At 46.7% G+C, this 72,089-nt stretch overlaps 1 protein-coding gene across 1 annotated transcript; it reads right to left on the bottom strand.

The window, feature by feature from the left end:
- Window positions 1-27,996: 27,996 nt before the first annotated feature.
- Window positions 27,997-71,310, bottom strand: LOC127489769 (nuclear factor 1 C-type-like). Its single transcript, XM_070064687.1, has 3 exons — window positions 71,089-71,310; window positions 70,754-70,938; window positions 27,997-28,331 (listed from the first exon to the last, which is right to left on the bottom strand). Exons 1-3 carry the CDS (start codon window positions 71,183-71,185, stop codon window positions 28,305-28,307), a joined length of 309 nt encoding a protein of 102 aa, XP_069920788.1. The 5' UTR covers window positions 71,186-71,310; the 3' UTR covers window positions 27,997-28,304.
- Window positions 71,311-72,089: the final 779 nt, after the last annotated feature.

The following is a 72,089-nucleotide window of genomic DNA, read 5'->3' as shown; positions in this document are numbered from 1 at the left end:
ACCTGGCCTGATAGAATCCATGAGCTCCAGCCCTAGGCCAGCCTCACGCAGGGCACATTACCAGCCCTGGAGGGGACTAGGGGCTGGAGGTGGGGCTGAGTCCTGCGGGGGTGGGGGTCAGCTGTGCAGTAGGAGTGGTCAAATGGGGCCCAAAAGTGCTGCCCTGGTTATAAGCCCCGCCTGCACCACTCCTCCCCCCCATCCTACCCCAGGGCCTTTACATCTGCTCACCCCCCCTTCTTCAAACCCCCACCCCCAACTCTCCCACCTCCAGCCCAGGCTGGGGTGTGGGGTTCAAATCCCACCCACAACTCCCTCTTTAACACCAACCTCCGAATTAACAAATCTGCTTTAGAGCAGTATTGGCCATGGAGGAAGGGCTACCCTGGTGGCAACTGAAGCCATGGGCTATTTACTGAGGGCCAACTGTATGCAGGGACCCTGGGGCACAACAGTGCACAAGACAGAGAGTCCCTGGAGAAGTCATTGGGTTCCAAAGCAAAGTAAGGGGTTGTGAGCTGTGATGGTGGGAGGCCGCGCATGGGGTGGGGGATGCAGCACGTGGCTGTAGGCGCGCCCACCTGAGGGCCGGGCCAGCGGGATTTCAGATCAGCCACGTGAGAAGAGGGGGCACAGGTGAACCCCCCCAAACTGAAGGGAGTGGCTTTTCCAAGGGGCTCTGAGCTGACTTTATCAGCTTCCCTCACAGACGCATTGAGGGGGGAGGACTTCGAAAGCGCGAGAGACTGGGGTCAGACCCTGGGAAGAACCGGCAGACAGAAAGCAGGTATGGGGTGCGCATTTATCCTGAGGCTGGAACCCCACCCCCACCCCTACCCCGAGACCACTGCCGCCCCCCCGCCCCTTGTGTGGAGCCTGGAGAAACTGCAGGGCATTGGCGTTTAGGGCCACGCTGCTTGGACTGTGTCTTCCCTGGGCCAGGCTGGGGCTTCTAGGGGAGGGAACAAGAGTGGGGTCCCCATGGGCTCAGGCTGCCCGGCTCCTGCCTTAAGCAAACAGAAGCAGGGGTGGGGGCAACGGAAACCAAATAAATGTGTGTATGTGCGTGTGTTGTTTGTGCGTGTGTGTGCATTTATGTGTGTGTCCATGTATGTGTGTGTCTGTGTATGTGTGTGTCTGTGTATTTCTTCAGGACGCAGTGGCCAGGCCTGGGCAGGGGACCAGGCCCTGGCCACAGCTGTAATTGGATTCCTGCGCCAGTACAGGGTGCAATGGCCCTGGTCTTGTGGTTAGCAGGTGGCAACCCCGGGCCCCACCAGCCGACTGCAGGGAGGATGGGGGCCGCTCACCCTCCTTCTGCAGGCCTCCCCCACCAGCTGCAGCGGGCTGGGGTGCCATTCACCCACCTACCGCACGCCCCCCCTAGGCTGCAGCGGGGCTGGGGGCCACTCACCCTCCTTCTGCACAACCCCCCCCCCGGAAGCACTTCTTGAGCCAGCAGGACTGGCACTGGTCACGCTGATGTTGGTCCATCTGACAGTCCCAATTGGACCTGCAGGTGTAGCAGTGTTAGGAGCCGATTGTCTAATGAATATACAGGTGTGTGTTTTTAAAGCCTGATAATTTTAGACATAACTTTCTCCAGGTTTTGTATTTCTATATTTTAGTTTTCATGTATCCATTTGAAAGGCAGAGAGTAATTCTACTGTGTGTGTGTGGCAGGAACCCAATTCCTTGAGCCCTCCTGTGCTGCCTCCCAGCGTCTGCATTAGCAGGAAGTTAAAATGGAAACAACACTCAGAAGCCCTCATTCCATTGTAGCAAGGTTGTCTCAAGGGGATTCTTAACCACTTGGCCAAATGCTCGCTCCTGCTTACTACTTTTTAAACACCACTCTCTTACATTACATAGGCCCAGGATCACAAAAATTACCAATTCCAATGTTGGCAAAGCCAATGAAAATGGAGCTCTCACAAAGAAAATGAAAGCCAAGCAAATTATTTAATTAGAAGTATTAGCTTGAATAAAATAATACTTTGAGTTTCGTGTTTCATCAGGTTAGATAAGTGATGGATTTTCAATATCAATATACACTGAACATAAAAAAGATGTACAAATATTTTCAACCATCAGTATTACACATTTGCAAAAGCACTGGATGCTTGACTAGTTCTACAAAAATGTGTTCCAAAATCATGTGATTAGTCTTTAAATAAAGGAAATGAATGTTTATCTCAATGAACCATTTCCAAAAGGGCAGAAATACAAAATAAAGCCCCTAACATGAACTGGATATGACAATAATTATCTTTGAAAATTCGTTTTAAGAACTGTTTCTGAAAACTATATTTTTTAAAAAGTAAACTATTTTAAAGGGGAATTACTAACCATGATATAATAAAATATTTTCTGGAATTCTTGATCACAGTTTGAAGCCAGATTTAATTTAAAAAGTTACTAAAGGTGGGAAATAAGTCATACAAGAAAAACTATTTTTAATTTTTAAATGTATCTATATCTTTAAGCATATCAAATGTCAAAATGAGATTATTGAGAAAACACATGGTAATAGAGAATTATTAGATTTATTTCAAAAATTCTTATTGAATTTTTAATCGGCTCTCAAAACTTGATGTAGCAATCTATTTTTTCTGGGACCACGTTTGTTCCTTTGTCCAGGCCTGTTAGCATTATTTGGCAAAAGTTGAACGTTGAGGTACACGTGAGAGAATTATTACTCAATTTTCCTGGCCAGTTTTAGGTAAGAAATCAGGAAACAACCACAACCACCACAACAAACACCACTTTCTCAAGAGCATTTGCAGATCAGTTCTGCAGACTTCAAACGTTTTCAGGTTTGGAATGTTTAGACTACTGCTCTCATGCTAAATTCTCTGTGGCTTTCTTTCTATTTCTGAATTGCTTTTTACAAACAGAATGCAGCATAAGGAACTGACAGCAAAATACACTGTTCCCCAGATGGTTCAAATAATAACTATGCCAATTGTTTGTAATTATATTGCAAACATTATATTTTCACCTAAGTATCACTTACCGCAAATGTTAACTGAATTGTTTTATAGAATTGTTTTTTAAGATTTATTTTCTTTGAAAGTCAGAGTTATTCTACAAAAAGAAATAGATATCTTCAATACAAGCATAATTTTTATTCCTTCAAGTGATTGATAGAAAAGTATGTTTTGTACCTTCAATTTGAACAGGATCTCCCCAAAATTAGATATATTGTTTACCAGTGTGATAAAATGTATTTCACAAAGAGAAAATATGATACAAAAATATAATTTACTTTATTTCTTGAATACTCATATATGTCTTTCTAGACTAAGAATAGAATCAACATGTTTTTGTCAATCTAATCATTCTGAAACAAAATCAAATAATGAGTAATTTGGAAATGTTTATGAATTATTTTTCTGTTTATTTCTATGGGGGAAGGAGGAATGATGGTAATGTTTCCAAATTCTTCTGGTTAAATGTGGAACAGTTAAAAAATAACATGATATAGTTGTAAGTAGGTCTTAGGCAAAAAATGCATGTGCAACCATGCATGACATGAAATGTATTAAGTTAATACAATCCTTGACTTTTTTTTTTTAACAGGCAGAGTGGACAGTGAGAGAGAGAGACAGAGAGAAAGGTCTTTCTTTTTCCGTTGGTTCACCCCCACAGTAGCCGGGATCCAGGTGCTTCTCCTGGTCTCCTGGGTGGGTGCAGGGCCCAAGCACTTGGACCATCCTCCACTGCCTTCCTGGGCCATAGCAGAGAGCTGAACAGGAAGAGGAGCAACCAGGACAGAACTGGCACCCTGACTGGGACTAGAACCCAGTGTGCTGGCGCTGCAGGTGGAGGATTAGCCTATTGAGCCACAGCGCCAGCCTATAGTCATTGACTTCTGATACCTGTGGTGTCCATTCCAATGAAGATTCTGATTGGCTAGCTCATGGTAACATCAAGGACTCTGGTTGGTGTGACTTTAAAACAACTATTGGATTGATTCACATATGTTAAACATAAATTTTAAAATATATGACTACTTTACTTATTAGTTGTGGCAGTTAGTGTTACCTTTTCCCTTTTCTCTTTGCTTTGTAAAACACACAAAAACATAAATTTGCCATATTCTTCAAATTAAGAAAATGGTTTACTGTATGATGATGTTTAGATTCTCTTTGATCACCCAAGGATTGATTTTTTTCTTGCCATAATAAATCTACAAATGAAAACCTGTGACTAATTAATGATCTTGATCTAAATTAGCACAGAGCAGATGAGTCTGGGGCACTCTTAGATATGAATATTAAAATCTATAGAAATTAAAGAAATTGCAATGGGGAGACCAAAATTATTTATAAAGGATCATTTATTAAACATTTTTCACAAAATACAAAGATGGTTGTTCTGCAAGAATACATCACATATTAAAAAATAATGTGTTTTTACTGAATTTAATTTGAAGACATTCAGAATTGTTTTGTCTATCCCCTTGGGGAGCCCATTTGGCTTTGCTCCTTGTCTGACACCATTTCTAAGAAGGAAGAAACATTTTCTTGTTAATTAAGTCATATTCATAACAGCTTTAATTTTATAGAAATAAAATCAGGGGCGGGCGCCGCGGCTCACTAGGCTAATCCTCCGCCTAGCGGCGCCGGCACACCGGGTTCTAGTCCCAGTCGGGGCGCCGGATTCTGTCCCAGTTACCCCTCTTCCAGGCCAGCCCTCTGCTGTGGCCAGGGAGTGCAGTGGAGGATGGCCCAGGTGCTTGGGCCCTGCACCCCATGGGAGACCAGGAAAAGCACCTGGCTCCTGGCTCCTGCTATCGGATCAGCGCGGTGCGCCGGCCGCAGCGCGCCGGCCGCGGTGGCCATTGGAGGGTGAACCAACGGCAAAGGAGGACCTTTCTCTCTGTCTCTCTCTCTCACTGTCCACTCTGCCTGTCAAAAAAATAAAATAAAATAAAATCAGACAGTGTCTGCCACAACAAAGCTCTCTCCACAAAGTAACTGATATGCCTATGATCCTATTTTTTTTTCAAGCTACAAGATAGGACGAATCAAGGAGGAGCTAGGTAAATTGTATAATAACATATTAGCAGCAGTGATAGTAAATGCAACATAATGTTTGTTTTGTCTGTGGTACAAGAATATGTCATATCAGACTACTGTATGTTTCTCTACTTGTACACAAGTAAGTGCATACGGATTGTCTCAGAATGACACATGCATAAAAAGGCAGGAAGCTGGCCTGGCTGGCATTATCAGTGCCTATTTTCATCAGCTAATATGAATGAATTGCTAAAATTAGTGAAGACAGGAAAATGACTTAAGGATAATATATACAGAGTTAAACTGCATCCTTTTTTAAAAATCTATTTGAGTGATCTCAGGCACTTTTGCTGTTCAGGATAAAAGGTTTTATGTTTTATTCTTGATGGCGATTTCTCAGTGCAAGCAAAAGCAAATACCTGCCCACTGTCATAAACATGAACTCGTACATTTGAGAATTTAAAGCAAGTTCATCTTCAATGTTTTCACTCTGGAAGCATCTCGTGTAGAAATGTGTCATAATTTGTTCTTAGTACCCATTTAATTTTTCAGTTCAAGCAAAGGCAAACATACCTGCTCACTGTCATACACACAACCAAACATCTCTGGACTATTCAAAGAAAATTCACCTTCTGATTTTCATCATGGAAGCATCTTTGATAAGTGGCACTTCCTTCCTCTATAAATCATGCAAAACAGACCCATGATGCCTGAATTTAATAATATTAAAAATCATGGCCATGGCCATCTCTCTGTGTAAACTCTGTTGGGTAAGGCTTGCCATCATGGTGCTTCTTTCCTGAGAATGAAGCTGGTCCTGTCTGTGTGGATCATAAGTGTGCATGCTCTGAGCTGTGGTCGCCGTTGTGGCTGTCTTCATTGTCCAGAGAGTCCCCTGTTTGCTGGAGCATGGCTGCACCGATCCCTGACAGCTCTGAAGGGAGCAGGGTTCCTTTCTTCACGTTCACCAGTTCCTTTTCTCAGGCAGCAGTGCCCGGCTGGCCCAATTTTACCCTCTTCCACTTCATCCTTCTGTTCTGGAACCACACTTTCACCTTGGACAAAGAAAGGAAACACACGAAGCAAAACAGAACATTAAATTCAAGTGCTTTCTCCTTTTGGTCTGCCTAGGAGAACCAGATTCTCAAAGGTTTACATGAAGACACCATGGAAGAGGGTAAATATAAAAATAATCCCACCCTGAGTTTAATCAGGTTGCATGTTTGTGATAATAATTTATAAACATTCACAAGATGCACACAAATGATTACCTTTCATATTTAACAACAAAGGGAATTCATTGTAGTATTACCTCACAGTTTTTGCTTTATGGATTTAAAAATTAAAAATCACAATAATAAAGAGAAGTAGACAAGAAAGGGCTTATCATTCAAGATGTCTCCAAGGTATTTGGTTCTGCTCTTGCATGATAAACCTGTGATGGGACCTATGTGGATACATAGTCAGGAGCTGCATCAATAGGTTGAATGTTATGTGAATGTTCATCTTAACACACTAATGTGAAAAAAAAAAAAAACTGTTTTCCAAGGTTGTATCAGTTTAGTTTTCTTATTCATTCCAGGGCATAAAAGTTCAAGTTCACCCAAATCTTTGCCGGCATTTGGATTTACCAGGTTCAACTTTTTTTTTTACAACACAATGACAATAAATGTTGTCTTACTGTGCTTTTATTTTGCCTTTCCTGTTTTCTAATGGAGTCAAGTATCTTTGAAGAGTTTAGGATCCAGAGTTGGTGTCCATGTCCCATGTTGGAGCACCAGGAGTCCTGGCTGCTCTGTGTCCAATTCACTCCCTGCTGCTGCACCTGGGAAGTGCTGCCATTTGGGGAGTGAGCTGATGTATGGAAGGCCTCTCTCTCTCATTTCTCATAGATAAATTAACTTTGTTTTTTAAAAAAATAATGGCCCACTGTAGTGCTTCTATGAAATACCTCCCTGTATCTGGTATGAATTCTTTTTAAAATTAATCTTACTCTTTATGGACTTTAAAATGTCTGAGTCCTAATTTAATACCTTCAGTTGTATGGAAGCTACTATCTTCTCTGTTTGTGCCCTCCCCTTTTCTTGGAGTATTTGTTGATGATCAGAAGCTCTTAATGTATTTATATTTACACACTGTTTCTTTAATGGTTAGAGCTATTGAAGCATACTCTCTGCTGAGGCCACAAATGTATTCTACATCTTCCAAGAGTTTAAGGTTTGCATTTCAAATTGAACCTGTCAAACCAGGAAGTATTGATTTTAGTATGTAGAGGAAAGCAAATGCTTCGATTTATTCTGTATGAATAACAAGTTGTTCTTGGGGCCGGTGCTGTGGTGCAGCGGGTTAACACCCTGGCCTTAAGCACCAGCATCCCATATGGTGCCAGTTCGAGACCTGGCTGCTCCACTTTTGATCCAGCTCTCTGCTGTGGCCTGCAAAAGCAGAAGATGGCCCAAGTCCTTGGGCCCCTGTACCCATGGAGAAGATTGGGAAGAAGCTCCTGGCTCCTGGCTTCGAATCAATGCAGCTCCAGCCATTGCAGCCAACTGGGAAGTGAGCCAGTGGATGGGAGACCTCTTTCGCTCTCTCTCTGCCTCCCCTCTCTCTGTGTAACTTTCAAATAAATAAATAAATAAATATTTAAAAAGAACAAGTTGTTCTAGGTAGCTTTTTACAAAAGTCACCATTTTCTCAGTGATCACTGTTTCAATTCCATCATCAATAAAGCTTCCATGTAGAAAGTGGCTTCAAAAAGCTCACAGAAAATGGAATTAAATGATAACTTCTTGTGTTCCAAGAGGTTTCTGAGGTTTTTTTTTCAAGATTTATTTTATTTATTTGAAAGTTATGCTAATGGAGACAGAAAGAGAAACAGAGAAAGAAAAATCTTCCATCTGTTGGTTCACTCCCCCAGTCAGATGAGCCCACAACCACGTCTGGGTCTCCCATGTGGGTGGCAGGGAGTAAGTACTCAGGGCATTGTCTGCTGCTCTCCCAGGTGCATTAGAAGGGAGTTGAATCTGAAGCAGAGCAGCCAGAACTCAGACTGGTGCTCCACATGGCATGCTGTGTTACAAACAGAGGCTCAGTGCCCTGCACAACAGCACTGGCCCCATCCATGAGCTTTTGAAGGCCTCTCATATGCACAGCTTTCTGCTCTACTCTGTTCTGTCCCTGGGTCAGTTTTTACCTGTGAGAACATCATATTTTCATTCTTGCTGTAATTTTGTGCCAGATCTTTGTATCTGATAGGGACAGGTCTGCTTCACCACCAAATATATTTCATTCTCCTACACCAAATATATTTTGAATGTTCTGCATTTTTTTTTATTTTTTTTTGGACAGGCAGAGTGGACAGAGAGAGAGAGACAGAGAGAAAGGTCTTCATTTGCCGTTGGTTCACCCTCCAATGGCTGCCATGGCCAGCCGGTGCACTGCACTGATCTGATAGCAGGAGCCAGGTGCTTCTCCTGGTCTCCCATGGGGTGCAGGGACCAAGCACTTGGGCCATCCTCCACTGCATTCCTGGGCCACAGCAGAGAGCTGGCCTGGAAGAGGGGCAACCAGGACAGAATCCGGCACCCCGACTGGAACTAGAACCCGGTGTGCCAGCTCCGATAGGTGGAGGATTAGCCTACTGAGCTGCGGCGCTGGCCTCTGCATTTTTATATTTGAAATAATCTCAATTTCTGTGAATACACAGTGCCAATGGGAATGTGATGAGAAATAGCTCAAATTTCCAAAGACATATTTATATCTGCAACCTTCAAATCACATGATTCATAAAAGTTAGTATAAATTCCTTAGACATTTACACAATTAAATATTGAAATTGAGATGATTCTTAACTAGGGATTGTCACTGCTTTCACTGCTGGGCTCAATTAACATCATGTCTCATTTATTACCTATCTATACACTAGTCCATTTGACAAAAATAATACAATATAGTAAAAATTTGATTTAAAGTTCAGTGGTGAGGGGCCAGCACTATGGCATAGCATGTAAAGCCACCACCTGAAGTGCCAACATCCCACACGGGTGCCAGTTCAAGTCCTGGTCACTCCACTTACAATTCAGCTCTCTGCTATGGCCTGAGAAAGCAGTGGAAGATGGCCCAAGTTGTTGGGCCCTGCACCCATGTGGGAGACCCAGAAGAAGATCCAGACTCCTGGCTTCAGATTGGCTCAGCTCTGGCCATTGCTGCCATTTGGGGAGTGAAATAGCGGATGGAAGACCTCTCTCTCTCTCTCTCTGTCAGTCTCTCTCTCCCTCTCTCTCTCCCTCTTTCTCTCTCTGCCTCTGCCTCTCTGTAACTCTCTGCCTTTCAAATATAAAATAAATCATTAAAAAATATTTGATGAGAACTGACATTATTTCTGCTTACTACTCATAAGGATCACTACATGCATCATGTTACAGCATATGTGCTACATGTGCTTTATTTCTAATACACTTTCCCCTCATGTTGTGAACATTATTTCTATGTTATAAATGAGACAATTGAGGTAAAGTTTACATGAACATGACACAGATGGAAACTCTAACCCCAGGATTTAATCTAACACCAGGATTTAAACACCTACGTCTTTATCTGGCTCCAGAATTGGGGTTTGGTTTTTTTATTTGAATTCTATCTCAAACTCCCGTTTTTAGAGCATTCAGGATAAGAAGGTAAAGTACAGGATTGTGAAATGCATGAGCACCATCCATATGGTGACTCTCATTCACGTAATTCCTCTACTTGCTGTGACTGGGTTGGTAAATGGGGCGCTATTTTCCTGCCCTGTACTTTAGGTAATTACACTACTCAGCCTAATCACCGTGTGAGCTTGACAGTGCAGGTTACATTAGATCTGTTGCACATGAGCTGGGTACTACTCTTGGCTTCACTTCTGAGTTTTTGTGTGAATTTGGGAAAACCACACTTTTCTCTGTCTCAATTTTCATATTTCTGATATTGGAATAATGAGGCTTTCAAGATTCTCCATAGGATAGTTTCTCCATTGACCATTCCAGATGGGGAAAAAAAAAAAAACATGTAAGTCATCATCATAATCACTGTCACCAAGACTGAAATGTTCATGCAAAATAATCTTGACAGGAAACAAAAAATGGGAGGAATAGAGTTATTGAAATCCATGTTTATGTTCTTCTCTAGGAGAGGAGGTACAGTAGTTCTGTAATACCAGCATCCATCTGTCATGTGCAATTTCACGTGAGAAAATTCTAAGAATGTAGGGATTTTAGGAATACGACTTTGTATTTAAAAGAAAGTATGTCCGTTCATTTTCTTTCTCATCATATGACATTTTACCATTTAATTTTTAAAAATTATTTGTTTTTATTCATTTGAAAGGCAGAATGAGACAGTGAGAGTGAAAGAGATTATCTTCCATCTCTTGGTTCACTCCCCATAACCACAGGAGCCAGGAGTGGGCCATACCATAGTCAAGAGCCAAGAACTCCACCTGGGTCTCCCACCTGGGTGGTAGGGACCCAAGTAATTCAGCCATCAACTGATGCCTCCCAGGGTGAGCATTAGCAGGAAGTTGTATAGGAAGTGGAGGTGTTATTGGAATCCAGGCACTTTGCACATTTGCATTTAATGTGTATATCTGGTCTCCTAGGCTTTACATTAGAGAAGAAAACAAATTATATATGAATCTATAGTGTCTCATAATTTCCTAAGGTGGCCACAGTGAATTAGGTTAATGGGAAGCTGAATCTATATAATGTCATAATCCATATTTATATTGTACCATAAATGTATGACTTTTGTAGAAACAACCGTAACACCAAACATCTGGATGAAATCTGAAAATTTCAGTGACATATCCAGATATCTCTACACATCTGGAATTTTTAGATTTAATGTTCCAACTGCTTCCATTTTTGTCTGGGCACTTGAAACACTGTAGACACTGTCTAACAAATATTTATTCACATCATAAAGATGTGAAAACATGGAAAGAATCATTGTAAAAATACAATTTTCAAATTTAATCCTATCCCAGTGATTAAAGTGGCTCTGGCAGTTAATGTAGACAACCCAATGTCAACAGGCCCTGCAGACTTAACCAAGTAGTTCAACGGCAAAGTGGGGAGTTGAAGTGAAGAATTCGAACCAAGGATGCTTTAAGGTAAGAATGAAAAAGAAAGAAAAGAAAGCCTCTCCACTCCTCCTGCCTGCAAGGATAGACATATGTCTGCCTGCCAGTGGGGTCCCTCAGCTAGTTCCAAGCCACCAGTGAACTCTGCTCTGCAGATCTGCAGCTGTGCGTTGAGGTTGGGGGTGCTTGATGGAAGGAGTATAGGGATAGAATACATTGCATGATTAACAATTGAAACCCTATTTATTGGGCTGCCTCTTGCCTTTATCATTGATTTTAGCACAAAGCTGGTGATAGATGAATCATTTTTCTGTCTCTATAGTTTTCAGTTCTGAAACTTGTTTTTCCCCTTTACAAATCAATCTTGTAAAACAGGCTCTTTGATGTAGTCATACAAGTTTTACTATCCCACTTTTTTTTGCATCTTTATTTATTTCAAACACACACATATGGAGAGGGCAACAAAGAGGGATCTCCCACACAGTGGATCACTCTCCAAATGCTAGCTACTGCCGAGGCTGGGACAGGTTGAACCAGGAACAAAGAATTCAGTCATATATCCCAAATGTGTGGCAGAGACTCAACAACTTGAGATTTCACCTGCTGCCTCCCAGGATGTGCATTAACCAGGACACTGGAATCAGGAATGGAGGTAGGACTTCAACCCAGTCACTTTAATTTGAGATTGCAGGTGTCCCAAGCAGAGTCTTAATCTCTACACCAAATGCCTCCCTCCACATGTTTTTAAGAAAACTGAATACTCAACAGCTATTGTGAGCCATGGATAAATAACATGTTGAACAATAAATAACTCTTGTTGTGACAAATAAAATTTGATGTAAGAAATGTTAATCTCTTGATATTATTAAAACCAATCTTATGAAATCTCATTCTTCTTTCCAAAAAAATGAACCAAAGTAATAATTCATGTGATGAGCAAAGTTGCTAGAAGTTTCATTCCTTTTAACTTGATCTTTTTGAAATGTCACAGCCATAATAAATGCTAATAATTTCTTCTTACCTGATGAAGTTCAATGAAAATTACTTATTTCATTAACATTTAATTACAATGGAAACATGCTACTTCGAATAACCACATTTCCATACAAGGTGAAAAAATACATACTGCTTTTAGTTATTCAAAGTGAAATATCATTTATATGTGACTTTAGCAAATTGAGTGAAAATATCAAAACTAAGTTACTTGTTTTTTTCCTTTACTTTGTTATAAAATTCCTAGCTGGTATTAACTGAAGATATGAAATCTTTGTATTCAAAGCAATTACTTTATTTCTGTCTTTTTCTTTTTTTTAACTTTAATATAATAAATATAAATTTTCAAAGTACAGCTTATGGATTACAGTGGCTTTTTCCCCTCATAACTTCCCTCCCACCCGCAACCCTCCCATCTCCCACTCCCTCTCCCATTCCATTCACATCAAGATTCATTTTCAATTATCTTTATATGCAGAAGATCAATTTAGTATGTATTAAGTTAAGATTTCAACAGTTTGCACCCACACAGAAACACAAAGTATAAAGTACTGTTTGAGTACTAGTTATACCATTAATCCACATTTCTGTCTTTTTCAAACTAACAAGACCAACTAGAATGACAGCTTTTTTTCTCTTATCATCTTGCCTAATCTCTCAATGATGTTTAAAAGCAATTAGAGAGCTGAGGAGGCAAGATGGCGGAATGGGAAGGGAGCACACTGATAGTCCGGGGAGAGACAGTTTAATAAGAGTGGAGATACTGCAGATTCAAGGAAGAGTAGGGGAGGAAACAGCAGAAGAAACTCTTCCAGAATGCGTGATTCACAGCGGACCTGCGTGGAGAGTGTGGGAGCCCACAGTTCGGGACACCAGCGGCAGACTCAACACACCAGCACTGGAACGTGAGGTGAGCCGAACCTCAATAGCCCAAGATACCGGCAGGCAAGCAGAGAGAGGAGACTAGAGGGGATGACCCCCAGGGGGGGAAAGTTCACCAGGCTAACTGGAAGAGAGAGAGAGAGAAAAAAAAAGGTGACTGGTACGGACACGGGTTTCTCTCTCTCTGCTCACCTCTCAAGGGCGAGCAAGACAAAGAGCAGGTGCCATCTTGGACATATGTCATAAGCAGAGCGACCTCAGGTCTGCACCGGCCCTGGGCCTAGCAGAAAAACCTGACTCTGGGCGGGGCAAATTAACAGGAGATTAGGACCTAGTAAATTTGTGGTGCTACTGAACTGAGACTGTGAAAAAAGAGACGGTGGGGGAAAGAACTCACAGAATTCACGTGAGTACTCTCCAGAGACGCTACAATTCTGTAACTTTGGCAACCCAGTGGGAGACTGAAGGAGAATTTGAGCCCACCCTGAGGGCAGAACAGATTCCCTGGGTGGTCCTTGGGAAAGAGCTTCCAATCTCTGGCTCCTGTGGGTATATCATTTGCCTGCTAACTACCTCCAACTTCATTCAGCTGTGCGGAATTACTTCCCTTTTGAATCAAGAGAGAGAGAGAGAGAGAGAGATCTACCACACCTAACCTGGGAGTGTCACCTTTGGCACACCAAACAGAGCTCTCAGGCCACACCCATCTCAAGCCTCTAAGGCTCCATCAAAAACAGACAGTCCATTTAATCTAGAGTCATAGTATAACAAGAAAAAGCACCACAGTGAAGAAACCAAATATCTCCAATATGCCAAATAACAAATGCAAAAACTGAGATAATAGAAACAAGGAAGTCACCATGACGGCCCCAAATGAAAAAGACACCCCAATTCAAGATTATGAAGATGATGAGATAGAAGAAATGCAAGAAGCAGATCTCAAAAAATTGATAAGAACATTAAGAAGTTCTCAAAAACAAATTCTTGAACTACAGAAATCCTTAATGGACAAGATAGAAAATCTTGTGAAAATGAAATATTAAGAGGAATCAAAATGAAACGAAACAACTAGTACAACAGGAAACTGTGATAGTGACGAGAAATCATAATGAAGTGAAGAATTCAATAGATCAAATGAAAAACACAATAGAGAGCCTTACAAACAGAATGGGGGAAGCAAAAGAGAGAATATCGGATTTAGAAGACAGAGAACAGGAAGGGATACAGTCAGACCAAAGAAAAGAAGAGGAAATTAGAAATCTAAAACATATTGTCAGGAATCTGCAGGATACTATTAAAAAAACCAACATTCGGGTTCTAGGAGTTCCTGAAGGCATGGAGAGGGAGAAAGGCTTAGAAGGCCTTTTTAGTGAGATATTAGCAGAAAATTTCCCAGGTTTGGAGAAGGACAGAGAAATCCTAGTACAGGAAGCTCACAGAACCCCTAAAAACATGACCAAAAGAGATCCTCACAACGACACATTGTAATTAAACTCTCCACAGTGAAACATAAAGAAAAGATCCTAAAATATGCAAGAGAGAAACGTCAGATTACTCTCAGAGGATCTCCAATCAGACTCACAGCTGACTTCTCATCAGAAACCCTACAAGCTAGGAGGGAATGGCGAGATATAGCCCAGGTACTAAGAGAGAACAACTGCCAGCCCAGAATATTATATCCTGCAAAGCTATCATTTGTGAATGAAGGTGAAATAAAGACTTTTCATAGCAAACAGAAATTGAAAGAATTTGTTGCCACTCGTCCAGCCCTGCAAAAGATGCTTAAAGATGTGTTACACACAGAAACACAGAAACACGGTCATCAATATGAAAGAAGGTAAAGGAAGGAAAGCTCACAGCAAAAGATCACATGGAATTCAAAGCATATATTAGAACTTATCTTTGGCAAATGGCAGGGCAAAGTTACCACTTATCATTAGTCACATTGAACATTAATGGCCTGAACTGTCCAGTTAAAAGACACCGATTGGCTGATTGGGTTAAGGAACAAAACCCAACTATTTGCTGCTTACAAGAAATGTATCTTTCCAACAAAGATCCATACAGACTGAAAGTGAAAGGCTGGAAAAAGATATACCATACCAACAGAAATGAAAAAAGAGCGGGCGTAGCCATCTTAATATCAGACAACATAAACTTTACCACAAAAACTGTTAAGAGTGACAAAGAGGGACACTATATAATGATTAAGGGATCAATTCAACAGGAAGATATAACAATTATCAATGTATATGCACCTAACTACAGAGCACCAGTTTATCTAAAAGATTTGTTAAGGGACTTAAAGGGAGACTTAGACCCCAATACAATAGTACTGGGGGACTTCAATAATCCACTCTCAGAAATAGACAGATCAACAGGACAGAAGATCAACAAGGATACAGTAGATTTAAACGACACTATAGCCCAAATGGATCTAACAGATATATACAGAACTTTCAATCCTACAGCTAAAGATTTTACATTCTTCTCAGCAGTACATGGAACCTTCTCTAGGATTGACCACATACTAGGCCATAAAGCAAGTCTCAGCAAATTCAAAAGAATTAGAATCATACCATGCAGCTTCTCAGACCATAAAGGAATGAAGTTGGAAATTAGCAACTCAGGAATCCCTAGAGCATACACAAACACATGGAGATTGAACAACATGCTCCTGAATGAACAATGGGTCATAGAAGAAATTAAAAGAGAAATCAAAAATTTTCTGGAAGTAAACGAGTATAACAGCACAACATACCAAAACTTATGGGACTCAGCAAAAGCAGTGTTAAGAGGAAAGTTTCTATCAATAGGTGCCTACATCAAGAAATTGGAAAGGCACCAAATAGATGAGCTTTCAACGCATCTCAAGGATCTAGAAAAACTGCAGCAAACCAGACCCAAATCTAGCAGGAGAAGAGAAATAATTAAAACCAGAGAAGAAATCAACAGGATTGAATCCAAAAAAAAACATTCCAAAAAATCAGCGAAACGAGGAGCTGGTTTTTTGAAAAAATAAACAAAATTGACACCCCATTGGCCCAACTAACTAAAAAAAGAAAAGACCCAAATCAATAAAATCAGAGATGAAAAAGGAAACGTAACAACAGACACCACAGAAATAAAAAGAATCATCAGAAATTACTACAAGGACTTGTATGCCAGCAAACAGGGAAACAAACCTATCAGAAATGGATAGATTCCTGAACACATGCAACCTACCTAAATTGAACCTGGAAGACATCGAAAACCTAAACAGACCCATAACTGAGACAGAAATTGAAACAGTAATAAAGGCCCTCCCAACAAAGAAAAGCCCAGGACCAGATGGATTCACTGCTGAATTCTACCAGACATTTAAAGAAGAACTAACTCCAATTCTTCTCAAACTATTCAGAACAATCGAAGAAGAGGGAATCCTCCCAAATTCTTTCTATGAAGCCAGCATCACCTTAATTCCTAAGCCGGACAAAATGCAGCATTGAAAGAGAATTACAGACCAATATCGCTGATGAACATAGATGCAAAAATCCTCAATAAAATTCTCACCAATAGACTGCAACAACACATCAGAAAGATCATCCACCCAGACCAAGTGGGATTTATCCCTGGTATGCAGGGATGGTTTAATGTGCGCAAGACAATCAATGTGATACACCACATTAACAGACTGCAGAAGAAAAACCATATGATTCTCTCAATAGACGCCGAGAAAGCATTTGATAAAATACAACACCCGTTCATGATGAAAACTCTAAGCAAACTGGGTTTGGAAGGAACATTCCTCAATACAATCAAAGCAATCTATGAAAAACCCACAGCCAACACCCTATTGAAGGGGGAAAAGTTGGAAGCATTTCCACTGAGATCTGGTACCAGACAGGGATGCCCACTCTCACCACTGCTATTCAATATAGTTCTGGAGGTTCTAGCCAGAGCTATTAGGCAAGAAAAAGAAATTAAAGGGATACAAATTGGGAAGGAAGAACTCAAACTATCCCTCTTTGCAGATGATATGATTCTTTATTTAGGGGACCCAAAGAACTCTACTAAGAGATTATTGGAATTCATAGAAGATTTTGGCAAAGTAGCAGGGTATAAAATCAATGCACAAAAATGAACAGCCTTTGTATACACAGACAATGCCATGGCTGAGGAAGAACTTCTAAGATCAATCTCATTCACAATAGCCAAAAAACAATCAGATACCTTGCAATAAACTTAACCAAGGACGTTAAAGATCTCTATGATGAAAATTACAAAACCTTAAAGAAAGAAATAGAAGAGGATACCAAGAAATGGAAAAATCTTCCATGCTCATGGATTGGAAGAATCAATATCATCAAAATGTCCATTCTCCCAAAAGCAATTTACAGATTCAATGCAATACCAATCAAGATACCGAAGACCTTCTTCTCAGATCTAGAAAAAAATGATGCTGAAATTTATATGGAGACACAGGAGACCTCGAATAGCTAAAGCAATCTTGTACAACAAAAACAAAGCCGGAGGCATCACAATACCAGATTTCAGGACATACTACAGGGCAGTTGTAATCAAAACAGCATGGTACTGGTACAGAAACAGATGGATAGACCAATGGAACAGAATTGAAACACCAGAAATCAATCCAAACATATACAGCCAACTCATATTTGATCAAGGATCCAAAACCAATCCCTGGAGTAAGGACAGTCTATTCAATAAATGGTGCTGGGAAAATTGGATTTCCACATGCAGAATCATGAAGCAAGACTCCTACCTTTCACCTTACACAAAAATCCACTCAACATGGATTAAAGACTTAAATCTATGACCTGACACCATCAAATTCTTAGAGAACATTGGAAAAACCCTGCAAGATATAGGTACCTGCAATGACTTCTTGGAAAACACCCCAGAAGCACAGGCAGTCAAAGCCAAAATTAACATTTGATATTGCATCAAATTGAGAAGTTTCTGTACTGCAAAAGAAACAGTCAGGAAAGTGAAGAGACAACCGACAGAATGGGAAAATATATTTGCAAACTATGCAACTGATAAAGGGTTGATAACCAGAATCTACAAAGAAATCAAGAAACTCCACAAAAACAAAACAAACAACCCACTTAAGAGATGGGCCAAGGACCTCAATAGACATTTTTCAAAAGAGGAAATCCAAATGGCCAACAGACACATGAAAAAATGTTCAAGATCACTAGCAATCAGGGAAATGCAAATCAAAACCACAATGAGGTTCCACCTCACCCCAGTTAGAATGGCTTACATTCAGAAATCTACCAACAATAGATGCTGGAGAGGATGTGGGGAAAAAGGGACACTAACCCACTGTTGGTGGGAATGCAAACTGGTCAAGCCACTATGGAAGTCAGTCTGGAGATTCCTCAGAAACCTGAATATAACCCTACCATTCAACCCAGCCATCCCACTCCTTGGAATTTACCCAAATTAAATGAAATCGGCAAACAAAAAAGCAGTCTGCACAGTAATGTTTATTTCAGCTCAATTCACAATAGCTAAGACCTGGAACCAACCCAAATGCCCATCAACAGTAGACTGGATAAAGAAATTATGGGACATGTACTCTATAGAATACTATACAGCATTCAAAAATAACGAAACCCAGTCATTTGCAACAAGATGGAGGAATTTAGAAAACATCCTGCTGAGTGAATTAAGCCAGTCCCAAAGGGACAAATACCATATGTTCTCCCTGATTGGTGACAACTAACTGAGCACCAAAGGGGAAATTTGTTGAAGTGAAATGGACACTATGAGAAACAGTGACTTGATCAGCTCTTGTCCTGATGGTTGATGTACAATGTAATACTTTATCCACTTTAGTATTTTTTTTGTTCTAGTACCATTGGTTGGACTCTGTAATTAACACACAATTATTCTTAGGTGTTTAAATTTTAACTGAAAAGTGATCCCTGTTAGGAATTTGGAAAACATTATGTTGAGTGAAATAAGCCAATCCCAAAGGGACAAATGCCACTTGTTCTCCTTGATAGGTGACAACTAACTGAGCACCAAAAAGGAAACCTGTTAAAGTGAAATGAACACTATGAGAAACAGTGACTTGATCAGCCCTCACCCTGACTGTTGATGAGCAGCTTAATATGTTATCCCTCTTAGTATTTTTTTTGTTTGTTCTACTTAATACTTTTGGTTGAATACTGTAATCAATACACAATTCTTCTTAAGTGCTGAAACTTAACTGAAAAGTGTTTGCTGTTAAATATGAGTGGGAATAAGAGAGGGAAGAGATGTGCAATTCGGGACATGCTCAAGCTGACTTACCTCAAACAGTAGAGTTAGAAACATACCAGGGGATTCGAATTCAATCCCATCGAGGTGGCATGTACCAATGCCATCTCACTAATTCCAGTGATCAATTTCTGTTCACAATTGATCATAATGATAGGACTAAGAACCAAAGGGATCACATAAACAAGAATAGTGTCTGCAAATACTAGCTGATAGAATCAAAAAGGGAGAGAATGATCCAACATGGGAAGTGAGATACACAGCAGACCCATAGAATGGCAGATGTCCTAAACAGCACTCTGGCCTCATAATCAGCCCTTAAGGCATGCGGATCCGGCTGAAATGCCCATGAGAGTATTTCAGGCATGGAAAGCCAAGACACTCTGGGGGAAAAAAACCTAAATGAAAGATCTCTGTGAGTGAGATCCCAGTGGAAAGAATAGGTCATCGAAGAAGGAGGTACCTTTCTCTGAAGGGAGGAGAGAACTTCCACTTTGACCATGGCCTTGTCTAAATATGATCAGAGTCAGTGCACTCAGGGGGCTTCCATAGCCTTGGTAGCTCATGACAAGAGCCTAGGGTGATTACTGAGGCCATAAACAAGAGTGTCAATTTGTTAAGTCATCAACAGGAGTCACTGTGCACTTACTCCTCATGTAGGATCTTTGTCCTTAGTGTGCTGTACATTGAGATTTAATGCTATAACAAGTACTCAAACAGTATTTTTCACTTTATGTTTCTGTGTGGGAGCAAACTGTTGAAATCTTCACTTAATGTATGTTAAACTGATCTTCTGTATATAAAGAGAATCGAAAATGAATCTTGATGTGAATGGAAGGGGAGAGGGAGTGAATAACGGGAGGGTTGTGGGTTGGAGGGATGTTATGGGGGGGAAACCATTGTAATCAATATTCTGTACTTTGGAAATTTATATTCATTAAATAAAAGTTAAAAAAACAATTAGAAACATCACTATCAATATACATTATTATAATTAACAACTTCTGCTTTCCCCACCATTTCAGGCATATCTATCAAATGTATTCAGTTAAAACAGTGAATCTCACCAAATTTATGAGTAAAGAACCATAGGACATTATCAACTTATTATGGTTGAATCTAATTGAATTAATACTGATATGTTTTGGTTGTTATCAGCATATATGTGAGCTCTCACTGATCATTCATTTACTAATTTAGAGACTACTCCCTTATATCTAAAATCATTATAAGAATTCACAAAGATTATCATTACTATTGTATGAGTACACATTGATTCCTTTCCCCAAAATAGTCAGTAATTTCAATAACTGGAAGGAAGCAAACAACTAAAAAGTATATATTATGCATAATAATTGGGAATGATAAAATGATTTAAAGTATAACATTTACTTTAAATTGAATGCATCTCTGAGTTTTTTGTAAGTTATGGGAATTTGGAGATCAAATAGCACACTTTTATAGACAAAGTCTCCAGAAATAGTTCTCTTTGGCCTGAGTTCATTACCTTTTAGAGCAACTCTTGTTGAAATTAAAGATGTCAACACAAAACTTTCACTGGCTTTTCAAACTTTCTAGAATTTTCTCATGAAATAAAAAAATGCATGCAAGGCTAGTGTGAAAAGAAGTGCAGGAAGTGTCCTCTCACAGCCAAAGCTCCTTCTGTAGCATCACACATAAACCATGACATTTGGCTGTGATCCACAATAGCCATCAGAATGTAACTGCTGACTTGTTGATTAAGTGCAAATTAATGTTTTAACTGCTTATTGAAGAAATTCAGGAGCCAAGTATGGAAAATTCTTAGACAATGCTGTCTTCGATGATGTTGTCCTTTCATTGTACTAAATTGATGAATGCTCATGATAGCAAAAAGTACAACAAATTTCAATTATTTAAAAAAAACTCATTTTATATGTATATGTACACATATATATGAACACATATACACAGACATGTAGGTCTGTGTGTGTGCTCAGAAATATTTCTTCATCTTTATAGCTGTGTGTCTATCATCTACCTATCTACCTCTCTATTATCTATGCAGGTTAAGAATAGCACTTTTAAAGAAAAAAGAACATTCTCAAGGGCAGTAGTTAGGATATGACCTTATTTTTCAGAGTTTTTGTCTTTATCATTTCAAATTTGAATATTATGGTTATGAACCAGTTATTTATTTCTCAGTCTTCTACTTCATATAGGCAATATTTTTGAAAATCAGTGCATGGAAGGTTTGAAATATTGGTCGCTGTATAGCTTTTTTTTTTTTTTACAGGCAGAGTGGACAGTGAGAGAGAGAGACAGAGAGAAAGGTCTTCCTTTTGCCTTTGGTTCACCCTCCAATGGCCGCCATGGCCGGCATACCGCACTGATCCAAAGGCAGGAGCCAGGTGCTTCTCTTGGTCTCCCATGGGTTGCAGGGCCCAAGCACTTGGGCCATCCTCCACTGCACTCCCTGGCCACAGCAGAGAGCTGGCCTGGAAGAAGGGCAACTGGGACAGAGTCCGGCACCCTGACCAGGACTAGAACCCGGTGTGCCGGCGCCGCTAGGCAGAGGATTAGCCTACTGAGCCATGGCACCAGCCAGATCTGTCTTTAATGTTACTATTTCTTAAATTATTTTTTTACTTACCATAAACTTTTTGTGTATGTGGAACCTACACAAAAGAAGCAACTGACTTTTACTCCAGGTAAGTGTTAAATACTGATCCAAAGAAAGAAACACTATTATAAAATCATTGGTAAGAAAGACCATCTCAGAACAGTTGAACAGACAATATGGTGGCTCACGGAAACAAAATCAATTAAACTAAGTGTTTTTATAGTAATTTACATAAATAAATCTAGAATGGAAAAAATTCTGTTAAAAATGTGCAAAATTTTTATGTGGTGTACAAAATTATTTCCTTTTTTATACTCATCCAAAAAAAAAGTGGATGGCTATGTTGAAAATACTTGGCATTGAGCCACTGAATGATTTACAAGTAGCAAACAAAACATAATCCTTCTTATTACCGCCAATGCAGTATAATCCAACAAGGTGGGGATTTTCCATTTATCTTGGCAGAGGTATTGAGATCTCAGGATGTTTATTCTGCCCATCTTAGCTGCTTTCAAATTCACAATATTGCACCTTTGATTAGCACTGTGGAAAAGATTTTGTCAAGTGGCAGGATCTCCCACTACTTCTACATTTGGCAGCCTTCACTCTGTAAAAATGTCCTTTTTACCACTCCCTGTTAAATTCCCATGCAGCTGTTTTCTCTTTCTTCCCCCTGTCAGATACCAGATATCTGGCAGGAGACTTCTCCAAGCTTATCTGGATGAAGAAAAAAAGCCAGAATAAGCTCATCAGACTTAAAAATGCCTTGGCACAGGAGGATCTTTAGACCGACTGGCTCTTCAAAATATTCTAAGTGGCCCTGCCAATTGAAGATTATTAGCCGTGGCTCTTGGGCATGTGGGAGGATAGGTCATAAGCTGGAAGCTTTGAGTTAGAAGCTGGAGAGTGACTGCAGTGATAACTGCTCCACAACACAGCTTTAGAATTAAAAGACTTGAACCTCATCTTTGCTCTAAGGTTAGCATTTTTAGTGGAGCTGGTTTTCAATATGAGCCTCTTGTTTTCTTCCTGGTTGACCAGGTGGATTAGGGAAGAAGACACCATTTAAGAGTCTGCCTTCTTTGAGAAATTTCACAACCACTCTTACAGATGGAATTCTGAAAATTTGAGAGATATTTAGGGATTTAATGCATCTTAGGTTTTTTCTAAAATGAGACCCAAGGATTGCAAGCCTTCAGGATGACATGCATAAGGCTTATTATGAAATGCATTCAATAAATAAGGTAGAGGTAGCTAAAAATGACATCAGTTATAGAAATGGATGTTTCATAGGTAATCACAATAAATTTATGTATGAAAACCTGTCAAAGACTAGTTTTGATTTTAAAGTCAGTTGTCATTTAAGAGAAAATTATTTCTCTTACACAATCCTACCATGGAGCTAGATGAGTTAACACTTACTGTTTTTCCCATTTGCAGGATAGAATTTCTTTGTACTTCAATCTTGAAAAGCTTTGGTAAAGTCAAGACAAGCATTTGTTAGATTTAGAGGATCCTATTTAAGTGAAGGAAAACATTGATCAGTATGAGGTTTGATACAATATTCCTTTGTGAGTATGTGTAAGTTCCTGTACTAAATCACAGTATTTCAAAGTGTGCATTGAAGAATGCAAATGACGAGAATGCATATATGTAGTTAGATTTTTTAAAGATTTGTTAATTTATTTGAAACTCAGAGTTATGGAGAAGAAAGAGAGGGAGAGAGAGATCTTGCACCTTTTAGTTAGAGCATTTAAAATGTGGAAATCCTGCAAAACAGTATCACTCAAGAACAAGATGAGGATTACATGACAAGCATGTATGGCATTAGTGAAAAATTAAAGTAATTGAATATCTATACTGTAGTTTGAACATTTGTGCCTTCTAAAACCCAAATGTTAGAATCCTGTCTGTGAAGGTGACCACATTAAAAGTGAGGTCTGAGACCCACACACTGGTGCAGTGGGCTAAGTATCTGCCTGCAACACTGTCATCCCATATGAGCTCAAGTTCAAATCCCAGCTGCTCTACTTCCAATTCTGCTCCCTGCTGAAGGGCCTGGGAAAGCAGCAGAAGATGGCCCAAGTTCTTGGGCTCTGCCACCCACCCACACAGGAGACCTAAATGGAGTCCTGGACTTCTTGCTTCAGTGTGGACCAGCCTGAGGCAGTTGTGACCATTTGGAGAGTGAACCAGCAGATGGAAGATCACCCTATCTCTCTCTACTTCTCTCTCTCCCTCTCTCTCCCTCTCTCTCTCTCTGCCTTTCAAAAAATTATTTTTGAAAAAATAAGGACTTTTGAGAGTGATTAGCTCATGTGGGCAGAGCACTTGTGATTGGGCTGGGTGCCTTGTAGAACAGGCCCCAGAGAGCTCAGCCAAACCTCTCACCCATGTGAGATGGTTGCTGTCCAGGAAGAAGCAGGCTCTCACCAGACAGGAACTCTGCTGGTGTCTTAACCTTGATCCCAGTCTTCAGCTGTGAGCAACTAGTTTATGCTGTCTGTAAACTACCAAGTCTATGGGATTTTGCTCTGGTAACCCCAATTGACTAGGAAAGGCAACTTCCCAATTTAGGAAGGTAGGATTCTGTGTATAACTCTATGTCTATAACTTTAAGAGCCCAATCTTCAGAAAATAAATTGAAAATATTTTACTGGATGAAACCCAGGCATTTTGGAGAAATATATATTTGGGTTACTAATGATAGAAAAATTGATTGTTCAAACCTACAATATTTCTTCTGATAAGTTCAGCACAGTAAAATTCAGCCCAGAGAATAAAAATAAAGCCTTTAGAATCTGAAGATGCTGTACAGGTGCAGAAGGATAAGAATAAATTTATATTTGATGAAACCAGGAACATATTCGTATATGATCCTGTCATTCTTCTCTTGTGACATTCAATGCTGACCACAGTGTTGTTACTAGTTCAGTTTTTGCCTCTTCTATGTGTTCAGGAAGTTACTTTTCTAGCTTAATGTAACAATATTTTACATCTAATACCTGGCTCAATGTATATTTGTATTATAAAATAATTAGTTGACATGTATATCAAAGATTTTCCTCCTGTGGTTGATGGTTAGGTTTTGTACTTTATGCTAAACACTCTTTCATATGCATTATAACATAGACTTCTAAGGAAAAGAAACAGCATGCAATTTTAATCTCCATGTTGTGTCTTGAAAAGATTGTTACTTACCTAACAATACACAATTCTAAATGGCAAATCTCAGAATTCTAATCAGAGTTCTGCATAACAATTCAATTCTTTCTGAGGAACCCTGAGGACTTACTTTTAATTGGGAATTTACATTCCACACACATTCATCTCCTTTTCATGTTATCTTGCAAAACTGCACCTAAATATTTGTGGAATAAATATAATCTGCATAATATCAACTGTTCAGTTCTTTGAAAACATAATTATTACTCAAGTGTTTTGCTGTTTGTTTTTTCCACCAAGGCCATGCTTAGATTATTCTAGGAATGTCTGGCAATGACATAATCTCCTTCTCCTGTCCACACTGAGTTTGATTGTATGACTTTCTCTGGACAATGAAACTAAATTAGCCAATATGATTCAAGCAAAACTTGAGAAACCTTGCATGTTGCAGCTTTCCCCCTCAGAGCTCCTAGAAATGCTTCTACAGCCACCTGAAGATTGGGATTCCAGCCTATCCTGGTAGAAGATGGAAACACACGCAACAGAAATGCATTGTTTTAGTGGAGGCCCAGCCAGCTCATAGTCAACCCACCAGCCAAGTGCAGATTCATGAGGAAGCCAGGTACTGCTGGCAATAAAACTGGCCAAGTAATTCCAGTCCAAATCTGATGCACAAGATTGTGAGTGAATTACAGCTCGGTATCCATTAAGATCCAGCAATGTGTAGAGTGGTTTGTTATACAGCATTGGCTTAACATCATGGCATTGAAAAGGGACTTCAAAGAAGTAAATAAAGTTGTGTGTGCATGTATGTGACATATGTAGATATATCATATTTACATATAATTATTTTTCAATAGTGTTAAGTCATTTAGGAAAAAAAATATCCAAATACCTTCAAAACCTCTCAAACTAGGCTTATAGAATTACTTTTCAAAAGGAATTACGCTCAGACAAAAGTGAAACCTCTGTTGAAAGCCTAGATAGCTGGGGAAAACCAAGATCCCCAGGTTAGTAAACACAGAGTTTCTACTTTGTTCTTCACTGAAGGCTCAGTATTACAGCCATCATTACATACACTGGAAGCAAACTCCAATTTCCAACTTCCTTCATGTATTATATAAAACACAGTTAGCTTTCCTGGAGTTCACTGTCTCTCTATAATGACAGAAATTTGTGGTTCTCCCTGCCTATTGTCCTGTTCCCAGTTAAAAAAATAATTAAACAAGAGCAAAACACAGGATAGGCTTTAGTCTAGCAGTTATGATGTTGGTTGGTTGCATTCCATATTGGGTTCAGCTCAGCTCCTGGCTCCAGATTCCTGCTAACATAGATCCTGGGATGCCACTGTGGTAGCCTCAGTCAACGACTTCCTTACTACTCACAGGGGAGACCTGGATTGGATTCTTGGCTCCCAGCTTCAGCCCCCAGCCGAGGATCATCATGTACACTTGGGGTATGAGCAAGCAATAGTTGTATCCCCTCTCTCTCTCACTCTCTGTTCTCAAATAAGTAAATAAATAATAATTTTTTAGAAATTAATAAACAATAAAACAAATGCCCCCTCTCTTTCTCTCTGCCTCTCAAATAAGTATATAAATTTTTAAGTAAACAATTTTTTAGAAATTAAAACATAGTGAAACTATTGTCTGATGATATAGATTTTGGAACAGGTTTTCTTGCATGCCATAAGCTGTACACTTATAGATGGAACTTTGTGAAGTTCAAGGGAAGGAAATGTTATGCTCCATAAGTTAGGTACTAGTTGTGATTAATAAAACACAAACTGACAATGTATAAAAACACATGAAAGTGTTCCTGTATGCATTTTCCCCACCCAGAAGTAACCTAACAGGCTTGAGATGTAATATTAACAGAGGAAAGATGATTTAAGAAATTAGATGAACAGTTTTCTCACCTAAGATATGCATTCAAATGTCTGCACCCTGTTGATATTTCCTTGGTTCCAGTGGGGTCCTGGAGGAGGTGTGTACAGTGAAAGAGGAAATGAGAGTCCAGCCCTCCAAGTGCCAATAATAACTGCACTGTCCATAAAGATCTTTGCATTTGACTTTCAGGAATGTTTATCTAAAGCTGAACAACTGGTAACTGTAAGTCGGTTAGATTCTCCCAGGGCAAGTCACAGCCCTTACAAAGAGTGTGCTGGGAGCATCATAAGAGGAGACCATTTGTCATCCAAATAAAATTCAAGAAGGGGATCTAGGAAGTAATTAATACAAAATTAATGTAATAGTACTCTTTAGGTCTTACTATTTGAGATCCACAAATTTTTAATAATTCCAAAGTATTCTCTGAGTTTGTAGCAGAAATTTGCATTACCAAGACCAGCACAATTTCAAAAATATTTGGAGTAATGGGACAAAAATATTCATGAATGGTCTACATGCCCTTGTATTCCATCATTTCCTTTACGTTGCACCATTTGATGATTTCTGAACCTGAAACATTAATGTGGGTCATGGCCCATGCAAGCATTCAAGGGCCAGTGCATGAACTCGCAATGACTTCTCACCTTCCGCGGTTCCCAATGACATCATAAGTGGAGATGCCAGAGAGCCTCCATGCTGGGAGTTTTTATTTGGAAGCTGGACTTAGGAGACTCAGTATGGAGAGTGAGCAAATGAGCATTTTTGTATCATGCCATTGAGGCTCGGAAGCTAATGTGTTAGCGCAACATAACATACCCTATTCTGACCAATACAGGAAACTACTCAGGGGTTGTCGACTTTCTAACATGCCAAATAGGAGATTTTGAAAGGATACAAAATTCCTCACCACATTCCATCATTATGTCAAATAAATATTTTCACACACACCTCCCCACCACCAACAAATACAGAAAGAATGTTATTGCAGAACACAGAATTCTTCTTTAAACTCAATAAATGTAGGGTTTTTTCCCCCATAAAATCACTCACCAATTTTTAATTTTTTCATTTTGCTGGGTAAAAATACTTAATCATTAAATAGCACACCTTTCTTCCTTTTGATAATTAAGAACAATGATTCGGATATTTTAAAAATGGTACAAGAGGGTTATTGAACCAAAGCAATGAAAACAATCCCTGGCAATGCCCAGCTTTACCTGTCTTTTGGTGAGATCCAGATTCTCTGCTATCTTGTATCTCCTCAGTCTAGTCACATAGTTGTGATGGGCAAATTCTGCGTCTAGTCCTTGGATTTGCTCTTGGTAAATGCTGTCCTTTCCTTCCTGGGTTTGCTGTGGACTTCAGACTTGTAATTTCCTTCTTGGGATCTGAAAAAAATTAGTACCAACTCATTCATTCAAATATATGTAATCATGTGATTTACTGTATTCATCATGGCTGAGTTACTGCTTTCCCAAGTGCTGTGCTAGTCTTGGGACAAATGGAGAGCAGAAGCAGTAAAATACTCTCACTTCCATCATGCGCAACACATTCCTTGGTTTTCCAATCTGCCTTCAAACAACTGATGACCTAATTGGAGATGTGTCAAATTTTCTCCTTACAAAACATGAACTGTATATAACCACTCATCATACGATATTATAATAAGATGGACAAAATCCTCTCTAGAAGACAATTTTAGATATGAAATTAGTAAGTTCTTAACATGCAGGCTTGAGGTCTAAGTATGAACAGAATGATTCTCCATTTTTAAGCATTATTTATTTATTTGAAAGGCAGAGCAAGTGATAAAGTGAGAGGGAGAGACAAACAGAGAGAGAGATCCTCCACCCACTGGTTCACTCCCCAAATGACCACAAAGGTCTTGAGCTGGGTCAACCAAAGCCAAGAGCCAGGAACTCCATCTGCATTCTTCTTCTGCTTTCCCAATAGAATTAGCAGGGAGCTTGTTGGGAAGCAGAAGAGCCAAGAACTTGGGTCCCTGCTGCCATGTGGGAGACCCAGATGGAGATCGGGCTTGTTGATTCAGCCTGGCTCAGCCCTGGCCATTGTGGCCATTCAAGGATTGAACCTGTGGATGGAAGATCCTTTTTCTAGTTTCTCTCCCTCTCTATAGAGTTCTGCCTTTCAAATAAATAAATCTTTGAAATTAAAAACAGAAGAATTAGAAAATACCTCTATTTAATTATGATACTAAGTATTGCTATGATAACTAAGACACACAAGCAGACTCTTGGTTACCCAAGAAGCCACATTCATCTGATGTTAAGAGCACAACTTCTGCCACTCACCTGCTTATTCAACCCTACTTCCTTCATTTCCTGACCTTTAACCCAGAATTCATGTGAAGATCATTAAATTAAGTAAATAATTTAGATAAATGCCCGCATATTGTAGGGATTCAATGATTAATTGTAAACTCTAACCTTTAAGAGAGGACTGTAGCCTAAGGCCTTAGTATTTGGAAATAATACATTTAATACAATGAAGAATTAGAAAACTTTTTAAAAAATAGGAAAAGTTTGTTCTTAAAATGGAGCTAAGTCTAAAATGTAAAAGTTTAGAATTCACACAATGGGGCCGGCGCCACGGCTCACTAGGCTAATCCTCCACCTTGCAGCACCAGCACACCGGGTTCTAGTCCCAGTCGGGGCGCCGGATTCTGTCCCGGTAGCCCTTCTTCCAGGCCAGCTCTCTGCTATGGCCCAGGAGTGCAGTGGAGGATGGCCCAAGTGCTTGGGCCCTGCACCCCATGGGAGACCAGGAGAAGTACCTGGCTCCTGCCATTGGATCAGTGTGGTGCATCGGCCACAGCGTGCCAGCCATGGTGGCCATTGGAGGGTGAACCAACAGCAAAGGAAGACCTTTCTCTCTGTCTCTCTCTCTCTCACTGTCCACTCTGCCTGTCAAAAGAAAAAAAAAAGAATTCACACAATGGATAAGTGCGTTCTAATTCACAGTGAAAAATAGCTGAGCTCCTACAAGGAGCTGTATGTTATTTTCTGCCAGCCCACAATGAAACAGAAGGTGTAGCTATGATTTCCAAGGCCCAGTGGCATCCAGAGATGAATTTATTTCCCTCGGAAAGGTTTTTTTGGAATGTTTGATGAAATATAACTAATCCTAGTCTGCCCAATTAACTAGAATCAGATAGTATAATTGTTTGTGTGTGACTAAGTATGAGTGAGTGTGTGTATGGGTGAGTGTGTGTATGAGTGAGTGTGTATGTGTGACTGTGAGAGTATACATGTGATATATGTGTGACTGTGTAAGTATGGGTGAGCATGTATGAGTGTGTGCGTGAGGGTGTGTGTGTGTAAGTGTGTAAGTATGAGTGACTGTGTATATGAGTGTGTATGAGTGTGAGAGTATGTGTGTCAGGATGTGTGTGTGTGTGTGTGTGTGTTTCTTCTCCTTTAAAGAGTCCCAGTAAACAGATAAAGAATCACATCATGCCTAACTGTTAGAACATACAAAATACTAAAACTTGTACTCTTAAATGATTTTAATCAAGACAAAATTTACTAAAAACATTCCTTAGCCCATTCTTTAAAATATTATGCCTTTATTATTTACTAGGATGTATAATTTTCTTCATTTGGAGGGTTTGAGAAGCAAATAGCTCAGGTATTTTTTATTTCTGGATGATTAAAAGTCAATAATCTACCTATTTATTTCACTTGCCTTCACAGTAGAAACTGTAAATTATAAAAATAAACAATACATAAAAGTAATGATATAAAAATAATCTTAAAATCTGAGACAACCTGAGTTTCCAGCTCATGTATTATACAGCAGTTTGCTTGCATCTGCTGCTGGAAAGAAATGTCTTGTGATCATTCCCTACTGCAGTCGCACTGGCAAGAAAGATCATAGTCTTTGGGTGAATCTTCTGCAACACATTTCTGACTGCTTTTCTAAAAGGACTTCCCCAATATGAGAAGTCAAAAATCATAGAAGTTCCATTTGTAGGACACTGCTTAAATACCCTTCACAGATAGAATTCTGTTCACATTGACTAAGTAGTACTTGCTTTCCAAAAAAGTAAAATCAGCCAAAGAGAAAATCAGTGCTCTGCAATAAAGTCAACTTGTTGTACAACATAATGATTTCCTCAAATAACAGGGAAGCTCTGATGTAAACATGTTTGAGCAAAATAACATGCAAATGACAAAGAAAGGCTTCCTCTTCCCAAACTGTGTAAATCATATCTCCATTGTCTTCTTCATCATTATTACCATTACTTTATATAGGGAGAGGCTGTGTGCAGGAGGGAGGAGAGAGAGAGAAAAGAAAACATTAAGTGACATTTACTTAGAAAACATACTGAGGCCAGCGCCGCGGCTCACTAGGCTAATCCTCTGCCTGCGGTTCTGGCACCCCAGGTTCTAGTCCCAGTTGGGGTGCCGGATTCTGTCCTGGTTGCTCCTCTTCCAGTCCAGCTCTCTGCTGTGGCCCGGGAAGGCAGTGGAGGATGGCCCAAGTCCTTGGGCCCTGTACCCACATGGGAAACTAGGAGGAAGTACCTGGCTCCTGGCTTTAGATAGGTGCAGTGTGCCGGCCATAGCAGCTATCTAGGTGGTGAACCAATGGAAAGAAGACCTTTCTCTCTCTCTCTCTTTCTCTCTAACTCTGCCTATCAAAAGAAAACATACTGAATGTGAGATCCTATGAGAGGAATGAAATGAACATCAAAAAATTTCTGAGTGTAAAATGTGAAGAATTGCTGGCCTAGCCTGTGCAGAGTACACAAGCAAAGAAGGTTGGTAACAAGACTGGTGAAGGCAGAATGGATACAGTAGCAATGATTATGAATAACAGCAGAAGAGGCTTGCATGTGGTGCATAAATGCCTTTCTAGAAGAGGAAGAAGAAGGTGAGGACAGAGGCACTGATCCTAGTGCATTTCTTGAACAAAAGAGGCTATGAAAGGCAGTGAGTGTAGGATTGGCTTATGTGTGTGGAGAAGGGGGAATGGGGAATTGACTATCTTGCTGAAATAGGAAACTCAAAAATAAAGTATCTTTTAAATACCATTTGATACTATTGTCCCTTTTAGAAATGTGTACACATAGCGTATACCCTATGGTGAAAGTGTGATATGTGACGTATGTGACATGTGGCAATCATGAGTAGTTTGCTGTACAATGTACTATGAAATACACAGATTAATATGATATACTACCTATCCAGAAGTACCTTACAATCAAGTTTTGGATAGAAGTGACTTAAAATTAACCATAAATAATTATAAATAGTAGTCCTTGGGGTACTATCAAGCTATCATGTGTTAAGGGTTAATACTTTGGGATACATAACCTTTTTCTTTGCTAGACCAATTTATGGGAAATAGCAATGATAATACCACGAAGTGGGTATTTTGTTAAGCAGTTAAGAAGCTGCTTGGGACACCCACATTGCATATTGGAGGGCTTGAGTTCAAGACCTGGTGCTGCCTCCAATTTCAGCTTCTTCTGACTCCTATGCTGGGAGGCAGCCCCATGTGCTTGGGGCCCTGTCTCCTAAATGGGAGATGGAGTTTAAATTCCTAGCTTGAGGCTTTGGTTTGATCCAGCCATGGCTACTGTAGGCATTTGTAAGTGTATCAACAAATGGTAAGTCTCTCTCTTTCTCTTTACCTTTCAAATAAACAAATAAATAAAAATTTTAAAAAGGAATTTTAATTCTGCTATTATGTATGCATTTCAGAGACTAACCTAAATGTTATGTTAAGCAAATTTTCCTAGGAGAGTAGCTTTAACTGAAATCTGATATATTTTTTAAAAGCCAAATTTTAGATTAGATACAAAAAAATTTCTACACCTACTTCTAATTTCTCCCAAATGGCATATGAGTAAGTTTATGTGAATGTAAGTAAGTTTATGTGAATCTGAAGATTTCATCTTGCAGATAATCCAAGGGTACTGATTGTGTATTGGATCAAGGCACTCCATCCAAACCCATACTTTGATATTTTTTGATATGTCATATATCATGGCTCATAACTTTTGAAATGTTTAATAAGTTTTTAGAATTATATACTAGATAGAAGATAGCATTTCATTACACGGAGGGGGGAAATGAACTGGGATTGTACATTTTTCTTGTACTTAACATGTAAGCTGCCGCTCTCAAAAAGGGACATGATTTGTTCCTAAATGTTATTTATTTACCAGCATCCCTACCCTTGCATACACACAGCACACAGAAACACGAGTGAAGCACATCATTTGTTTCATATGGCAATAACTGTCAGAGTAGAAAATAAATCTTAGTAGCCGCACATGTTTTTAAAGTTTTGCACTGATTAACCAGAACTCTGGTTAAAATTAGTTTGTAATGGGCATATTTTTGCTTAAAACATTTACAGATTCAGAAAAGAAGAATGACTTGGGGAAAATAGCAGAAGGTTTGACACCTGAAGACTTGAGTTGAAAATCATTGCAATTTGCCACTTCCATGGTCTTCTAAGCCAATTCTCTTTTCAAGTTCAGATTCCTAATCTATAGAATCCATGCATGATTGTTGCAAACAGAAAATTGAGAGAATTTAAAGTACAGATGTGGGAGATAGAAAATAAGTTTAGTAATAATACTATTGATAATATCAAATAAAATGTACCATGAGTGAGATTTAATTAACTGAAAACAATTTTTAAGGATTTACCTTAGTTTTTTTGAAAGGTAGAGTGACACAGAGAGAGGGAAAGATAAGGAAAAAGACATCTTCCATCTGCTGATTCACTCAGGAAATGGTTCACTCCCCTCAGTGGTTGGGCCAGGCCAAAGCTAAGAGCCTGGAACTCCATCCAAGTTTCCCACGTGGGGAGGAGGCGGGACCCAAGGACTTGGACCATCTTCTGCTGTTTTCTAAGGCACATTAGCAGGGAGCTGGACTGGAAGAAGAGCAGCCATGACTCGAACTGGGGTTCAAATGGAATGCAGGCTTTGCAGGTGGCAGCCTAACCTGACGCACCAAAATGCTGGCCCCTCAACTGAAATTTTTACTGACACATTTACTGGTATTTTAATTCCACTTAAATCACTTCACTGTCACTTGACATGTAGCATTTAGTAAAATGCATCTTTCTTTTCTTAAAAAATGAAATTCATTTTATAAAGGAGGTGATGCTCTTTCTACTAATACATATTTTTAAAAATGTGGCTGTGCTCACAATTCCTTTGGCCCGTCAGTTAGGGTTAAGTATGCTTGCTTTTAATAAATAAAAGTGTTTTAGCAGGTCTGAGTGCTTTTATTTCTCTCATACTATCTTTTTATAGCTCTGTTACTAAAAACTCCTCAAACTGAAGCATAAGTCAGTTTTTAAACATAATGACATTGTCATCTACTTTCAAAGTAAGTCAAACTAAAAAAATGTTTATATATATTTTATGTATGTATGTGTGCAAATAATTCAGGGAAAATGAAATTAAAAGATAAGTTTCTGGGGTTGTGACACAGTCTCCTTCTGCAGCACCAGCATCCCAAAACACCAGTTCATGTCCCAGCTGCTCCACTTCCGAACAAGCTCTGTGGCCTGCGAAGGCAGCAGAAGATGGTCCAAGTGCTTGGGCCTCTGCACTTGCATGGGAGACCTGGAAGAAGCTCCTGGCTTCGGATCTGCCCATCTCCAGCCATTGCAGGCATTTGGGGAGTGAACCAGCAATGGAAGACCTCTCTCTCTGTCTGTAACTCTGCTTCTCAAGTAAATATATAAATATTTTAAGAAAGTAAAATTATAATCTGAAAAAGTACTTTTTCTATGTAATTTATTTTCAATAGCATTTATTTTAAATGCATGATAACTTCCTAATCTGAAGAAAGTAAGCCTACATTTGAAACTCACTATATTTAAAATATCTTTCTGAGCAGCCTTAGCTATAGAGAAATATGAAGAGAAATTTTGTTGTTAATCATTGTATACAAAATAAACTTGAATGTTTATAGTTGCTACCTAGTGTAATTTAAATATATTGATATAATCACCTCTACTTCTCAAATAAATGTTTTTAAAAAAAAGATAAGTTTATGTCAGTGTGAAGAACTTTTAAAACTATATACACTTTTTAAATAATATGCAATTTTCATGAACTTTAAAGATTTCCAACATGCATAGATCCAAATCTTTTGTACCCCAAAATAAAATTACACTTTAATTCCATTTTTCATGAACCTTTTGAAATCCTCTCAGATTTATAGTTTAAATATTTTAAATGTTTTAAATTGAATCATTTATCACAGATACATTTATTCAAATGTATGCAACTTTTTTGATGCATATATAAAAACACTTCTAGAATTTTGATCATCACTCACTAAAGAAATTTCAGAATCCTCTTTATTTAAAACTAATTTGTGTGGTGCAGAATGGGGAAATTGCTCTGACTTGTACAAGTGGCCACGTTCCATGGGACATGTTCCCTGCACACAGGGAATTTCAAAGCTGAAAGCTAAGATGACATCAAGCAGCTCTTAAACTTCTGGAAAATTTAACAACTGGCTACCTGAAGCCCCTATTAACCTGTTCCAGCACACTCAAGACTGCCACACTTTACTATTTCAAAAAAACAAAATCCTGGTGTTCAAAAGCTGTCATACAATGTTGGATAGTGAGAAAACGTTAAGAGAGAAGAAGATGAGTCTAAGAGGATAGGATTACTTCTTTCACAAGTGATGCTAATGATCAGACATTAGTATTTAGAGTAGTATTCTATTTTTTTACATTTTAAGCTTTTATTTAGTGTGAAAGATGCATAGGAGAGTGAGGGCTTTATTTATAGGAGAGAGAGAGATCTGCGTTCATACCAAGTACCAGGAACCAGCCACATGGAAGAGCATCCAGGCCAGGAAGCATAGGGCAGGTTGGCCCGAAGGCCATGTGCCCTGAAGGCACAGGGCTATAGCCAGCCCCCTACTGGCAAGAGGCCAGGGTGACAAAAAGGAATAAAAGGGGGGATAGACACACTGTGTCACAGATTTTTAATCCATTATCAAAGGGGAGTGGCTAATTAACCTGATTAGCCAGTGGGTGCTCAGATGTGGCCAGATAGGGGCATGAGGTCACACAGGGGTGTGGCAAAGGCATGGTCTTCCAGCTCACAAGCCTAATCAATTTTAACCTGTATGCCTGTCTACTTCATTTCCCCCTCAGAGACTTCATTCCTTAATCCTAAGGGAAGTTGATAGGTGTAGAATTATCTCTTCTGTAAATGCTTCCTGCTTATGGGGGCATAGTGCAGGCCCTGCCGATGGGTCTGGAATTCTCTGCATAGCCTATCTAACAAATTCGCTTTGTGAGCGGGAGCAGTCTTGGTCATTGCCAATGTCTGTGTCCCCTGCATGGTCAGTTACTCCCAGAAGTTGAGTTCTGAAACATATAAGTTTGCTGATTAGCATAAACAAAACTGGAACAAAACCAATTATATTTGGGGTGCCCCTTAAGATGAAAACAACATATTTTTCAGATTCCCAGATAGTGGGTAGTGATAGGTTACCCTTATGTAGATTATAACCCATTTAGCTTGAATATAGAGAAATATAATAGAAATAACTCATTAGGTAGCTTTGTTATCAATAACAGTTCCCAGAGATAATGAAGAAATGCAGGTACAGCATTTTTGCCTTAAGGTACAGCAGTCTTGATGTGACAAAGGCAAAACTTTACTTATCCTTATTGCTTTGAAGAGGTACTAAGGTCTCTGATTGGCTTACAGGAATAATCAGGCATGTCTTTCACATTCACCTGTGAATATGTAAGAGGCAGAAGTTTAATCTTAATTTAACGGAGGTGGTCATGCTCAATATCACCTGGTAAGGTCCCTTTCACTTAAGCTGAAACTGATCTGAAGAGAATCTTCTTATGAATGGTTTGCTCAGGAATTGTTAATGTTGGAGTTTTTGTTAAAAACTCCTTGATTCCTTGGAACAGCTTTTGTAGCTCCCATGCCCAGCACATTGTGTCTATGTCAGAGGCTTTTTAAGCAAACACAGCTTAGAATCCAAATCCTGGAATCCATAACAACTTTTGTTGCTATATTTTTCAGTACAGAGTCTGCATCAGGGCCTCTTTAAAGCTGTATACAAAAGCTTGGAATTCAAATCTTGGAATCCAAATTCCACAGAATTTTGTCATTCTCAGAAATCTCCTCAGCTGCCTTTAAATAGCTGACCCTATGTTAAAACATATGAGACAGAAATTTCACAGAGAGACTTATATCCAAGATTTTACATTTGAGGCACTTAATAAACTTTAAATAAATACCTAAGAATACAGGCAATGGAGCTTGACACTTAGCCACAGCTAGAACTTATGATGAATAATATCACACAATAGCACAAAGTAAATCTTTGGAATTAATTTTTACCATTAATGTTAATACTGTAGCTCTTTTGAGAACAGAGGTCCTACATGGGAAGTTAGTACACAGTGACTCCTGTTGTTAATTTAACAACTAACACTCTTATGTGTGACATCAGTGATCACCCGAGGCTCTTGACATAAGCTGCCTAGGCCATGGAAGCCTTTTGAGTTCCACAAACTCCATCAGTATTCAGACAAGGCCATAAGCAAAGTGGAAGTCCTCTCCTCCCTCGGGAGAAAAGTACATTCTACTTTGATGACCTCTCCTTTCCACTGGGGTCTCATCCAGGGAGGTTCTCCACATAGGGACACTTTTTCCACGAGTGCCCTGGATTTCCATGCCTGAAATGCTCTTGTGGGCTTTCTAGCCAGACCAGAATGCCTTCAGGGGCGATTTTGAGGTCACTGAGTGCTACTTAAGGAGATTGCCACTCTGTGAGTCTGCTGTAAGGACTCCCTCCCATATTGGAGCATTCACTCCTCTTTAATTTTATTTACTATTAGCAGTTAATACGTAATCCTATAGACAGGATCACTTTAAAACTTAAGATGTTAACATTACCATCTAGCCCAAGGGGATTTGCGATCCCATATCAAGTTTTAAACTGTACCCTTAGAAGTAAGTCTGTAGGAATGTATGCAGAGCTATACAGCTTTACAGTCTCTGTAGGACCTGAGAAAATAAAAACAGACACAGGTCTTCATGAGCTTAATTATTCTTAGCATTTTACATGGATACATTGCATTAGCTATAATTTCTTAATCCCATCTAGTCGAAGGGCCTCCCAATTATTAAGTGTGGATCTGTCATGGAGTCTCCAAAGGAACAGATGTAGAACTATCCATAGCTAAATCACCTTGTGGGGCCAGTGCTGTGGCGCACTAGGCTAATCCTCTGCCTGCAGAGCCAGCATCCCATATGGACACCGGGTTCTAGTCCTGGTTGCTCCTCTTCCCGTCCAGCTCTCTGCTGTGGCCCAGAAAAAGCAGTGGAGGATGGCCCGGGTGCTTGGGCCCTTGCACTGCATGGGAGACCAGGAGGAGGCACCTGACTCCTGGCTTTGGATCAGCGTAGCTCCAGCTGTTGTGGCCATTTGGGAGGTGATCCATTGGATGGAAGACCATTCTGTCTGTCTCTCTCTCTCACTGTTTGTAACTCTACCTGTCAAATAAATAAATAAATTCTTTTAAAATCACCTTGTAACCTGGGGAGACAGGAGGTAAATAGGGCTAAGCTTTGGCCCAGTTATATCTCTGATCATCTACCTTAACACTTAATCTGACATCTCAGAGCTACTATACCTATTATAGAGCTTAATGTATAAAATCACACTCAGAGAGAAAAATAAGGAAATAACATTGTAAAATCTCATTCAGAGGTGAAAATAACAAACTAACATAATAAAATCCAGCTCAGAGGTGAAAGTAACAAGCTACCATAATAAAACTTGATTTAATATACATTGCTCCATTAATCAGGCATGTAGCATGTGGTTGGTCATGGGGGCCACCACCTTGGGGCGGAGTCTGTTGCCCATCTTACTATGAGGGTGGAAGTTCCCATGGTGGGTCACCATCTTGGGGCGTAAGTCCCACCCTCCACGTAGAGTGGTATTCTAAAGTTCAACTGTAATGCTCAGAACATTTTTCTGATTCATTATTTGTACTTCTTGCTGTGTTGATCTGACAAAGAATCCATTGAAATATATAAATTGCTCTGCTGCAGCCATGGTGTACAAAGAAAATCCTCAGCACTGTTGTAATAGTGAAATATATTTCTTTTCAATCATATGTAACACAAATGTACATGCATTAACAATTGCTACTCATAGATTATTGGGATATCCAGCAATGATCACCACATCCAAATGTTTTGTTCTTCAAATTAAATAATAGATATGTCCATCCCAAAGCACAGAAAAAATTATAGCACAAAGAGCTTCCCTTTGTGATCTCAATATTAGAAAGCAAAAGTAGAGAAATGGTTTCACACCAGTGGGAAGAAACTACACATTTCTCCTGATTGTAAGAACATGTTTCTTTCAGGATAGATATTGGAATCATTTATAATAATTCTACACTGGTGTTACTTGAGGGATTGGCAACTCAGCTTTGGAAGTAATAGAGAATCCAAATTGGCATGTTCCCCAACCTTTCCCAGAAAAAACGGTCTCCTCCCTGTTCCTCTAGGGGCCTGGAACTCTCCCTAGTTGACCTTACATTTTTGAATATGTTTTTTTGTTTGCCTTCTCACTTCCACAATACCATTTTATGACACTCATATCCATTGTTATGGCACATTTGACTGCATTTTAATTGCGTGTCTACAACTTACTGATCTAACATCTCAGTATCTCTGAGTCCATCTGTCTTCTGATAACTGCCCACATTCGATATTGATACATTGTCCTCAATTAAGAATGGCTTTAAGATGCATATTTGTCTTCAAATCCATGCTTGCATTTTCTTCTAAAAAACAGCTGGTTGATGCAAGTGTTTATTTTTAAAAAGTTCTTTTGTAAAATCATGCTCTTTATGTTTCACTTTTAAAGATGCTTCATTTTTTTATCATATTTAGTTTCTCTTGGTGTTGGAGTTCTCATAATCTCTTGTTCTGTTGAGAAGGTCCCTCCTTCAGCAGCTGAAGATTAAGAAGGTTGGTCCTTATGTCTAGACCAACAGGACACTTTAGTGGAAGGAAGGGTTCTGCACTTGCATTATCCCATACATTAGCCACACACAGATATGGTGTGCATGGAATGTGGTTCATTGAATCAATGGATTGCATTTTTAAGTTTACCTAATGAAAATTTAAAAAGCCTTAAGTGGCTATCAGTTCCCTTACTACACAGCATGAAAGAGTATTATAATGGAATAGGCAGGAATGTTTGTGTCCCATGTGGATTGAGCACCTGGTTTGCAGTCACTGTTGCAGTCCTGGCTTCACTTCCAATTCCAGCTTCCTGCTAATGTATTGGGAGCAGCAGGTAATGAATGAAAAACTTAAGTCAGGGCCACCCACACAGGAGACCTGGATGGAGTTCCAGGCTTCTGGCTTTGCCCTGGCCCAACCCCAGCTGTGGCAGCCATTTGCAGAATGAATCAGCAAATAAGAGATCGCTTTCTGTCTGTGTCTGTCTCTCTGTTCCTCTGACTTTCAAATAAATAAAATAAAACAAATATTTTTATAAAAGGGAGTATTACAATTATCACTGATAACCACAGATACAAGCCGTGCATTGTAGTAAATCTGTAATGCCTTGTTGGGCAGACATGTCTGAAAAGAATGACATCCAGAGGACAAGTGCCTGTGTCTTAGGACTTCTCGTTGAGAAAAGAGACTCTTCTTGTCTTGGAATTCTCAACCCTGATGGTGTGTAAGAATCACCTGGGGACTTTTTGTAGGCTGACAGTGTCCCGATGAAATGATGAGACACTTGGGACTTGCACCAAATTACTGGGAAAAATGAGAACAGAGACTAGGATGGCAGAAATGAGCTGTCATTTGTCACGTGCTGAGGAACACTGAACAGAACGTGCACATGTCCCATACCCCATTCTCCCATTTCATGCTATGATTTCCATGGATTGTCAAATTTAACACATGGTAGCTCCACTCTAGATGAACTTAATTGTAATCCAAGAGGCTTCTGTATCTTTGGAAAAGGCTTGTATTACTCCAGTGCTCACAAAATTTGAGAATCACTGGTTTATGAAGAAGTCCTGATGCACAGAGAATATGAACTATCTTTCCTTAAGAACCAAAGAGATCAGGAAAAAGGAATCAATAGCAAAGTCATGGAAAACAATATTTATTAAAAAAAAAAAAAACCACTCCTCAAGGAGCAGGCTTTGTGGCATGGCTGGCTAAGCCACTGCTGGTGACATTGGCATCCCATATCAGAGTGCAGGTTTGAGTCCCAACTGCTCTGCTTCTAATCCAGCTTCCTGTTAATGCACCTGATGGTCCAAGTACCTGGGCTCCTGCTACCCATGTGGCAGACTAGAAAGGAATTCCTGGCTCCTGGTTGCTGGCTTCTGCCTGGCCCAGCCCTGGCTGCTTTGGGTATTTGGGAAGTGAGACAGTACATGGAAAACCTCTCTGTCTTTCTTTCCCTCTCTGTCACTCTGCCTTTCAAATTAGTAGATACATAATCTTTTTATAAAAAGAAATAAAAAGACTGACCAAAATGCATTGCCATGTGCATTATGTTAACTCCCTTAAAGAAAATAATGGTAACTGTGTTGCACAAGTAGACTTACTGCCAACTTTCCTTTCTAGGTGGTTTATGGAACCTATCTCAGAAGATCCCATGGGAAGATTACTGATGGTCTGCCCACCCTCCCTTTCCTTGTATTTTATTCACTGGCCAGGCCACCCATGTGGTCATCAGTGTCCCAGATCCATGGCCCCTAATCCTGTAGCACTGTTTGACAAGGGTTAACAATAATCCTCTGCAAAGTGGATCATACAGACACAGACATCCTGGACTGAAGCAGCATCATTCTATCAAGGTCCTCATAAAAGGGATTTTTAATCTATTTTTTAAAGCCAGTGAATTTTAAAAATTTGAAAGCAGTTTATTTTTATTTAACTCACCAATGTTTGTGCCACTATCAAATAGTACAACGCAGCTTGCTTAATAGTCCTTATTTTTCCCAAATGTCCAATAATTTCAAGTTTTATTTAGTACTTGGCATTTTAAAAAAGATGAGCTGACTATATATAATGTTCAACAATGCATAAATGTATAAAACGCATAAAGCTCAACAATGCATAACTCTGCAGAGATGGCTATAGCATCTCATGTCTCATCTAAAAGTAATGCCACAGGATATTCATACATATTGGTTAATAGGAAATTGGATTTCATAGTTACCAGATTATTAAAAGTATAGACACCATATATTTTAAAATAAACATTTTTAGCTTGGTTATGATAAACTTTTTAATAAATGTGCATTTATTTTTGTCCAGACTTAATAAAAAATGGTAAATATATAACATATAACCAAAGGTATTAGATGTTAGAAAGCATCCATTGATATCAACCATACACAAACACAAACAATGAGACTTTAGTGACGACTGTTCATCTACTTTTCCTGTGGGTTGACCAAACATTTTCCAGGTTCACCCTACTACTAAAAACATGGATCTAGGAGCCTCAGAAAATCTCAACCATGGAGGATTCATTCATCTTCAGAGCAGCAGTTTCTATACCAGAAGTAAGATTTGCCAAACAAACAGGATTTACCTGACTCTATGCAAGTAATAGTCTTTCCTACCAGCGGAAAATGTGATGAGTGATTAGGGGGTATGCATCTGACAAGGTGTCATGCAGATTTTAATAAAAACAAGGCATGCAGATTGGCAAAAAGATGACTTGATCAGCATAGCCCTGACTGCTAATGGACAACTTAATACATTATCCCTCATAGTATTTTTTTTTGTCTGTTCTACTTAATATGACTGGTTTAATTCTGTAATTATCACACAGTTATTCTTAAGTGTTGAAAATTAACTGAAATGTGATCCCTGTTAAACATAAAAGTGGGAATAAGAGAGGGAAGAGATGTATAATTTGGGGCATGCTCGGGCTGACTTGCCCCAATTGGTAGAGTTGGAAACATACTAGGGGATTCCAATTCAATCCCATCAAGGTGGCATGTGCCAATGCCATCTCACTATTCCAAGTGATCAATTTCAGTTCACAATTGATCATAATGAAAGGACTAAGAGTCAAAGGGAGCACATAAACAAGTCTAGTATCTGCTAACACTAACCGATAGAATAAATAAAGGGGAGAGTGATCCAACATGGGAAGTGAGATACTCAGCAGACTCATAGAATGGCGGATGTCCTAAATAGCACTCTGGCCTCAGAATCAGCCCTAAAGGCACTCGGATCTGGCTGAAAAGCCCATGAGAGTATTTCAGGCATGGAAAGCCAAGACACTCTGGCAAAAAGATCTCTGTGAGTGAGATCCCAGTGGAAAGAACAGGTCTTCAAAGAGGGAGGTGCCTTTCTCTGAAGGGAGGAGAGAACCTCCACTTTGACTATGACCTTGTCTAAACAAGATAAGAGTCGGAGAACTCAAGGGGCTTCCATAGCCTTGGAAACTCATGACTGGTGCATAGGGAGATTACTGATGCCATAAACAGGAGTGTCAATTTGTAAAGTCAACAACAGGAGTCACTGTGCACTTACTCCTCATGTAGGATCTCTGTCCTTAATGTGCTGTACACTGAGGCTTAATGCTATAACGAGTACTCAAACAGTATATTTCACTTTGTGTTTCTATGGGGCGCAAACGATTGAAATCTTTACTTAATGTACACTAAACTGATCTTCTGTTAAAAAAAAAAAAAAAAAGAAACTATCAATTCCCAACTTGACTCTCACTGGGATTAAACATGACAATAGGTCTGATCTGATTTCATCATCATTTAAAAAAAAAATCATCTATTATTTTTCACTTTATGTTTCTGTGTGGGAACAAACTGTTGAAATCCTTACTTAGGGTATACTAAGCTGATCTTCTGTATACTAAGATAATCGAAAATGAATCTTGATGTGAATGGAAGGGGAGAGGGAGTGGGAAAGGGGAGGGTGGTGGGTGGGAGGGACGGTATGGGGGGGAAAGCCATTGTAACCCATGAGACGTACTTTGGAAATTTATATTCATTAAATAAAAGATAAAAAAAAAATAAAGAATTCATAGAAAAAAAAAAAAAGATACTGCAGTCTGTGGGTTAAAAATAAATGAATATCTGATAAGCAACAAGAGCTAAACACACACACACAGAGCATGTAAAACTAGTGAAATCTGGGTAATGCTGATGGATTGTATCAAAATGAATTTTCTGGTTGTGCTATTATATTGCAATTATTCAAGTTACTGCTGTTGGGGGAAGCTAGGTAAAGGATTTATAGGATACCTCTACATTATTTCTTTAAATACTGCACGTGAATTTACACTTGTTCAAAATGGAGTTTTAGTAGTGAAGTGCTAAGCAGAAACAAGTCTATTGGACAAAGATTTATTAAAACCAAACAAAATCAATTATCAGTGCAAAAGTAATCAACTATTCAATAAAGGCTTTAATGATTGGGTTAAGAAATTCTAGATGAAAGCCTATGAATAGATACTCCAAAATTCTTATCAAAGGAAATCAGATAGTGAATACAGTATTGCAATTCACTAGGGGTTCTTGGCTAAATGATGGATGCAGAACACCTTCTGGAAAATTTCCTGAATGAATCCTTCACAGTGAGTTCTAGGTACTCACATCATGAAGTAACAGAACACTGTCTTGAATGCTAATGATGTATAATCGTGCTCTAAAGAATAATTTTGCCAGAAAAACACTGCACTCAATAAAACAAGATTACACTCAAGAGCCAGTCCAAGCAAAGTTACGTAGTGTGTCAGCGATGGATATCAGGCACTTTGTGTGTCATATGCATCAAACGTTATGATTAAACATTTGTATAACAAGTGTGGAATAGCTTCAGGTTAATGCAGAATTCTAAGAAGAGAAATGATTGAGTCAATATATTACTGTGTGGTATAGTAAAGAAATCCTACAAGATCCCACTAGGGAAGAATAAAAACAGATAAAAATGCTCAGAGGACAGTTAACTTAGGAGTTCTGTGGGGAGGGGAATACATTAAATTCCAGAGACACAAAGTGGCAATAGGAATAAAATAAAGGATGATGTCAAATAGGATGAATTTGGTCCATGCTGAGTAGAATAAAACCATGGCACTGAGGACCAAATGTAAGTATAGATGAGAAGGAGAAGTCATCAATGGAGATCATTAATGTGAAGACATTTGGAAAGCAAATTAAAATTAGTTACGTAAAGCAGGGATTTTTATGTGTGTGTTTGAGATTAGAGTCATGATTGACAAAAAAAATGTGGAAAAATCAACCCTATTTTCCACACTTGATTTTGTGTTGAGAGTCTTGAAAACACAAGGATCTGGGATAACCATGAGAGGTCAGAGTTAGGGTCTTTGTGGAGTTCAGTGATTATTGGAGGAGGAAGGAACAGGTGGGTCTGGTGTGCACAGGTGATGGGAAGATGATGTGGACCGGAGAAGGGGAGAAAGAAGGAAAGCATGTCTGCTTAGTGCAAACAAAATGGTCAATCATGGATATTTTTGAGCAGCTGCTGGACAAGATGACCGTTCAATTTAAGAAACCAGCAGTTACTCTGGCCTCAGAATCAGCCCTAAAGGCTTTCTGATCTGGCTGAAAAGCCCATGAGAGTATTGCAGGCATGGAAAGCCAAGACACTCTGGCAAAAAAAAAAATAATAATTAAATTAAAAAAAAAACCTAAATGAAAGATCTCTGTGAGTGAGATCCCAGTGGAAAGAACAGGTCTTCAAAGAAGGAGGTACCTTTCTCTGAAGGGAGGAGAGAACCTCCACTTTGACTATGACCTTGTCTAAATAAGATAAGAGTCGGAGAACTCAAGGGGCTTCCATAGCCTTGGAAACTCATGACTGGAGCATAGGGAGATTACTGATGCCATAAACAGGAGTGTCAATTTGTAAAGTCAACAACAGGAGTCACTGTGCACTTACTCCTCATGTAGGATCTCTGTCCTTAATGTGCTGTACATTGAGACTTAATGCTATAACGAGTACTCAAACAATATATTTCACTTTGTGTTTCTATGGGGGTGCAAAATGTTGAAATCTTTACTTAATGTATACTAAACTGATCTTCTGTAAAAAAAAAAAAATTATTGATTCCCAACTTGACTCTCACTGGGATTAAACATGACAATAGGTCTGATCTGATTTCATCATCATTTAAAAAATCATCTATTATTTTTCACTTTATGTTTCTGTGTGGGTGCAAACTGTTGAAATCTTTACTTAATGTATGCTAAACTGATCTTCTGTATATTAAGAGAATCAAAAATGAATCTTGATGTGAATGGAAGGAGAGAGGGAGTGGGAAAGGGGAGGGTTGTGGGTGGGAGGGACGGTATGGGGGGGGGAGCCATTGTAATCCATAAGCCGTACTTTGGAAATTTATATTCATTAAATAAAAGTTAAAAAAAAAAACAGCAGTTATCTAAGAATGAAGAGAGAAAGTTAAGCACTTGAGACAAGGAAGGGTTGCTTGGTATAATTGGAGCTATTTTATTTTATTACTTTATCTGGACACAAAGACAAAGAAAACCATAAGTAAAATTCAATTTCAAAAATTGCCTTAAAATAAAAAAAAATTTGAAGAGGAAATAGATTCTTCAATCCATCAATGGTTATCCAAAATATTATTCTATTTATGGAAAGTATCTCTAATTTATAATAGATCCCATGTGTACATGACCAGATATGACACATTAAAAGGCTATGAGGTGTCAAAAATATTCAGGCACTTTGTTAGCAGGAGCTATATCACTGGAATGTTCAAAATCTGAAGCTAAGAAAATGTATCGGTGTTTATATTCATAAAACAAGGATGAAAAATGACTTAGGTAATCATAAAACCTGATTCAGGGAATGGTATCTTACACCCAAGTAAAGTGTTTTGTCAAATTTCATTGTGTTCACTCAATGGCAGTAGCCAACATTTTAAATGATGCTGAGATTTATTTTTATTGGGAAGGTTAAAACTTAAGGTTTCAATAGGGGCACCGGTTTGAGTCCTGGCTGCTCCACTTCCGATCTAGCTCTCTGCTGTGGCCTAGGAAAGCAGTAGAAGACAGCTCAAGTCCTTGGGCCCCTGCACCCACGTGGGAGACCTGGAGGAGGCTCCTGGCTCCTGGCTTCAATATACTTCCAGTGTTGTGATAAAAGCCAATGTTTTCAAGCACAGAGGGAAGAGGGGTAATGAACAAAACATGGGTTTTTTTCAGTTTAAGATTAGAAATCAGCTTACAGGGTGTCAACATAATGGCCTCCATTCATAGTTACTATGAAATAAAGATTAAATGTTAAATATTTAGCATCAAATTTCTAATCTGAGGGAAAGCTTATATATTGTCATATCTTGCACTTAATGGTTTTCCTTTTCAAATATTTTAGAGACTTACACAGAACTGGAAAATATTCCCATTTTTATTTACATTCTTCCTTTCATTCACTGATGACTTTCAACAATAAAGCATCTTCATTTCGAAGAGTTCTTACCCCAAAATTAATCTACTACTCCAAGAAAAAGATTCTATAGCTTTGAGACTTTTAAATTGTTAAACATTCTCCTTAATCTTTGAGATCCAACAGAGTATTTTTTCTACTCTAAAGCAAATACTAAAATACACAACTCAGTAACACAGAAATGAAGAGTAAAACACAATGATATAATATCTAGGAAAAATTACAATATGATGCACAATTAGTTTGAGTAAGATGTAACTTTGGATTTAACTTTCAATTTACTAAGTGCACTGTGTACCTGTCATTCTACAATGCCAAGCATATAGACAAACACTGTTCCACAACAAATGTTTTATGAGTTGGTAGCTATAAATAAAATATTTGCCATTTTACAAAAATCTAATATAATGCAACATCTAATAAAATTCATGTCCCCAAATCATGTCCTGCTTTGGATTAAGTTCTGATTTTTAGGAAATACATACTTATATTCACTAATTTGAGAGAACATACTTACAATATATATTGTATATCCCCCACAAAAAAAAAAAAAACTAGCATTACACCGATTAATCAATTTTAGTTATTTTAACTGAAAGTGGGCAGTTTATACCCAGTTCCCACACTGCTTGGAGAACAATAAAATGCAATGGAAGCCAAGCAATTGACACTATTTATAGATTCTCAGAACCACCTACTTTGTATTGATTGTTTTAAGCACCACTGTAAACTTTCGATTTTTAAGAGTCCCTTTAAGATGTAGCAGATGCTGGCTTTCTAATCATGCTGGAAAGCATAGTGGGTTCAAAGTTACAAAAATGTTAACATATATAAATTAGTATTAAACTTCATTATTTTCAATTGTCAATAAACTATAATGAAGGCCTAAAGTCCATAAATATTTGTTTCTGAACCCCTAAGCTTCTGATTTGTACGTGTGTGCATTCATGTGTGTCTGTGAAAGGGAAATGCATATAAACACGTACTGGGAAATGTTACACATTGTACTTTTAGCGTCATTACTGTGAATACAGATGCGAGGTTTATAAATATTTGGGGTGCTTTTCAATATTTCTAGTGATTCAAATGCTGCTAGAATTTAGCATGGTCATTAACACTACATGTACAGTTCAGTGTTAGATTCAGGCGTTCATACCTCACCATAGTTGTATGCATCATGTTCACTCTCCACTATAACTAGACAGTGATTATAAACTTTATGACCAAATGCACATGATCACCCCAATGCATGATCTGCATTTTACTTAACACAATTTCAATTTTCCAGAGTTCAGAAATCAACTTCATTGTAGGTTTTAGAAATGTTAGAGGGAGCAGGGGCAGGCCCTGGAGGGCATGGAGGGAAGTGGGGTCCTGCACTGGAGGGAGGCCAGCGGAGCAGGGTCGGGCCCTGGAGGGCGAGGATGGGAGAAGGGCCCAGGCCCTGGAGGGCGAGTGTGGGAGTGGGGCCGGATCCTGGAGGGCGAGGAGGGAAGCGGGGTCCTGCACTGGAGGGCAACAAGGGGATCAGGGTCCAGCCTGAGAGGGTGAGGAGGGGAGCTGGGCCCAGGCCCTGGAGGGCAAGGAAGCCAGAGGGTCAGGCCCTGAGGGCGGTGAAAGGAGGGGAGACTGGTCCAGGATGGTGAGGAGGGGAGCAGGGCCTGGCCCTGGAGGGTGAGGAGGTAAGCTGGGCCTGGACCTGGATGGCAAGGAGGGCACCGGGGCCTGGCCCTGGAGGGCATGGAAGGGAGCTGGGCCCAGGCCACGGAGGGCAAGGAGGGGATCAGGCCAACCCCTGGAGGGTGAGGAAGGGAGCAGGGCCTGCCCCTGGAGGGCAGTGAGAAGTGGGGGGCCTGGACCTGGAGGTCGAGGAGGGGAGCGGGGTCAAGCCCTGGAGGGCAACAGGAACAGGGCCAGACCCTGGAAGGTAGTGAGGAGATCAGGGCCCAGGCCATGGAGGGCATGGAGGTGAGCAGGGCCAGGCCTTGGAGGGTGAGGAGGGGAGTGGGGTCTGGCCCTGGTTGGTGGCAATGGGATCCAGGCAAGGAAATGGAAGGCAGTGAGTGGAGCAGTATAAGGCCCTGGAGGGCATGGAGGAAAGCAGGGTCAGGCCCAGTAGGGCAGCGAGAGGAGTGGGGCAAGGCCATGCAGGGCGAGGAGGTGAGCAAAGCCCAGCCCTGGGGGGTGAGGAAGGCAGCAGGGTCAGGCTCTGGAGGGCAGCAAGCGGAGTGGGGCAAGGCCATGCAGGGCTAGGAGGTGAGCAAAGCCCAGCCCTGGTGGCAAGGAGGTGAGCTGGGCCTGGACCTGGATGGCGAGGAGGGCACCGGGGCCTGGCCCTGGAGGGCATGGAAGGGAGCTGGGCCCAGGCCATGGAGGGTGAGGAGGGGATCAGGGCCAATCCCTGGAGGGTGAGGAGGGGAGAAGGGCCCAGGCTCTTGAGGCGAGGAGGTAAGCAGGGCCTGCCCCTGGAGCGCAAGGAGGGGAGCAGGGCACGACCCCAGAGGGTGGCAGGGGGAGCAGGGCCTGGCCCTGGATGACAGCAAGAGGTACAGGGCTTGGACCTGGAAGGCATATAGGGGAGGAGGGTCCATGCCCTGGAAGGCAAGGAGGGGAGCAGGGCCTGGCACTGGAGGGTAAGGAGAGCAGGGTCCAATCCCTAGAGGGTGAGGAGGGGAATGGGGCCTGGCCCTGGAGGGCAAGGAGTAGAGGAGAGCCCAGCCCTGGAGGGCAAGGAGGGGAGAGGGGTCAGGCCCTAGAGTGTGGCAAGGGGAATGGGGCCAGGTCCTGGAAGGCAGTGAGGGGAGCAGGGTAAGGCCCTGGAGTGGAGCGGGGTCAGGCTCTGTAGGGCAGCGAGTGGAGCAGGGCAGGGCCATGGAAGGCAAGGAGGGGAGCGGGGCCAGGCTTTGGAGGGTGAGGAGGGGAGCAGGGCCTGGCCCTGGAGGGTGAGGAGGGGAATGGGGCCAGGCCCTGGAGGGTGAGGAGGGAAATGGGCACAGGCCCTGGAGGATGAGGAGGGAGGCAGGGCCCATGCCCTGGAGGACAGTGATGGCAGTGCCCAAGGGGAATGGGGCCTGACCCTGGAAGGCAAGGAATGGAGTGGGGCCTAGCCCAGGATGGTAAGGAGGGCTGCAGGGCCTGGCCCTGGAGGGCGAAGAGGGGAGCAAGGCTGGGCCCTGAAGCGTGAGTAGCAGAGCGAGGCCCGACCATGGTGGGCATCAAGGTGAGCGGGCCCAGGCCCTGGAGGGCAAGGAGGGGAGCAGGGCCTGGCCCTGGAGGGTGGCAGGTTGAGCAGGGGCCAGCCCTGGAGGGCGGCAAGAGGAGCAAGGCTGGGCCCTTAGAGGGCAACATGGGGAGCGGGGTCCATGTCCTGATGGGCAGTGATGACTGTTTATGAGGGCTGGACCCTGCTCCCCTCCTCACCTCCAGGGCCTGACCCCACTCCCCTCCTCTTTCTCCAGGTCCGGACCTTCCTAGCCTCCTCGCCCTCCAAGGCCTGGGGCCTTGTGCCCTCCTCACCCTCCAGGGCCAGGCCCTGTTCCCCTCAGGCGTGGCCATCGGGCCCTCCCGAGCATGGGCCCCGCTCCCCACTTCACCCTCCAGGTCCAGGCCCGCTCTTCATGCCGCCCTCCAAGGCTGGACCCTGCTCCCATTCTCACTCTCAGGGCCAGGCCCTGCCCCTTTCAGACATGGCCATCACTGCCCTCCAAGGCATGGGCCCCACTCCCCTCCTCACCCTCCAGGGCCAGGCCCGCTCATCTTGCCACCCTCCAGAGCAGGGCCCTGCTCCCCCGCTGCCCTCAAGTGCAGGACCCCACTCCCCTCCTTGCCCTCCAGGGCCAGGCCCTGCTCTACTTTCCTCCCTCCATGGATAGCTGGGCCCCGCTCCCTGTGCCGCCCACCAGGGCCAGGTCCTGCTCCCCTCCTAGCCCTCCATGGCTCTGCCCTGCATACCTCCATGCCCTCTAGGGCAAGGCCCCACTCCCCTCTCTCATGGCCCTCACTTCCGTCCTGGGCATGGGCCATGCTCCCCACACTGCCTTCCAGGGTTTGACCCTGCTGTCCTCCTTGCACTCCAGGGCCAACCCTGCTGCCTTGCTCACCCTCCAGGGCTAGGCCCCACTCACATGTATGCCCTCCAGGACCTGGGCCCACTCCCCATGATGCCCACCAGGGTCGGGCCTCGCTCTGCTACTCAGGCTCCAGGGCCCAGCCCTGCTCCCCTCCTCACCCTCCAGGGCCAGCTCTGCATCCCTTCTACCATCCCAGGCTAGGCCCCCCTCCCCTCCTCGCCCTCCAGGGTCAGGCCCCACTCCCCTCTGGCACGGCCATCACTGCCCTCCAGGGCATGGGCTCTGCTCCCCTCCTCGCCCTCCAGGGCCTGGCCCCGCTCCCCTGCTTGCCATCCATGGTGCTGTCCCCTCCATTCGTTGCCCATCAGGGCTTGACCCCACTCCTGTTCGTACTCTCCAGGCCTGACCCCGCCCCCCTCACTGCCTTCCAGGGCCTCACCCAGAAATCCTCGCCACCAACCAGGGTCTGACCCTGCTCCCCTATTCGCCCACAAAGGCCTGGCCCTACTCACCTCCATGCCCTCCATGGACTAAGACCCACTCACCTCACTGCCTTCCAGGGACTGGCCCTATTCCCCTCGCCACCCTCTAGGGCCTGACCCCGCTCCCTCCCTCGTTCCCCAGGGCTGGACCATGTTCCTCTCCTTGCCCTCCAAGGCCTGGGGTCTGGTGCCCTCCTCACCCTCTAGGGCCAGGCCCTATTATCCTCAGGCATGGCCATCACTGCCATCCAGGACATGGGCCCTGCTCCCCCCTTTGCCCTCCAAGGCCGGGCCCGCTCCTCTTGCCTGCCTCCAGGGCAGAGCCCTGCTCCCCCACCACCCTACAGTGCAGGACCCCAGTCCCTTCCTTGCCCTCCAGGGCTGCGCCTTGCTCCCCAACTCACCCTCTAGGGCCTAGACCGGCTCCCCTCCTCACCCTCCAGGGCCAATCCCTGCTCTCCTCATCGCCCTCAAGGGCCTTAGCCCCACTCCCCTCCTTGCCTTCCATGGCCCTGCCCCACTCCCCTCACCACCCTCCAGGGCCAGATCCTGCTCCCCTCCTCACCCACCAGGGCCAGGCCCGCTCATCTTGCCGCCTTCCATGGCAGGATTCTGCTCCCCTGCCACCCTCAAGTGCAGGACCCCACTCCCCTCCTTGCCCAGGAGGGCCAGGCCTCACTTCCCTCCTCAACCTCCAGGGCCAGGCCCTGCTCCACTCTCTGCACTCCACAGCTGGCTGGGCCCAGCTCTCCTTGCTACCCACCAGGGCCCTGCTCCCCCAGCCTCCCTCCAGTGCAGGACTCTGCACCCTTCCTTGCCCTCCAGGGCAAGCCCTGCTCACCTCCTGGCCCTCTAGGGCCTGGAACCTGCTCCCCTCTTAACCCTCCATAGCCCTGCCCTGCATTACTCCATGCCCTCTAGGGTAAGGCCCCATTCCCCTCAGTCTTGGCCATCACTACCCTCCTGGACATGGGCCCTGCTCACCTCACTGCCTTCCAGGGCCTGACCCTGCTCCCCTTCTCGCCCTCCAGGGCCTTCCCTGCTGCCTTCCTCAGGGCCAGGCACAGCACCCCTCCTTACCATCCGGGCTAGGCCACCCTACCCTCCTCACCCTCCAGGGTCAGGCCCCACTCCCCTCAGGCATGGCCATCACTGCCCTCTAGGCCCTAGTCCCCTCCTCGCCCTCCAGGGCCTGGGCCCCATTCCCGCCTCACCCTCCAGGGCCTGACCCTGCTCACCTCCATGCCCTCCAGGGCCTGGGCCCCATTCCCTCCTTACTCTCCAGGGCCTGAGCCCCACTGCCCTCCTCACCCTCCAGGGCCAGGCCCCACTCCGGCCAAAAAGGGCCGGGCCCTGCTCCCCCTGCCACCCTCCAGTGTAAGACCCTGGTCCCCACCTTGCCCTCCAGAGCCAGGGCCTCTCCCCTCCTCACCCTAAAGGGCCAGTCCCTGCTCCCCTCCTCACCCTCCAGGGCCTGGCCCTGCTCCCCTCCTTGCCCTCCATGGCCCTGCCCTGCTCCCCTTGCTTCCCTCCAGGGCCTCACCTTGCTCCCCTCCTCACCCTCCAGGGCCAGGCCCGACTCTCTCCTTGCCCTCCTGGGCTTGGCCACACTCCCCTCAGGAAGGGCGACACTGCCCTTCAGGGCATAGGCCCTGTTCCCCACCTCACCCTCCAGGGCCAGGCCCCACTCCCCTTGCAGCCCACCAAGGCTGGTCCCTGCTCCCCTCCTAGTCGTCCAGTGCCTGGCCCCTGCTCCTATTGCCCACGACCAGGACCGGACCCTGCTTCCCTCCTCACCCTCCAGGGCCTGGGACCGCTCCCCTTGATGCCCACCATGGTCAGGCCTCGCTCCTCTACTCAGGCTCCAGGGCCCAGCCCTGCCCCCCTCCTTACCATCCTGGGCTAGGCCCCACTCCATTCCTTGCCTTCCAGGGTCAGGCCCCACTCCCCTCAGGTACTGCCATTACTGCCCTCCAGGGCATGGGCCCTGCCTCCCTCCTCATCCTCCAGGGCCTGTGCCCCATTTCCCTCCTTGCCCTCCAGGGCCTGGCTCTGCTCAACTCCATGCCCTCCAGGTCCTGCCCCACTCCAGCTCCACTCGCTGCCCTGCATGGCCTGACCCAGTTCCCTTCCATGCCCTCCAGGGCCTGACCCCACTCCCCTCCACTCCCTCCAGGGCCTGGTCTGGATCCCCTCGCCATCAACCAGGGCCTGACCCCGCTCCCCTATTCACCCTCCAAGGCCTGACCCTGCTGCCTTCCTTGCCCTCCAGGGCCAGCCCCCGCTCACCTGCACGCCCTCCAGGGTCCATTACAGGACCCTGCTCCCTTCCTTGCCCAAGAGGGCCGGGCCCCACTTCCCTCCTTGCCCTCCAGGGCCAGGCCCTGCTCCACTCTCCGTACTCCACGGCTGGCTGGGCCCAGCTCCCCTTGCCACCCACTGGGCCCTGCAACCCCCGCCTCCCTCCAGTGAAGGACCGCACTACCCTCCTTGCCCTCCAGGGCCACGCCCTGCTACCCTCCTGGCCCTCTAGGACCTGGACCCTGCTGCCCTCCTAGCCCTCCATGGCCTTGCCCTGCATACCTCTACACCTTCTAGGGCAAGGCCCCATTCCCCTCAGTCATGACCATCACTTCCCTCTTGGACATGGGTTCCGCTCCCCTCACTGCTTTCCAGGGCCTGACCCTGCTGCCTTCCTTGCCCTCCAGGGCCTGGGCCTTCTCCCCTTGATGCCCATCAGGGTCAGGCCTCGCTATGCTACTCAGGCTCCAGGGCCCAGCCCTGCTCCCCTCCTCACCCTCCAGGGTCAGGCCCCCCTCCCCTCAGGCATGGCTATCACTGCCCTCCAGGGCATGGGCCCCACTCCCCTCCTTGCCCTCCAGGGCCTGTGTCCCATTCCCTCCTCACCCTCCAGGGCCTAGCCCTGCTCACCTCCATGCACTCCAGGGCCTGGGCCTCATTCCCTCCGCACGCTCCAGGTCCTGACCTCGCTTCCCTCCTTGCACGGCATGGCCCTGTTCCAATCCACTCACTGCCCTCCAGGGCCTGACCCCGCTGCCCTCCCTGCCTTCCAGGGCCTGGCCCAGATCCCCTTGCCACCAACCAGGGCCGGTCCCGCTCCCCTACTCGCACTCCAAGGCCTGGCACTGCTCACATTGGAGGGCCCCAATCCCCTCACTTCCTTCCAGGGCCTGGCCCTGTTCCCCTCGACACCCTCCAGGGACTGACCCCGCTGCCCTGCTGGCCCTCCAGGACCTGACCCGCTCCCCTCCTCGTTCCACTGCCTGGCCCTGCTCACATCCACGCCCTCCATGGCCTGGGTCCTGTTCCTTCCTAGCTCTCCAAAGCCTGGGCCCAGTTCCCTCACCCTCCTGGAACAGACCCTACTCCCCTCCTCACCTCCAGGCCTAGGCCCTACTGCCCTCCTCACCTCCAGGGCCAGTCCCTTCTCTCTACAGCCATCACTGCCCTCCAGGGCATGGGCCCCACTCCCCTCCTCACCTCCAGGGGCAGGCCTGCTCCTCTTGCCAACCTCCAGGGCAGGACCCTACACCACCCCCGCCTCTCTCCTGTGCAGGATGCCACTCCTCTCCTTTCCCCAGAGGGCCGGGCACTGCTCCCCTCCTCGCCCTCTAGAGCCTGGACCCTGCTACCCTCCTTGCTTTCCAGGGAAGGGCCTTGCTCCCCTCCTAGCCCTCCAGTGCTGGGCCCTGCTCCCTTCCACGCCTTCAGGGCCTGGGCCCCACTCCCCTTACTGCCCACCAGGGCCTGACCCAGCTCCCCTCCTTGACCCCCAAGGCCTGGCCATGCTCACCTACATACCCTCCATGGACTGGGCCCCAATCCCCTCACTGCCCACCAGGGCCTGACCCCGCTCTTCTCCTTGACCCCCAAGGCCTGGCCATGCTCACCTACATACCCTCCATGGACTGGGCCCCGATCCACTCACTGCCTTCCAGGGCCTGACCCTGCTTGCCTCTTTGCTCTCCAGGATGTGGCCCTTCTCACATCCATGCCCTCCATGGCCTGGGCCCCGTTCCTTCCTAGCTCTCCAGAGCCTGGTTCCCTCCTCGCCCTCCAGGACTGGACCCTACTCCTCTCCTCACCTCCAGGGCCTGGGCCGTGCTCGCCTTACTGCCCACCTGGGCCACACCCCGCTCCCCTCCTGGCCCTGGCCCTACTCCCCTCCTCACCATCCTGGGCCAGGCCCCACTCCCCTACTCCTTCAGGGCCTGGGAGCTGATCCCCTCGCTGCCCTCTAGGGCCAGGGCCTGCCCTCTCCTTGTCCTCCAGGACCGGCCCCCACTCCCCTAATCGCCCTCATGGACCAGGCGCTGCTCCCCTCCTTGCCTTCCAGGGCCTGGGCACTGCTGCCTTCCTCACCCTCCAAGGCAAGGAATGGAGCAGGTCTCATATCCTGGAGGGCATGATGGCCATGCCTGAGGGGAGTAGTTCTTGACCCTGGAGGGTGAGGAGGGGAGCAGGGACAGAACTTGGAGGGCGAGGAGGGGAGCGGAGTCAGGCCCTGCTTAGTGGCAAGTGGAACAGTCCATGAACTGGAAGTGGAGAGAGAATGGGGCCAGGCCCTGAAGGGTGAGGAGGGGAGCAGAGCCCATGCCCTGGAGGGCAGTGATGGCCATGCCTGAGGGGAGTGGGGCCTGACCCTGGAGGGTGAGGTGGGGAGGGGGGCCTAGCTTAGGATTTTAAGGGGGGTGCAGTGCCTGGCCCTGCAGGGCAAAGAGGGGAGCAGGGCTGGGCCATGGAATATGAGAGGGGAGCGAGGCCAGACTCTGTGGGCATCAAGGGGAGCAGGCATAGACCCTGGAGAGTGAGCAGGAGAGCATGACCTGGCCCTGGAGGGTGAGGAGGGTGCTGGGCCCAATCCTAGAGGGAGTTGAGGGGAGTGTGGCCCAGCCCCTTAGGGCAAGGAGGGGATGGGGCCCAGGCCCTGGAGGGTGAGGAGGGCCTGGGCCCTCCAGGGTTGGCTGTTCCTGAGGGGAGAAGGTTCCGGTCCTGGAGGGCGAGGAGGGAACTGGGCCCAGGCTCTGGAGGGCTAGGAAGAAACGGGGCCAGGCCATGGAGGGCATGGATGTGAGCAGGGCCAGGCCCTGGAAGGCGAGGAAGGGAACGGGGTCAGGCCCTCTAGGGCAAGGATGGGAGTGGGGGCAGGTCCTGGAGGCTACAGAGGGGAACAGGGCCAGGTCCTGGAAAGCAGTGGGGGAACTGGGGCCCAGGCCGATGATGGCATGGATGTGAGCAGGGCCAGCCCTGGAGGGCGAGGAAGGGAGTGGGGTCAGGTCCTGGAGGGTGAGGAGGGAAGTGGGGTCCCAGGTCCTGGAGGCCGAGGAGGGGAGTGGGTTCTGGCCCTGGAGGGTGGCGAGGGGAACAGGGCCAGGCCCTGGAAGGCAGTGAGGGGAGCGGGACCCAGGTCCTGGAGGGCAAGGAGGGGAGCAGTGTCCTATACTTGAGGGTGGAGTGGGGAGCAGGGTCCGGCACTTGAAAGTGGCAAAAGGAGTGTAGCCTGCCCCTGGAGGGTGAGGTGGGAAGCAAGGCCCACACCCTTAAGCTTAATGATGCCCTTCCTGAGGGGAGTGGGACCTAGCCTGGAAGGCAGTGCGGGGAGTGAGACCCAGGCCCTGGAGGGTGAGGGGGGGGGAGCAGGGCCCAGTCCCAAGAGGGCAAGGAGGGGAGCGGGTCCCAGGCCCTGGAGGGCAAGGATGGGAGAAAGGCCTGACCCTGTAGGGTGATGAGTTCACCCGGCTCTGGAGGTCAAGGAAGAGATCAGGGCCTGGCCCTGGAGGTTGAGGAGGGGAGTGGGGCCCATGACCTGGAGGGCGGTGATGGCCGTTCCTGAGGGGAGAAGGGCCTGGCCCTGGAGGGTGAGGAGGGCAGCAGGGCCTAGGCCTGGAGGTGAGGAGGGGAGCAGGGTCAGGTCCTGAAGGGCGAGGAGGGGAGTGTTGTCAGAAACTGGAGGGTGAGGAGGGGTGAGGGGACAGGCCCTGGAGGCTGGCAAATCGAACGGGGCCAGGCCCTGGAAAGCAGTGAGGGGAGCGGATCTCAGGTCCTGGATAGGAAGGAGGGGAGCTTGGTCAGGCCCTGGAGGCTTGCAAGGGGAGCAGGGCCAGCCCCTGGAAGGCAGTGAGGGGAGCGGGGGCAGGCCCTGGAGGCTGGCAAGGGGAATGGGGTGAGGCCCTGGAAGGCAGTGAGGGGAGCGGGACCCAGGTCCTGGAGGGCAAGGAGGGAAGCAGGGTCCTGCACTGGAGGGTGGCGAGGGAAGCAGGGTCCGGCTCTGGAGGGTGGCGGGGGAAGCAGGGTCCGGCTCTGGAGGGCAAGGTGGGGAGCGGGGCTCATGCCCTGGAGGGCAGTGATGCTCTTCCTGAGGGGAGTGGACCCTAGCCCTGGAAGGTAGTGAGGAGAGTGAGACTCAGGCCCTGGAGGGCGAGGATGGGAGCAAGGCCTGACCTAGAGGGTGAGGAGGGGAGTGGGGCCCATGACCTGGAGGGTAGTGATGGCCGTTCCTGAGGAGAGTGGGGCCCAGCACTGGACTGTGAGGAGGGGAGCAGGACCCAGCCCTGAAGGCCTAGGAGGGGAGATGGGCCCAGGCCATGGAGGGCGAGGAGGGGAGCGGGGCCTGGTTTGGAGGGCATGGAGGGGACCTGGGTTAGGGCCTGGAGGGTGAGGAGGGGAGCTGGGCCCAGACTTCGAGGGCAAGGTTGGGAGCAGGGCCCAACCCTGGAGGGCGAGGAGGGAACTTGGCCCAGGCTCTGGAGGGCTAGGAAGGAATGGGGGCCAGGCCATGGAGGGTGCGGATGTGGAGGGCGAGGAGGGGAGCGGAGACAGTTCCTGGAGGGTGAGGAGGGGAGTGGGGTCAGGTCCTGGAGGGCAAGGAGGGGAACAGTTCTAGCCCCTGGAAGGCAGTGAAGGTATCGGGGCCCAGACCATGGAATGCATGGAGGTGAGCAGTGTCAGGCCTTGGAGGGTGATGCGGGTGGTGTGCCTAGGCCCTGGAGGGCAAGGATGGGAGCAAGGCCTGACCCTGTGGGATGAGGAGTGGTGCTGGGCCCAGCCCTTGAGGGCGTTGAGGGGAGCATGACCTGGCTTTTTAGGGCAAGGTGAGGATGGGGACCAGGCCCTGGAGGGTGACGAAGGGAACTCAGTGGCCCGTGAGGGCAAGGAGAGGATGGGGGCCTGGCCCAGGACTGTGAGGAAGGGAGCTGGGCCTGGTCCTTGAGGGTGATTCGGGAGGGGGGGCCGGCCCTGGAGGGCAAAGAGGGGGCAAGGCCTGGCTCTGGAGCACTGGGAGGGGATCAGGTCCTAGGCCCTGTAGGCGGAGGTGGTGAGGAGGGCAATAGGGCATAGTCCTGGAGGGCGAGGAAGGGAGCGGGGCATGGCCCTGGTGGGCAGCAAGAGAACAGCCCAGGCCCTGGTGGGCAAGGAAGTGAGAAAGGTAAGCCCCTGGAACTCGGCGAGGGGAGCAGGGCAGGGCAATGGAAGGCATAGAGGGAAGCAGGGTCCTGCACTGGAGGGCAGCAAGGGGCCCTGGAGGGCGAGGAGGGGAGCGGGGTCCTGCCCTGGAGGGCGAGGAGGGGAGCGGGGTCCTGCCCTGGAGTGCAGCATGGGGAACAGGGCCCAGGTCCTGGAAGGCAACAGGTGAGCCAGGCCCGGCCCTTGAGGTGAGAGATCTGAGCCTGGATCACGGTTCACCTATTTTAGACTGGGCCTCCATCTTGTTATTTGGGCCTGATAGCTCCCCTCCTCACTCACCAGGGCCTGGGCCCTGCTCCCCTCAGCTCCTTCCAGGGCCAAACCCAGCTCCCCTCCTTGCCCTAAAGGGCCTTGGCCCTGCTCCTCTGCTTGCCCTAAAGGGACTGGGCCCCGCTCCCCTCCTTGCCTTCCAGGGCCAGAAAATGCTCACCTAAGGTGCAGGCCTCCTCGCCCTCCAGGGCCTGGGCCCAGCTCAGCTTGCTGCCTTCCAGGGCTGGAGGATGCTCCCCTCACAGCCCTCCAGGTCCGGACCCCGCTCCCCTCCTCACACTTCAGGGCCTGGGCCTTGCTCCTCTGCTCGCTCTCAAGGGGCTTGGCCCCACTCCCCTTCTTGCCATCCAGGGAATGGGCCCCGCTCATGTCATCACCCTCCAGGGCTGGACCCCGCTCCCTTCCTCGCTATCCAGAGCCTGGGCCCCACTCCCCTCCTTACTCTCCAGGGCCTGTGCTGTGCTCCCCTCACTGCCCTCCAGGGCTGGGCCCTGCTCCCCTCTTTGCCCTCCAGGGAGTGGGCCCCGCTTCCTTTCTAGCCCTCCAGGGCCTGTGCCATGGTCCTTTGCTCGCCCTCCAGGGCCTGGGTCCTGCTCCACTCCTCGCCCTCTTGCCAAGCTCTGCTGCACTACTCGCCCTTCAGGGCCTGGCCCTGCTCCCCTCCTCACCTTCCAGGGTCTGGGTCCAGCTCCCTTCATCGCCTTCCAGGGCCAGACCCCACTGCCCTCCTTGTCCTCCAGGCACTGGGCCCAGCTCCCATCCTCCCCCTCCAGAGCCGGACTCAGCTCTGCTCCTCATTCTCCGGGCAAAACCCCACTCCCCTCTGGCCCTCTAGAGCCTGGGCCCACTCCCCTCCTTGCCCTCCAGGGGCAGACTCTGCTCCCCTCCTCAGTCTCCAGGGCCTGGGCCCTGCTCTACTCATGACCTCCAGGTCCGAAGCCCGCTCCCCTCCTCGCCCTCCAAGTCCTGGGCCTTGCTCCCCTCCTTGCCCTTTTTCCTTTTACCTGCTCTGACGCCCCATACTGAAGGCCTCAATGAACGCCCATGCAAATACAGCCTGTTCAGGCTGCACTGCTTCACTCTGCAATCTGTTCATCAGGAACTCCATGCAGTCACTGCCACAATTCTCCTGCTTCTTAAAGTTGTTCTGACCCACAGCTGATTTTAATTTCCTCCCACCCTACCGCGTTAATGAGCTCTACCCTCTTCCCCCCAGCCCTCCAGCCCACTACTCTCCTAAGATAGAGAATCTGCAACAATCTTGCCTCACTGCCAGCCATTCACATCCTGTCTTCCTACCAAGTGTGAGAAGAGCAATTTTCAACTAGAAAAAATTATATCCCTCTTAAAATCTATCACTATTCACCAAATCTATCGATTCAGATGCAAGCAATTATTTTATTTCGCTCTCAACCATTTAGAGAACATACAGATGTATGCACATATGACATTCCTGATGGATGTATCTAAAAATAAATTTCTATTTAATATTAACCTATGAAAACAGATCATAACAATATGCTCCTGAATTATTTAGAAACAGATTCACTAAGTAGTTTCTATACAAGTGTTACCTATTAAATCTCCTTTTTATAATTTCTTTCAGTGCTAGTTGCTTATAGCATTCATAAAAGTATATAATCTTGTGGCCAGCACTGTGATGTAGCAGGTAAACACATCACCTGCAGTACTGGCATCCCATACGGGTGCTGGTTTGAGTCCTGGGTGCTCCACTTCTGATCCAGATCTCTGCTATGGCCTGGGAAAGAAGTAGAAGATGGCCCAAGTCCTTGGGCTCCTGAACTCCCATGGGAGACCCAGAAGAAGCTCCTGGTTTCTGGCTTTGGATCAGCACAGCTCCAGCTATTGTGTTCATCTGGGAAGTGAACCAGAAGATGGAAGACCTCTCTCTCTCTTTCTCTTTCTCTTTCTCTGCCGCTGCCTCTGCCTCTGCCTCTGCCTCTCTATAACTCTGACTTTTAAGTAAATAAATAAATAAATAAATCTTGAAAATATAAATCATCTAATATGGTTTCCTCCTTCTATCATGAATCTGAATAAAATGTGAATGTGAATAAAACATAAGCTGGACAGTGGCCATGGGGTAGGGGATGGAGGGAGAGTTGACGAGGTCAAGGTGGGAAGGCTAGGTTAACACTGTGACTCGCAGGGTTTTATAGTAACAGATTGCTGGTTTACTCACTGTACAGGTCCATCATTTGTGGCAGGGGACTCTGCTCACAGAAGTCATACTATCTTTGTTACCCAGACGTGCCAAGCAAGAATAGTAGAATCCTGTCCCATGATAGCACAAGGAAAAGGGAACATGGTAACACAAAACCTATCCCTTTCAACTTCTTCCTCACATGGCTCTCCTTAGTCAACACAAGTTAGTCAAGCCTAACCTACACCTGGGAGGGGAAGTGGCTGCTGATCAAGTGTATCTTTTTAAAATTGAATTTATTTCTTTGTATTGCAGATCAAAAGCAACATTGAGAGAAAAAGGGAGAGAGAGATTTTCCAACTGCTGGTTCACACTCCAAATACCTGCAACAGCTGGGACTAGGCTAGGCCAAAGTCAGGAACCAGGAACTCACTCCACAAGGGTGGCAGGAACTCAAAGACTTGGACTATTTTCTGTGTCTCCTGGGCACACTCATAAAAGCTGGAAAAGAAGAGTAGCAGGGACTCAAACTAAGCATTTGATACGGGACATGGGCACTGTAAGTGTTGACTTAACCTACTGTGCCACTATGCTCACCCTAATAAAGTTTATTTTATGAAAGATTCTGTGTGCAGCAAAACTCATGTTCAATTCATATGAATATGAATTATGAGCATGTTCTTAATTTTCTTTGTTGTTTTCACCTGAATCTTTACTGTTTCTGAAGGTAAGTTCTTTCTCTCACTAAATAAAAAGCTTAAAATTTTAAGAAAAAAAAAGACAAGTGCTAAAACTCTTCCCATATTAACCTACATAAGAATTTAGAATTCTATATCTTCCCACTGAATTGATAACTATATCATTATGAAATCTCTCTGAATATATCTAGTAATAGTTCCTGCATGAAAGTCTGTCTTGTCAGATCTCAAGAGAGTCTTCTATTCAAAATGTGTAGGTATATTTTCAACATTTTTACTCTTAAACATTTAAGGATTGTATCCTAAATAGCAAATAATTAACTGGTTTTCCATTAAATAAGAAAATTTTGATTTCTAGCTGGATCACTTAGTTAATTTACATTTAAAATTTTGTGATATGTTTTACCTGAATTTAGCATCTTACTTTGTTTCCGGTTTTAGTAGTTTCCTCTTCTCCCTCATTTTGAATCTATATAGTTTGTTACTTAATTTCCTCTCCATTGGTTTGTTGGTTATGTATTCCTTAATTATTTTTGTGGTTACCCTAGCAATTGTCAGATTTACTGCTGACTTATCATCAGTATTTCAAATTTACTACTTTTCACAACACTAGAATCATATTTACTGTAATTGTTTCACTTTCATCTTTTTTCCATTATCAGAATTTAAATTATACACATTTTGAACAAGTAAGGTATCCATGTGATTGCTTTCTAAAGTCAATAACTTAGATTTACCCCTTCATTTAATCCTTCTGTTGTTTATCATTCCTGCTTATATTGCTTTGCTTTTATCTTAGATTGTTTTTCTTCTGCCAAAAGCAAAACTCTTTTAAGAATCATTTTCATACAAATTTCTTGCCAAGGTATTTTTTTAAGATTCATTTATTGTCTGAGAGTAAGCAAGACAATGAAACAGATATAGATTTGATAGATAGATAGATATGTAGATAGATATATAGATAGATGGCAGATCATCCGATAGAGATAGAGAAAGAGAGAAAGAGAGCTCCCAATCTGGTAAGCACTTTAAATGACTACAGTGATTGGGGTTGTGCCAAGCCAAAGCCAGGATCTGAAAGCCTAGTCCAAGTCCCCATATGTGTTGCAGGAACTCAATTACTTGAACCATAACCTGTGCCTCACAGGGTCTGCATTACTAGGAAGCAAGAATCAAAAGCTGTAGGTGGGTATTGAATCCACATACTCTGGTGTGGAATGTGGGCATCTTTACTGGCCTGTTTAACTGGGAGACCCAACACCTTGCCCCACTGCACTTTATTTGGTACATAAACATATGTACAAGAAAGGTCTTCAAAAAATTGATGGAAAACGCATATTTTGAAAAAATGTACATGAATTCCAAAGCTACAGCAAAATAACTATTTTTATTACCAGTTCTACACAAAATTTTTGAAGTTCACTGCTATTTTGCCTTCCTTGGTAAAGTTTACTCTTGCTTGTACACTTCTAGGTTCCTCTAGTGCTTTCTTCACCTTCAGTCTGTTGCTCCATGGTTTTTTTGTCTCTGAGAAGCTGACTCTCAGTCTCACTGCTATACTTCAGAAAGCAACATGAGTTGAGCTTTTCGCTGGTATTAAGAGAATCTCTTAGATTTCAGTTATCAATACTTGTTGTAGCTCATAATGAGATGTGGTTTTCATTGAATATATCCTGTTTACAGTTCACAATAGTTAGTAACAAGCCCTGAGGAGGGCGGATCACTTAGCCTGATATCACAGAGGAGCTGATGAGCCTGGGGCTGCCCAGCAGGGGCACAGGAGACCTGGGGGAAGCTCAGGCCCCTCTCCCCAGACCCCAGGGCCAAGCCAGAGGCAGCTTGGGACCCTGTCTCGACTCCAGGGCTGACCAGAGGCAGCTCTGGCCTGTCTCCCTAGACTCATGGGCTGGCAAGTGGGGGACCTAGGCCTGTCTCCTGACCCCAGGGCTGGCAAGGGGCAGCTCGGGCCTGTCTCCCTAGACCCCAGGGCCTGTCTCCCTCTTCTCCAGGGCTGGGACAGGGAAGCAGCCCAGGCCTGTCTCCCTAGACCCCAGGACCGCCAGGGGCAGCTTGGTCCAAAGTCCCTACACTCCAGGGCTGCACACTGAGGGGCTTAGGCTTGACTCCTGACCCCAGGGCTGGCCGGGGTCAGCTTGGGCCCGACTCCCTAGACCCCAGAGCTGGCCAGGGAGCCTGGGCCTGTCTCCCTCTTCTCCAGGGCTGGGGGGGTTAGCCCGGGCACATCTCCCTAGACCCCTGGGCTGGCCTGTGGGGGGCTTAGGCCTTTCTCCTGACCCCAGGGCCAGCCAGGGAGCTTGGGGCTGTCTCCCTCTACTCCAGGGCGGAGGCGGGGGGGGGGGGGGGTTGGCTCAGGCCCAACTCCATAGACTCAAGGGCTGGCTGGGGGCAGTTCAGGCCCATATCCCTAGACCCCAGGGCCAGCCAGGGGCAGCTTGAGCCCAGGTCTCGACTCCAGGGCTGGTTGGGGACTGCTCGGGCCAGTCTCCCTAGAGCCCAGCACCTGCTAGGGGCAGGTTGGGCCTGTCTCCCTCTTCTCCAGGGCCAGGGGGTTGGCCCAGACCCGGCTCCCTAGACCGCAAAGCTGGCCAGGGGTAGCTCGTGCTCATCTCCCTAGACCCCAGGGCTGGCCGGGGGCAACTCATGTCTGTCACGACCCCAGGGCTAGCAGGGTGGGGGGGTGGCCTGGGCCCATTTCCCTCGACCCCAGGGCCAGCCGGGGGCAGCATTGGCTTTTCTCCTCTTCTCCAGGGCTGGGGGAGGGTGTGGCCCGGGCCCCTCTCCCTAGACCCCAGGGTTGTCCGAGGCAGCTCGGGTCAGTCTCCCTAGACCCCAGGGCCAGCCAGAGGCAGCCTTTCGCCCTCTTCTCCAGGGCTGGAGGGTGGGCAGCTGGGGCCCATCTCCCTAGACCCCAGGGCTGGCCGGGGGCAGCTCAGGCCAGTCTCCCTAGACCCCAAGGCCAGCCAGGGGTAGCTTGGGCCTGTCTCCCTCTTCTCCAGGGCCAGGGGGTGGGCGGCCCTGACCCATCTCCCTAGACCCCAGGGCCGGCCAGGGGCAGCTTGGGCCTGTCTCCCTAGACCCCAGGGCTGCCCGGGGGCAGCTCAGACCTGTGTCTTGAACCCAGGGATGGCTGGGAGTGGCACGGGTCCGTATCCTGACTCCAGGGCAGGCCAGGGGCAGCTTGGACCCGTGTCTTGACCCCAGGGCTGGCTGGGGGCAGCTCAGGCCCGTCTCCCTAGACCCTAGGGTTGGCCAGGGGTGTGGCTCAGGCCTGTCTCCTTCGACCCCAGGGGCTGGCTGGGGGCAGCTCAGGCTCATGTCTCATCCCCAGGTCTGGCCAGGGGCAGCTTGGGCCAGTCTCCCTAGACCCCAGGGCCAGCAGGGGGCAGCTTGGGACTGTCTCCCTCTTCTCCAGGGCTGGGGTGGGGGACAGCCTGGGCCATCTCCCTAGACTGCAGGGCTGGCAGGGGGCAGCTCAGGCCTGTCTCCCTAGACCCCAGGGCCAGCCAGGGGTAGCTCGGGCCAGTCTCCCTCTTCTCCAGGGCTGGGGGGGGTGGGGGCAGCCCAGGCCCATCTCCCTAGACCCCAGGGCTGGCTCGGGGCAGCTCAGGCCTGTCTCCCTCTTCTCCAGGGCTGGCTGGGGGCAGCTTGGGCCCATGTCTTGACCCCAGGGCTGGCCAGGGGCAGCTCAGGCCTGTCTCCCTAGACCCCAGGGCCAGCCAGGGGTAGCTCGGGCCAGTCTCCCTCTTCTCCAGGGCTGGGGGGGTGGGGGCAGCCCGGGCCCATCTCCCTAGATCACAAGGCTGGCTGGAGGCAGCTCAGGCCCATCTCCCTAGACCCCATGGCCGGCCAGAGGCTGCTCAGTCCTGTCTCCCTCTTCTCCAGGGCCAGGGGTGGGGGTGGCCCGGTCCCATGTCCTAGACCCCAGGGCTGGCTAGGGGCAGCCCAGTCCCATCTCCCTAGACCCCAGGGCCAGCCGGGGGCAGTTAGGGGCTGTGTCTTGTCTCCAAAGCTGTCTGGGGGCAGCTCAGGCCTGTATCCCTAGACCCCAGGGCTGGCCAAGGGCAGATTGGGCCTGTCTCCCTCTTCTCCAGGGCTGGGGTGGGGGGCGGTCCGAGCCCGACTCTCTAGATCCCAGGGTCGTTTGGGGGAAGCTTGGGCCCATCACTCTAGATCTCAGGGCTGGCTGGGGGCAGCCTGGGCCCGTGTCTCGACTCCAGGGGCGGCTGGGGGCAGTCCGGGCCTATCTCCCTAGACTCCAGGGTTGGCCAGTGGGGTCTCAGGCCTGTCTCTCTCTCTCTCTCTCTCTCTCTCTCTCTCTCTCTTTTTGACAGGCAGAGTGGACAGTGAAAGACAGACAGAGAGAAAGGTCTTCCTTTTTCTGTTGGTTCACCTCCCAGTGGCCACTGTGGCCAGCGCACTGCTGCCGGCACACCATGCTGATCCGTAGCCAGGAGCCAGGTGTTTCTCCTGGTCTCCCTTGCAGGTGCAGGGCCCAAGGACTTGGGCCATCCTCCACTGCACTCCTGGGCCACAGCAGGGAGCTGGACTGGAAGAGGAGCAACCAGGACAGAATCCAGCACCCCGACCGGGACTAGAACCTGGGGTGCAGGCACCAAAGGCAGAGGATCAGCCCATTGAGCCACAGTGCCATAGGCCTGTCTCTTGACCCCAGGGCTATCTGAGAGCAGCTCGGGCCTGTCTCCCTAGACCCCAGGGCCGGCCATGGAGTTTGGGCCTGTCTCCTTCTTCTCCAGGGCTGGGGGGTGTGGCTCGGGCCCATCTCCCTAGATGCCAGGACTTGCAGGTGTTTGCTCAGGCCTATCTCCTGACTCCAGGGCCAGCTGGGGGCATCTTGGGTCCCTCTCCCTAGACCCCAGATCTGCCGGGGGGCTTGAGCTGTCACCCACCCCTGACATTTATCACTGGTGTCCCCGGGAACCAGGCAACATGGCAGCCACTGAGCCATCCCAAGGAAGTGGCACCTGAGCTCGCAGCTGCCCACCTCCAGCCATGTTCAAGTTAATCTTGGCAACTACCTCATGTCTGGTTTCCATTGGCAACCAGTCAGGCTCTGGGCATGACCCTCTCCAGTGGACAGCCTCTGCCTCCACGTGGCTTCTGGCATATGACCATGGCCTTCCTTGGGGTGATCCCGGGGCCGGCGGGTGGCTGGGGGCTGGGGTGTCCAGGTGAGCCCAGCTCAGAGGGCTAGGCACGTGCTGGGGGTGGGGGTGGAGGTCAATGGGTATTGATTGGGGGAGGGGCTGCAGAGGAGGAGGCTTGGGGGCGGGTGGGGTGCTGAGTGGCACACTGCCAGGAATAACACCAGTGGGGGAGGAAGTGCGGACAGAGCTGGAATCAGCCCTGAGGGGGCCCAGAGCAGGGCTCTGGCTTCCTCCCCCCTCCCTGGCTGCAGGGAGCGGGCGGCACCTGCCCTCACACCCCCTCCCAACAGTCACAACCTGTCCCAGCACCCTGACCCGCTGTGGACCCCCCTCCCTGTGAGCCCTGCCAGGGAGGCCCCTCCCCGCCTCTCTCTGCACCCTGGCACCCCACCCCATCCTCGCTGGGGCCTTGCTTGGCGTGGTTTCCCTCTGCTCTCAGGCAGGTGGCGGGGGAAGAGTTAGGGCCAGGCCTGAGCCCTATTAGCTTTGGTTTCTGAATCAATTAGGAGCTCAAAGCCCCCACTGGAGGGGGTCTGGGCCCGGTCAGTGCTGCCCCGGCTCCCAGTGACCTGGGTGTGGGAGCTGCTGGCCCCCACCCTGTGCCCGAGGCCCAGAGGGGTGCAGCAGGGTCCAGCCATGGCCTCGGGGACCTCCCCCACATGACCTGGAGCTTCTGGGCTGGCTTATCTGTGCATCTGAGACCCCCTCCCCAACAACACGGTGGGGGGCTGGGGCTCTGGGGCCCCTCCTACTGTCTCAGGCCCAGGGTCCCCGAAGGCGGGCAGGTTGGGGGACACGTGGGCCCTGGGGTCACTCACCTCCCTGCTCTGAGCCCCTCCCCGGAGCAGGGTCTCCCCCCAGGCCTTGGGTCTGGGGCACAGGGTGGGGGTGAGGCAAGTTCCAGCCGACGGCTGTGTGACCCTGGGCAGGTCCCCGGCCTCTCTGGGCCTCTCCCCATCTGGACAGATGTTGGGCAGGAGGCAGGAGGGGGAGCCCAGGAGAAGGCAGCCCAGGCTCGCTGGAGGACCCCGGAGCCCGGGCTGTGGCTGGCAGCAGAGGCGGGCAGGCTCCCCTCTCCTCTCCGTGTGCCCCCCAGGCCAGGCCGGCCCCTCTGCCTGGCTCCCTGCTCCCCTCCGGCGGCCTCTCGGCCCCTACCTGTACCTAAAAGCTGCCCACAGGATCCCTTGGTCCTAATCCCAAAGGAACGGTTTGCAGGGAACATGTTGGTTGCAGAGTAGGCTGCAGGGAGGAGAGAGACCAAGAGCCCATTAGCGAGGGGCCGGCCAGGTCCAGAGAGGGTGTCCGCTGCCTGGGGTCACACAGCCGGCCCTCTGCACGCACTCCCGTGGCACCCCGCACCCCGCGGTCCTGGGGGCCGCCTGTCACCGAAGGCATTTGGTAACTTCCAAACTGCTGCGTGGGGCAAGGCAGGACAGCTGCAGGTCTGCAGGCCTCACTCCCTCACTCTAATCATGCCCAGGGCACTTGGTCAGGGGCTGCAGAGGGGGAGGGGAGCAGGGGCCTGGCCAGGCCTGGGGGCAGGAGCCTGGGTTTGTGGTCAGAGCCCCGTGTGGCTTCCAGGGAGGGGATCTACGTGCTGTCCACATCTATTAAGTGCCTACTGTATGCCAGGCCCTGGGCATGGCCCAGTTCACCCCCAGGGGAGTCTTCTCAGGACACAGTTGCCCTCCCCCACCTCACAGGTGAGTGGGCGAGATAAGCCTGGGCCTTCAAGCTGGCTGAGGCAAGATTTGAATCTGGGGCCAGCTTCCTGGCAGTTCAAGGGAAGCTGGTTCCTGGCCTGGGCGTGAGAGGGGGCGGGGCAGGGCTGACAGAGGTCACCAAGCTGTGATCCAGGGTTCTCAGCTGGAAAAGTATAGAAGGGGGTAGGGGGCTTCCAGGGCCAGGCGGAACCCTCCCTTGCACTGCGAGATGTGGCCCATGGCGGACTGTGCACAATGCCAGCACCCACGGAGTGCTGGTTCGAGTCCCGGCCGCTCCACTTCCCATCCGGGTCCCTGGCTAATGGCCCAGGTGCCTGGGCCCCTGCACCTGCGTGGGAGCCACGGATGGAGCTCCTGGCTCTGGCCTGGCCCTGCCCCAGCCATTCTGGGAGTGACCCAGTGGACGGAACACCCCTACCTCTCTCTCTCTCTCTCTTCTCTCCTCCCCCCCCCGCCCCCAGCTCTGCCTTTCAGATAAATCATAAATGTATCCTAAAAACACCCAGAATGGAGTGGGCCAGCCTGGGGCTCCGTCCCCCTAAGTCCCCACAGCTGTGAAGTCCGGATCCTCGTTCCCGAAGCCCACGGACACCTGGGGCCTGAGACCCCTGAGCCCCGGGTGCTGCCCTCCCCCCCCCGCCCCTCTGGCCCTGACCACGTGGCCCTGGGCTCTCTGGAGGGCAAACCGCGGGTCCTGCAGGGGAGCCCTGATTCCCACCGGCTTCCTGGGAGGCGGCTCCCCCTAGCGGGCGGGGAGCGGGGGGGGGGGGCCGGGAAGGAGCTTGGTATGTGCGGGGGGAGGGGGAGGAAGGAGTGGACACGCGCGCCGCCCCTTCCGCTAGACTGGGGCCAGAGCCTTCCGGGAAGGGAAGAGCACTGGGTGCCCGGGCTGAGCGGGGGTGGGGGGCGGCCGCGGAGGGACCAAGGCGCCGGCAGGGCTACGGGGGTTGGGCAGGCCCGAGACCGGCTGGAGGTCCAGGGGGCTGGGACCCCTGCACCCCGCCTCCCTGTCTGTTCACGAGGTGCCACCTCGCCTGCCGCTCCCAAATGCGAAACCCCGAGGGCAGGACGCGCATCGCTGCGGGGGCCTGGCAGGAGACCAGGAGGAGGAATCTGCGGCTGCCCCCGGAACCCTGTCCGCGGCGCCGCGCCCCCTCCTCCACCCTCGGACCCCTGCCAGCGTCGCCGCGCCCCCTCCTCCGCCCGTAGGCCACCCCGCACTCACCAGACCAGGCTGCCGGCTGGCCGGGTCGCAGGCCAGTGACATGAGATCTTTGAGCGGGTCCTGAGGGTTGAGATGCGGCGGGTAGCAGATGGCCGTGTGCGGGAAGTAGGTGGACGCCCTCTGCTGCAGAATGGATGTGGTGGGGAAGTGCAGGGCGGAGGACGGGTGCGGACTCCGGACGATGCCTATGCGGCGGGGCGGTCAGCGTGGGGCTTGGGCCCAGCGCCCCGCGCCTGTGTGTGCGCTCTCTCCAAGCCCCTGGCCCTGGGCCCCCTCCTGTGTGTGCGCGCTCTGCCCCTGGCCCCCGCCCCGCCCCCGCCCCTCCCCGCGCTCACCTCTGTGCAGGGCCATCACGGGCCAGTGGTGCTGCGTGAATCTGGGCAGGCGCGGCGAGTCCTGCGGCGAGGGGCTGTTGAATGGCGACTTGTCCATCTCTGTCTTTTTGAAGGGCGAGGAGATGCCTGCGCGGGACGGGGACGCCGCTGAGCCGCGAGGAGCCCCAGGCCCCGGCCGGCGTGAACGCACCCTCGCGCGTCCGCTGCTCACTCCCCAGCCGCCGGCCTCAGCTGGGAGCTCCGCCCCCCGCGGGTCTCCCCGAGGGCGCGGCAACTCCAGCCAGAAACCGCCCCCGACCCGCCCTGTGGGGCCCCAGGGTCTGTGCCCCAAGCCCGTCTTGCATAGTCCCTTCCGTGCTTGGCCGCCTCCCCCTCCCCAGGCAGGGGCCGGCCCGCCGCCCCCCACACTGCCCTCCGCTGGGAGGGGCGTCACTGGGACGTCTCCGCCCCAGGGCTAAGGGCTGAGCCATTCCCGGGGTCCCACGGCCCACCAGGTGCCACCGCCCGGGGGTCTGGGGTTCCCTGGAGGGGGGAACCTAGGGGAGAGGAAGCTGGGCTGGCCCTGCAGACTGCGCGCGTGCACCTGTGTGTGCATCCGTGTGTGCGTGCGTGTACCTGTGTGCACCCGTGTGCATCCGTGTGTGTTCACCCTCGTATGCCTGTGCACCTGTGCGTGTGTGTGTACCCGTGTGCGTGCGTGTGCATGTATGTGTGCAGACGCTCGCTCACAGGCTCTCCCAGCAGAGTTCCCCCGAGTGGAAGCAACGCCAGGAACCCATGGGACCAGACCAGGGCTGGGGGGAGCTGGGGGGTGGGGGCGAGGAGGGCGGGGCGGGGGCGGGGCGGGGGGGCTGCGGAAGGGAGCCAGCCTGAGGTCCTCAGAGTTGACCAAGGGGAGTGGCAGGAAATGGCTCCTCTGAACCTTCCTGGAACTGCTGGGGGAGCGAGGCTAGGGTCCTGGAGGCCTGGGTGGGATGGCCAGGGGGCCGGGACCAACTCCC

The sequence above is a fragment of the Oryctolagus cuniculus genome, chromosome 19, assembly GCF_964237555.1.
Source record: "Oryctolagus cuniculus chromosome 19, mOryCun1.1, whole genome shotgun sequence".
Classification (NCBI taxonomy): domain Eukaryota; kingdom Metazoa; phylum Chordata; class Mammalia; order Lagomorpha; family Leporidae; genus Oryctolagus; species Oryctolagus cuniculus.
The sequence above is the reverse complement of the archived record's forward strand: the minus strand, read 5'-3'. Positions and strand labels throughout refer to the sequence as shown.

What these genes read in the sequence shown, in the direction of transcription:
- LOC127489769 (XM_070064687.1), bottom strand. Translation starts at nt 71,185, where the DNA reads ATGGACAAGTCGCCATTCAACAGCCCCTCGCCGCAGGACTCGCCGCGC. An exon ending in CGTGATGGCCCTGCACAGAG is followed by an intron (nt 70,939 to 71,088) that starts GTGAGCGCGGGG and finishes CCCGCCGCATAG; the next exon opens with GCATCGTCCGGAGTCCGCAC. An exon ending in CCAGCCGGCAGCCTGGTCTG is followed by an intron (nt 28,332 to 70,753) that starts GTGAGTGCGGGG and finishes AATTTTTTTCAG; the next exon opens with ATCCCAAGAAGGAAATTACA.